General features: G+C 33.3%; 1 protein-coding gene across 2 annotated transcripts; it reads right to left on the bottom strand.

Annotated features, from left to right (window-relative positions):
• Positions 1 to 36,405: 36,405 nt before the first annotated feature.
• LOC123554198 (uncharacterized) lies at positions 36,406 to 68,623 on the bottom strand. 2 transcript variants are annotated; one of them, XM_045344169.2, is made up of 4 exons: positions 68,434 to 68,623; positions 38,961 to 39,154; positions 38,144 to 38,240; positions 36,406 to 37,234 (listed from the first exon to the last, which is right to left on the bottom strand). In XM_045344169.2, exons 1-4 carry the CDS (start codon positions 68,533 to 68,535, stop codon positions 37,061 to 37,063), a joined length of 567 nt encoding a protein of 188 aa, XP_045200104.2. In that variant the 5' UTR covers positions 68,536 to 68,623; the 3' UTR covers positions 36,406 to 37,060. The 2 variants fall into 2 exon arrangements, with proteins under 2 accessions (XP_045200104.2, XP_045200103.2); XM_045344168.2 differs by lacking the exon at positions 68,434 to 68,623 and adding an exon at positions 62,796 to 62,968.
• Between the last annotated feature and the right edge of the window lie 3,466 nt (positions 68,624 to 72,089).

Genomic DNA, 72,089 nt, shown 5'->3' with positions numbered 1-72,089 from the left:
TTTTTCTCTTATTCGGTTTGCTAAATGCTACATAAATTAGACTATCTTTTGCCCTAAACAGAAATAATGGAGATCATTATTTAAAATGTTTCATATCAAGGAGGGAGAAATTTTCCTTTCAAAAACTGCTATCGAATAGCCCCAGCACTGTGCATAATGTTCTCTTTATGATAACAAACTAGCTTGGAAACCTTATTAAACTATTGTCAAACTAATACATGTAATTACTGTGATTAAAAATTTCAGAAGTGGTCATCAATAACAGAAATGTTCCTATCAAGGCGATTGCTTAATACATCAAAATTATACAATATCATTTAAACGGCTATCCTTTACCACAAGGCATGCGACACATTGACTAAAGGTTGCTAAAATTGTTCTAGATGTAAACAATCTGTGTAATTTATATATTGAATAACATTATTCATCGTATATTCTCTACATAAAATTGCAATATTTGCCGAATATATCCTAAAGAAAAAAGATTTATTTCAGCCGAAAAACTCATTCTTGGTAAAATATTTGGAAGAAATGGAAACACCCCCGCCCAAAATGCAAACTATACTAGGCATAATTACTACAGGCAGATTTTAGCAAAGACTTTAATTGTCTGTGGCCAGTGATTTGAATAGATCAAATCAAGAAATACTCTGGGGAAATTGTGAAATTTTCTGTAGGGAAACTTACCAAATAACACAGGATTGTTACAACAGTTAAAAAATATAGAGACAAGGTGAAGTATGTGGATAAAGTTACTGATGGAAAGAGAACAATCTCTGCTAACTACATACATGCGTCAAAGTATGAGAAAAATACACAGAAATATGAGAAATTTAAAGAAAATGATATAAGATCCTTTACTTTGTTATCCTGCGTTTTCACAGTTATTTGCCATGTGTAACAGTGAAAGCTGTCAAATTTTAGTGCATAGTTCAACAAAAGTGAAACTTTCAGATTTAATTTGTTATACATCTGAGATTGTACTGGTAGAATATTTTTTGTTTGAAGAGAAAAATAGGTGTTAATAGGCACAAAACCACAGTTATTTGCCCTTGGTTGACAACAAGGAAGTGGTTTCGAGGAAAATAGTTCCTCTGTTTGATGGTGAATAGTGGTGAATATTGTTGAATTTTTGAGTGAAAGACCTGCAATAATTGGCATAATTGAATAGAAGAGATATAAAATAGTAGGTACATGTACAATTTCACAAATAGAGACTGTCAGAATATTATGCATAACATGACTTTTTGATAGGGCCAGTTTTGCCTAGAGTATTCTTCATATGCATGTAGAATGGTTCAAAATGATGGAAGAAAGAGCCGGTCAACCCCATGTTTAATGTGGCTGGAATTGCAATAGTGTCCAGTATCTAATAACTGTGGTCTTAGGCCGTTTATGGTTTAGTTTTTGAATTATGTATAAAATAGTAATATTCACCGAATATATTCCGTATAGAACGAAAATGTTCGCCACAAATATTGCTATAATATTCACTGTATGATTTTCATATTAAAGGACAATGTTTATCGTCTATATTCCAAAAAAATGTGATACATTTTCCGTATATATACCGTGTCATTATTCTCCGTATCGCCACTTATATTCTGCTATAATATTCAGCGTATGTATTGGAAATGAATTGGCAATATTTATCACCTGTATTCTACATAAAATTACAACTTTCGCAGTATATATAATAATTAATGTATCAAATAATATTATTCAACATACGTTTTTAGTAAAATTGACAATATTCTGCATGAATTTTCTATATAAAGACTTTATATATTGACCATTTGTTTAAGAAATGATTTTTTCGGTGTTCATGGGAAATGAACGGCTGAATAGGATCGGCAAATCCATGAATCGCGCGATTCATATTTAATTAATGCCGATCCTATTCTGGCGTTCATTTCGCATTAACTCCGAAAAAAATTAATTCATTTCTTATATTTACATTATATTTCCTTTCCATTTGTAAACAAGATTATATTACAAATTGCACACATTTTGTTTTATTTAACATAAGAATAGGCTTCCCCGCCATTTTGTTCACCAGACGGTACAACTGTTACGTCATCTAAGAAACGTTCATCCTGGCTATATGCGGACGTCGTCAAAACAGCGGCCCATTATCACTAAGTAGCATTGATGTCACGTTGGCGCCTTTCCTGTTGCTGTTCATATAAATGAACGTCATAATTTTCAATGGAAAAGAATAGGGCGAATGTAAATGTATTCTAAATAAAACGGAAATATTCATCATATAAATTTTGTACAAAATATGGTTAATCACCGTATATATTCCTTATAAAATATTAATATTCAACATATATATTCCATACGACAAGATCGTATTTGAATTGCAATCTGTAAAAAAGTGATAATATTCACCGAATATAATTTGTATAACATTCCGCTATTCATTTAATCAGAAGTTCATTTTTATTGATTAGCAAATAACACCGTTTTGCCTAATTCAATTATTGATTTAGGACAGCAGTACTACAACCAGACTGTACACATGCAATATCCCGATTTCGAAAATAAAAATCAACTATAATGATCATTTTACATGTAGGCACGTGCTATTAATTTCTGTTGAGAAGGTCATGTCCAAAGACTTTTAATTAACTTGTTGAGATTGAAACAAAAAAAAAAAAAAAAAAAAAAAAAAAAAAAAAAAAAAAAAAAAAAAAAAAAAAAAAAAACAAAGAAAAAACCTCATCATACAATTACGCATTAAAGCACAATGTTTAAAAAAATTTAAAGCGAAGGGTTAGCTACAATTGACGTTATATTCTTAACCAGAAAGAACAATATTCCATTTAGTTCACTGGCATACCTAAAAGAATAATGCGATGATGTTCCTGTCATTAATTGCATCTACATTTCTTCCGTATGATAAAATGTTCAAAATCCATTTTATTTTTTCTGAAAATGCATTGTTCTTAACTTAAGAATAATTCTAGACAAGAAGTTTTTTTCATTCAGAAAGTCTCCGAAAACCATAGAGTAATGTCAGTACTGTGAGATATATGCATGTGTATCGGTATCTAAAGGACATTGTGATGTCATCATGATTTTTTTTCTGAAATAAATTATTAAAGTGTCACAATTAGTTTAACTAATTGAACTGATTTTCAATCGTCACCATGTAACGTTGTTCAGTATCGACAACATATTTTATCACTATCATTTTCCAGTTTTCACTCGCTGTTTTCTTAATTATAGACATTTTCGCCATTAGAAGCAAAAACACGCTTTGTCTTGTTTATTTTTCTCTCTAGAAGAGAACGCTAGATCTTTGAAACCGGATTATACTACCAGTAAATTGTTCCTTTTCTGTTTTCTTGATTGAAGTTAGAGCAAATACATTTTCTCGGTTGTTTTATCCTGGTATTAGACTGTAATGAATAGAGATTGATCATTATGTAGTTGTCTAGGTTAATCAACCACTATTATTTAAATGAAATGTATTGTTTCTGCCAATTCTGTGTCTGTTTGTTGTTCCATTAAAAGCACTAAACGGATATATACTAACGGAATTATTGACCAGCTCCTTGTAAATAAAGCAGAGGCATCGAATAAACAGACAGACTCAATTGCAATTATTTTAGACTAGGGTTGAGTTGATTTTATTTTAGATATACTCATGAAAATGAAGTTAATCAAAGCAAGCCGGGAAACAATCTAAACTTGCCATTATTGATTATTTGCTTGAGCGCACTGTTTCGATCTATATTGTTTGATCTCAGTTTGATTGGGGGTTTCCTATCAAGAGGTACTACTGGCTGTACTGGTGTGTATCCCCGCCCCACACACCCCAACTCAAAATATGCTCGCTATAATGCGAAGGTTCCTTTACGCAGCTGAAAATGGAAACTTTGTCCACGGATCGGTACATTGCTGCTTGTTATGAAGAGGTGTCATATATCACTTATTTGTAATGTAACAGCCGTAACACCAAGTCTTGACTTCAGACAGGTTGTTGAGTACATTGGTGTAATTATACCTTAAATTTACCTTAATTTTATGTTTTGCTTTATTTATCTGTTATTTTTGCACTAATGTTACAGCCTTTCTCAGCGGGGATTTTAGTTACATTGTGTTGTTTAACTTGTTGAAAATAGGGTAAGTGCGAGGTTGTCATGCCCTAAACGCGTTTAAACCCCCAGTTTTCTTTTTATAAACTACTGACAGTCCCCAGGCGGTGTCCCTATTTTCAACGTGTTTTCTATCTCTTGTATTTTATATTGCGTGTGAAGTCTTTGTTGTTGGAATTTTATTTACTGTCCATCTCGTATTTTGTGTTGCGTATGTAGTCATGTTTGTTGTTGGCAATTATTAGCATTATCTTGTCTAACTTGTTGGGAATAGGGTAAGTGTGAGGTTGGCATGCCCCAAACGCGTTTGAAACCCCAGTTTATTTTATATAGGTTACTGACCGTTCCAAGGCAGTGCCCCTATTTTCAACTGGTTGTTTTGTCTGTCTTGTATTGTCTGTTGCGTATGTTTTCTTGTTTGTTGTGAGCGTTTTTCCTCCGCCGCACTCCCCCTTTTGCCCTCTCATTTTCCTTGCATTTACGCTAGTTTTTACATCCCCTCCCCCTTTACTTTTAGTAAGTTTTCTTGGCTCCCCCTTGTTTTGGCAGCCGTATCCTAAGACGGTACTTGATTGTTTTTTCCTACTTGTGCGGGTGCGTTTGTATGCTTGTGAGTCTATAACGGTGTCCTACTGTTTTCTTATATGTTGCTTGTTCGTTTTTCTTTGTTATTAAGTTGGGCATTGTGCTCACGGCTACAAGTAGACACCGTCGTTTATACGACTGAAAAATTGTTGAAAAAGACGTTAAACCCGAAGTTGATCGTAGTTGTGTGTTTATCTTTAGTACATGAGTGTCTGCGCCATTGTGATTTACGTTGTAGTGCGACTGTTGTTAAAGAACATGACATTCCCTTGTATATTCGTCCTTGTTCAACTTTCCCCTTCGGGTTCCTTCCCCCCTCCCAGACCCCATTTTGCCCCTTACCATTCCCTTCCCCTCCATCTATATTTAGCATAAATTAATATGTACTTGTTGGATGTTTGAAGCAACCGGTCTGAAATATTTTTCCATTACCGCTTCTTTTTGTTGTGGGTCTACTATGCAAATGCGTGGCTCTGGGGCTGTGTTTTTGGTGCTCTGTGCTTCAGAGAAATCTACCCTTGCCTATTATCTTAATGCGGACTAATCAGCAACGTAAACATAGGTTATAAAACAGGCTGAAAAGCAATTTGAGAGTAACGTAGAGGTTATTACATGAGTGTCTTTTCATATTGCATTCATTAAAGGAGTTGAATAAAATAATAAAATGGGAGGTTCTGCCGAGAATGTTATCAATTTTATTCAACGAGTTTAATACTTTCAATGTGGAAAGTCACAAATGTAATATTATCTTTATCACATGTTAGCTTTTCCTGTCGAAACATCAAACATTCTACTTTCTTTAACAATTATAAACAAATTAATTATACCAGAGTATCCTTTTTAACACTTGTTGTACATGTGTATTATCAATTTTATGAAATGGCTTTATTTCACTCCCGCGATGCATTTATAATGTGTCAACAACCTAATTTATTGAAACGTCGTTTCAACTTTAAAGAACTTGTGATAAGCGAGTTGTAATTTTGGCTTAATTTTAATCTAATGTGTCTTTTCTAGATAGTTAACAATTTTGGTGATTGTCGCCACAGTAACACAATATATTTCTCTTCTCGTTTACGTATAAATAATCTGTAATTAAAACGTCGGAATATTTACTCTGTAAAGTAAACAGCCCAGATTAAACTGCTGTACATCTAATCCTATTACTACCATTACAATATCTATGGAGATTGTTATAATGGAGTTTTAAGATAAGCTGGCAATCCTTTGGGTATGCTAACATTTAGCAGCTACATGTATGTATCTATATATCCAACTGAACACAACAAATTTTGACAAACATATTCTATAACAAATTTTAGAGAGGATGTATGAATAGGTATGCATTTTTCAGTCTCGAGCATAAAGTGGTCTTTACCTTTACCGACTGCATTAATTTATACCAATAGAACTCCTACATTTAAAAATGATCGTTACAAAAAAAATGTGTTAAATCAAATATTAAGCACTATGAGTCTATAGAAGGATAGGTCACGTTTTTTCATATTTTTCTTAAATTTGCTTTCCCACAACATTAAATAGTGTTCGCCTAAATAACACTGTAACAATCATAGAGGCGGATATAAGTCAAAGTGAAATGATATGCCTTTCGTGTATTTAAATATACCTTACTAGTGTGTTTGATATGCCAGATAAAATATTCCAGTATTGCGTGCAAAACTCGGTGGACGAAATGACATCAATTACATGACATGGTAATATTGGGTTTCCGTTGGGAAATTATACTGCTGATTATGCAAAACTCACTAACTACAGTGATTTGGACTGAGTAATTTCAAGAGAAAAAAAATCAAGTAGCTGAAAACCAAGTGAAATATGTGTTTCACAAAGGTATAACCTTTCAAAGAGTTTGCCTGTTTTTAATTAACTCGGAGACGCCATAGACAAAATATAGTTGTAAACACATATTTAACAGTATTGGAACATAAATAATAAATGTATGTTAATAAAATGTCTTTGTGTGCATTTAGCTTTTACAGACTAAGCGTTTTAATCATACTGAGTTCTACGGATCGCGTGCAGATAACAAACTTAGGCTGTATAAGATAATGTGACGCTGTTCATGTCAGATAATAGAACGTTGTATGCTGTTATGTCTTGGCTTTGTTGGTGTTTAGCGCTAATTCCTTTTTTCATAACCATAAAAGCTGCAGCTGTACTTCGAGCATCAGGGATACGCTTTGAGGTGTCATAACATAATTGCAGTAATCAAAAGTATTAAAATCCATTCAACCCATTAGTTTTAAATCCAGTGCAATCTTTAATGCAATATATCAATTAAAGGCCAATACGTACTTGGTGATATGATACATTAGCACGACTTCTCACTTAAGGTTCAAATTTTATATCCAATATTTGTTATATGCTGTTTTCAGCTCACAAGTGCACAAGTTCCTCTGATTGAACTATCACTGTCCGTCGCCTGTCCGTTTAGTTTAATCATATTTTATTGCTTATTACTATTTACAATTATAATAACATATATCAATAAATGTACATGTACAGCCAAGAAAATAAGCAAATGGGTCGGGCCACAAGTTCTTGCAACATCAGTAAACGGCCCTTCCCTATCCGTCGTCCACCTGTCCACACTTTAATGCGAACGATACCAGTTTTAAAACTATTCAGTGAGGGCTGATGAACTTAGCCCGGATGGTCTTCTTTTAAAATTGTTCAAACAGTTAAAAGGGCCTCCAACAAAAATCCAAGAACAAACCACTGGTCTATGATTTCCCACAAATATCCTTTGGGTTATTCCCTATAAAAGTTATTCAAATTATTTGGATTTGCCGGAAAACATGGTCACAAGGTGGCATTGTTATTTTCTAGATACATATTCGTAGCGGAAACTTTAAAAATCTTCTTATCAGAAATTGTTTACCCAAATTTAGAATAATTTCATCAAATGTTCTTTGGACTTTTAAATGAGTCAGGCTCGTCAAAAACATTCCCGCCAAAGGGCATTGTCGCTTTTCGCATTGTCGTTTATCGCTAAATAAGTTCAGCGAAATGTTTTTTAAAAAAATCCCGTCAGAAACTGTTTGCCCGTTTTCAAATCAGTTTTACAGAAAGATGTTCATATTATTCCGATTTGTCAGAAAAAAAAGAGAAGAAAACTTGACCTCAAGAGCTAAAAAATTACAATCATCTCCATCTAAACAACTATTCCGATTTTGAAAATTAATAATTTCACAGGCATTTTTCTTGGGTAGCCCACTAGTATAATTGGTCAAGTCATTTTGATAAATGTCAAAAACATTGCAGCCGGACGAGGGTCTAGTTTATTGTTTGGTGCTTTATTGAAATTCTTGAGTGACTCTTTACCACACTTATTACCTGAAGGCCGCAGGTATATTGGAATACAACAAGTAGTGTAGCATATGGGGACTGGGTGATTTCACGTGACTTTTTACCGATATGCGATTGGTCTATCGCATTTATGGAACGCCGTTTTTGCAATATAGCTGGCAGTCTATATGATATATAGAGAAATGTTTGTGACCTGAATTTCTCATTCATTATTTCATATAATTTATTCAAACTTTCAGCAATGATCAATATTGATTCCTTGTTGTGCATAAGGGTTTTTGTGTTAATTGCTCATCAGTTTCCTGGATTATGGTCCTGTGTTGTCAAATAAGTTCAGGTGAAGCATGAATCACATTTGTGAAAGCTCTAGTAAAGTATTTCAATAGTCAAGGAATGTGACCAGTTAAGCTAAAAGTTGATATACATGAAAGGGAAATATAGATGTTTTTGTTCAAAACAATAACTTTCAGAATTAAGAAATACATAGTTCGTAGATCTACTTAGAAATCATGTTGAATGGAGTAATATTTCTTATATTAAAGCGAAATGGTATAATAATAAAAAAAAACAAGTACGTTATTCACCCATAAGTTACTGTCAACACTTTCTGGTCTGTATAACTTCTGGCCGCAGGAAATCTTTCGACTTGTTACCTATTTGAGCTGTGAAACTCGAATTAGAGGTAATTGGCCGTCGTGACCCTGTTGTTTGTACAATCCGTACGATAATGGAATTCTAGCATAATACCTTTTTTACTAAAACTTTTTTACTTTAGTAAGAATGCTTATTTGAGAAATACTGGGGCAGATGACAGAATAGTTACTTTAGTTCTATAGCAAAAACAAGAAGAAAAAAAAATACATGCAACTTGCCTATTTTATGTTTATTGTTGTGCAAGAAAACACACAATAAACAATCCGTGTTAAAAGATTATAAATAATAAACAACTGATTTGCAATGACGATTGCAACATGCAACAGATTATTCAAAAGGAATGTCATGTTTCTTAGAAAACAGAGTAATAACGAAGAAGCTGTGGAGATAAAGCGCTTATCTTTCATACTTTGTCATTTCCGTATCCATTGTTAATGTTTTATAATACATAGTGTCCTGAAACATGTTAGGATTACGTTACATTTAAGATATTATGTTAAAGAGTGACAAAAAGACCATAAGAACTGATGATGTTATGCCGGATGTACACTTGTTTAATTACTCCAACACACGCATGATTCGTAATCATAAAAGCATTGAACCCGTGGCCGATTACTGCGACGTGAATTTTTGTAGATTAATGGTTGTTCGCGTATTGTATACACTTTAACGAGATCTGTCAGGATATGATAGATTTTAACATGTATTACATTGATTATTACAGGTTTACATTTTTATTGTTTTTACTGCTGTATTATAACAGTAATATCAAATTTTCAACCATCGTCATCAATTCACCGATTCTAACACGATCCGACTCATTTTCCTATTAAACAACTGTGAATTATTATACAACAAATCACTGTTCTGACGTCACAATTATTACGTCATGGCGTCAAACGGCATAGCGGCGCGCTGGAAAAGAAACCGATTGAAAACGGGCAAGTATTAAATTAATGTCATCAAGGATGTACTTAATATTCCTTGGTAACTTGTTAGAATCGAAATAAGATATCTCATTTAGTGATTTGCTCTTGAATAAATCATTGTTGATCGTTCCGATGCGTATTATTATATCACTCGGGCCGGGCCCTCGTGATATAATTCCTTCGCATCTGAACTCCAAACAATGATTTATTCAACGACAAATCACTGGATGAGATATATTATTTCTTAAATAGCAATTCTAACACGATCCAATTCAATTTCCTATTAAACAAAGAAGGCAGAAAACGGTGAATTATTATGCAACAAATCACTGTTCTGACGTCACAATTATTACGTCATGGCGTCAAACGTCATAGCGGCGCACTGGAAAAGAAACCGATTGAAAACGGGAATATATTTCATGAATTCATCAAGAATGTACTTAAAAGTCCTTGGTAACGTGTTAGAATCGAAATAATATATCTCATTTAGTGATTTGCTCTTGAATAAATCATTGTTTGTCGTTCCGATGCGTATTATTATATCACTCGGGCTGCGCCCTCGTGATATAATTCCTTCGCATCTGAACTCCGAACAATGATTTATTCAACGACAAACCACTGGATGAGATATATTATTTCTTAAATAAATAGCAAGAAGACAATTCATTTTAACGCTTTTAGTACCCAGCATTTGTCAAAGAAGCCATTTAGGGATTCGGAAAAGCTCGGAATAAATTAAGTTTTATCTATAAGCTGGATGAGAGTTCCATGAATATTTTATGTACGTATATCCATACAGTAGCTTATATAATGCAAAGTTTTGTCTACATGCAAAATATAACCCAGTGAACGAACACGGTCCTTCTTTCACTCCTCACAATGACACAACATTGTTTGCCCGTTTTAGGCAGCGCCAAATTTCACATTTTTTTCCATTGATCTGAGAATATTATACTTTCAGTCAATTCAGTCAAGCCCTAGATGGAATTTTTAGATTGCTTAAACTTGTTTTACATTTACTGTACATCAAAATGAGTTTTTATAAGCATAATTATATCCATATGAAATCTGAAACATTTTTTTCATAGTCAAAACCATTACAGTCACGTCGTATTTTCCAGTCGCCGTTCCTAATTGTTTTTGGTGCGATATCTGGTGCTTTTTGATGATCATGCATGAACTTTAAAAAGAAGAAAATACTGCCATTTGCGTATAATCATAAGATCTGTCATCTGTCCTTATCTTACTAAGAAGGCATCGTGTTGTTGTTACCTTATCGAACAATATTATATAACAGGAATAGCTAGTAGACATGTTCTGATTTTGCTTGTGTGCGTACAAGCGTATCTGCTTAAAAATGACACCATATGAGCCGTGTCATGAGAAAACCAACATAGTGGCTTTGCGACCAGCATGGATCCAGACCAGCCTGCGCATCCACGCAGTCTGGTCAGTATCCATGCTGTTCGCTTATAAAGCCTATTGGAATTGGAGAAACTGTTAGCGAACAACATGGATCCTGACCAGACTGCGCGGCTGGATCCATGCTGGTCGCAAACCCACTATGTTGGTTTTCTCATGGCGCAGCTCATAGACACATCGTATTTATGTTATGAAGAGCGTTGCGAAAGTAAGAAAGGCAAGAAAAATTAGGGTATTTTATCAAAGAGTACCACATATTTAAAAATGGAAAGTATCTTATCTAACATTAAGATAATTTAAAAAGGCATTTTAATTATACATGTATAAGCTTAACATAAATTAACTAAACAGTGTAAATCAGTATTTGATATACATATATCCTTTAGACATGTTCATCTTAAATTATTCCAAAGCGAGCTTTTGAAATATGGAGGTAAACTAGAAAGGTTCAGTTTATAACATACTAGTTTTCTACTTTTTCTGCTTTCAAGGACACTTTCTTAAAACAACTTAAGTTCATTTCGACATATATTTGTGTAGGAGCCGTCATGTGAATAGAATGCGAGTCGACACGATTTAAGATTCGATGATCCCGTACATGTGAAAGGAATAAAATACAGACTCGTTTACTGCTTAGGAATTATTCTTTATTTATGAATTTATTGCAGTACATGTATGTAAATTACTTCAGTTTTTTACCTACTGAATTACCTGTGGTACTGTAGTATTTCCGGGGGCATCAGGTTTAATTTGATCTTTCTATTGCCCAACAATTATTAATGCATCCATTTGAATTGATTTAATCTTTTTCCATATAATCTGTCTTAAATATATTGCGTGTTTCTATAAAACAACCTATCGTGTCTTTGAGAAACAATTACTGCCGTTACACTCCTTCATTAAATGCGTAATTTTCTGTTTGATTTTCGATTTTTAAGTCAAAATATTATCTCCTACGAAAATACCCACCATTACGATATATCCCTGGGATTTTTCCTTAAGCTATCATCGTAATTTAAGTACGCTTACAATAATCTCTAAATGAAATATAATCAACATTTCTCAAATGAATATAAAACGCTGATGGAGATAGGAAGTATAATTAGCCAAAGGCTTGTGACAGTTGAGGAAACTTCTGCATAAAACAGAAAATACTACTAATATATGTTTAAGAGAAATTAAAATGACAATTCACATCATGTACATATTTCAACGCACAGTTACATAGCGGCGAAATTATTATTATTATTATTAGATACCATTAATTTGCAAAGTCTAGAGGAATTGCTTTTCTCGGACTTCCTTATTAATATCTTACTGCAGGGAAAGAGCTTGTTGTCAGGCATCAAAACGAAGATATTTTAGTGAATTATGACTACATATTGCAAGATCCAAATATAGATTATTCAACGTCACCAAGAGTGATAGAAGTATCTTTAGGATTTAGTAATATTAACTTTTATGGCCAAATTGTATTTCCTCCTATAATCCGGCAATCGCACAATTTTGAAACTCGGAATTCTTGCATTCCTATAGTTATGTGTACGAATGAAATGGCACGAAAACATTTGTTTGACACGTCATAAAAGACAAGAACATGCCATCACAGACTTGAACAATTAGAAAATGTCAGTAACACAAAATGAATGACAGCATGGACAAATTGTTTTCCGGAAAAGCTGAGACAGTTGACGTATTCCAATTATTGTTGTCATGCGCCTTGCAGTCATTTGATATGTGTTTGAATGTTTTATCTTAGATTTTCAGAAGGTTGATAATGACTGTACATTGCAGCTTTTCTGTATTTACTTTAGTTTAAGTAGAGCTCCCAGTGTAAGTGGTATTTTCAAGATAGAGGTTCTTCTGTCTTACAATTTCTCTTATAATTGTATTCTATCATTTTGTCATGTCATATCGATTACCCTTTATTGGAGAAAAAGTTATCAGTGTATGAAATAATTACTACCTAGGTATAAAAGAGAAATTATTCTGAAATTATTCAAGAAAGAGTTTTTCACATTTGTGAAATCCTTTTTGGTTATTTCAAGGATTTGGAAATAAATTTCTAGACATTATTTAATGTATTTTCTATCATTGAAAATTTTAGAGTCTATTTCTACTTCAGTACTGTACAACTGAACATATATATTACTATCGTTAAATAATCATAAACTTGGGAGGCAATCAGCGGTGTGATAGTGCGAAACTTATTGTTGGGTAGCAATTGACCTTACGCCAGTGTTGATTGACAGGTTCCAACTGACCAATCAGATAACAGAACTGATAAGCCTTGTTATTAGCCGCCATTTTGTCCGTCAGACTTAGTGCCGGACTCGCCAGTCAAAGAATATAAATACCACCGAAAAATCGTCCAAAATGGTAAAAAGGTGACGTTACGACACTTTTACATCAGACACAGGGAAGAGAGTGTAATACTAGAGCGCTTCCCTTTTCCAAATCCACTCTCAGACCTCGAATATTGTCAACGCTGTATCAGGCTCTGTGGACGTCCTCAAGAATAGTTGATCTTAAAGATCTTATAAGAGTGTTTAAAAGCAAAGCAATTCGACTTAGCACTCATTGTGTTATAACGTTTTAATTATATCATTTAAATCAGTGTAAAATTCTATGAAAATTATCTTTCTTATTTAACAAAAGTGCCTAGTATTCTTTATTCAATAGTAAAAATATTCCATCAGTTACCAGAGTAACTGGTATGTACTGATAAAACACAAGTATTTGATGTTCTATATTATTTGAATGGTAACGTGTAAATATTATGCCTTAATGTATCGGAAACATGATTTATGCATTTTTAAGGTTTACACCAATCTCCCACTGGTGTATGTTAAGTCATACCTGGGTGATAATACAACAAATAATAAACATGATAAAAAACTATGATTAATATAAGATTATTTTTAATGAGTCTAATCAACAATTTTCCAGGCGCTCAAAGTTTTGACTTAGCACTCGGTGTGTGCTTTCGTTCTAAATTTCATTTTAATAGACAGCGTAAACTTCGTATAAAATTCCAGAAAAAAATGGCATATTTCGTATAAAGAAGATATGTTCTTAAACAAAAAATTATACATTCATTCTGTATACTTTATAAAGAAATTTGGTAGGCTCAAACATTGTTTTAAGCTGCGATGCGGCGGTATATGTCTTGAAATATGAGTATGGACTATATCATCGCCTTGGACTATATCTTATTTATTTACCATTTACACGTTTTAATTCTAATAAGAAAACTTTCTTTACTTATACTTAAAACACATCATGTCTAAGTATTAGACATTAAATGCTAAATGTATCTGAATAATGTTGAACAATGATATGAGCATCTTAAATGAGTTCCGGTATTTCGAAATCCGACGTTTCTTAAATGACACAAGTGACAATTTTTACATGTAAATTACCTTATTTAATTTATCTAATTATTTTGAAATAGGATTCAGAATCCACAGTCTGATTTCAACCTTAATTAATAAAAATCAATGTTCTAGTCTGCTTAATATAGTCATACCCTACATGATTTCCGGGAGATCGAAATTTGACGTTTCTATAATGAAAAAGAAACGGACAATTAAAAAAAACCCCACAAAATCAGCTATAATGGTTTCAGAGATTTCCGTCTTTTTACGTGTTTTCCGCTCGGCCCCCTGTCTTGTTTAGTTTACTCATACTCGGGTGCAGTTCCCGGCTTTTAACAACAACGTATCGTTGTTTTTTGTAGAATTTATGTTTCGCTACAGAACATCCACTTATTAACGATTTTGTTTTGTCTTTTCACTTTCAGTGTAGGCTATAAGGCTGAAAATATGGCCAAATTGTGCACTTTTTAGAACAGTTTTGATCTTTATCTAATACAATACTACTATCTATAACGGAACAGTTTAGATGTAGAACCCACCTCTGCCAAGCCTTTTATGGTAAATAATAAGGGTCAGAGTTATTCCCCTTGAAACCAATCATTAAAGGTATTAGTATACAACACCCACCATATTCTTTTTTATGAAATACTAATTCCCAACATTTTATGCGAAATGTATGTCGGAGGAAATTATCAATCAGTCTGGGGACTAACAATTGAAATAGATATGCATATATGAGAGTTACGGCCCTTGAATTTGTAAAATTATAGAAAATCGGACAACACATATAATGGTACTTTAATGTTTGATTTTTGAAAAGTTTTGTTTAGCTATCTTTCCGAAAACGATGTTGTAAGAAGTAAATGACATGTTGATTAGTTCTGAAGCCCTATTTTATGCCCCCGTTCTAAGAAGGATGAGTATATTGTTTTTCAGAAGTCGGTCGGTCTGTCTGTCAGTCTTTTAATATGTTGAACAATCGGTTTCCGGATGATAACTCAAGAACGCTTAAACCGAGGATCATGAAATTTGATAGGGAAGTTGGTCTTAACCAGAAAATATATTTTTATTGATTTTGAGGTCAGTAGATCAAAGATCAAGGGAATAATTAAACAGTTTCTTGACGATAATTTGGAAACGCTAGGTCCTAGAATCACGAAACCTAAAAGAAAGGTCGATCATGACTAGCAGATGACTTTTATTGATTTTGAGGTCAGTATGTCAAAGGGCATGGTCACACTGACGAAGAACAGGTCTACAGTTTTCAGATGATAACTCAAGAATGCTTGTGTATAGGATTATGAAAGTCGATAAGGAGTTTGGTCATGACCAGCAAATGATCTCTATCGATATTTAGGTCACTTTTTCAATGGTTAAAGTCACACTGACCCGGAACATTTAGACAGTTTCTGGACAATAACTTGGTTCTAAACGCTTGGACCTAGAATCACGAAACTTAATAGAAAGGTTGATCATGACCAGCAGATGACCACTACTGATATGAGGTCAGTAGGTCAAAGGTCAAGGTCAAATTAACGAAGAACAGGTAGATCGTTTCCAGATGATATCTCAAGGATGTTTTGGCATAGGATTGTGAAAGTTGATAAGGAGATTTGACACGACCAGCAGATGATCTCTGTCGATGTTGAGATCAGTAGGTCAAGATCACAGGGATCCAGAACAATCAAACAGTTTCTGGACGATGACTTGAGAACCCTTAGGCCTGGAATCACGAAATTTTATCGGGTGATTGATCATGACCAAAGATGATTCATATTCATTTTGAAACCAGTAAGTCAAAGGTCAAGTTCACAGCGATCCGGAACAGTTGAACCGTTTCTGAATGATAACTTGAGAACTTGAGAACGCTTAGGATTAGAATCGTGAAATTAACGAAACTTGATAGGGTTGTTGATCATGACCAGCAGATGACCCCTGTTAATTTTGAGATCAGTAGATCAAAAGTAAAACATTGACCCAGAACAGTTAAAATATTTTGTCAAATAACAAGAAAATGCTTTGGTCTAAATCAGATTTGATCTAGAGGTCATTTATGACTGGCAAATGACCTTTTATTTTGATTTGATGTCAGTACGTCAAACGTTCAGTGCAAAATGACCGAATAGGTTCTGTTTTTTTTGTGCAGTTACTGAATGCATCAAGGGGTGGAGTGGGTGGGGGGTGCATTTCGTGATCTACGAGCTTTTTCAACATTTCAATCTGTCTGTCTGTCCGCCTCTTTAAACTATCTTTAGCTGTCGATGTCCGACACATATCAGATTCCTGCCTTCAGCACCGTTATTTTAGTTTTCTGTCCTTTGAAATATCCAACAATTTGTTCTCAGAGTCAAGAACAAGTTTAAACCTTCAGATCAAGGTCAGATGCGAGTAAAGGAAAATTAATAACATAAACACAATTAATAGCCATAAGCTTGTCACCATTACAAATCTTTAAGATGTTCCCTTAATGTAAGCATTGCAGGCATGATTCCAAAAGGAGTAAGCCGTTTAATAAAACAATATTTATCTAGTGACATTTGAAATTCAAGTTAATCAGGAGTCATAAACAAAAATAACCTTTTAGTAACCGCAACGCAAAGTATAAAATGTTTTGTTATAAATGAACATGTCAAAACCTTGTCTTCATACATGCATATATTGAGCTTAATATGAAAACGATTGTCATTGGGAATCTACAAAACAAGTCGTCAGGTGATAAGAGGAGTTAGGGGTGTGATGTGGAGGGGAATTGGCCCTTGTATTTATTCACATTTTCATGTTCTATATATCGAGACTTACCGGTGACTGTGGCACAGTGGTTAAGGCGTCCTCCTCGGGATCAGGAGGTCGAAGTGGGATGTTTGTCATGGGACTCGTTCCGAAAAGGCCTGTTCGTGAGCCACGAGCAAGTTAGATGAACGGTTACCGACTTCTATCCGCCCGGCCCTTCGCAAAGTGCTAGGAGTTGGTACGCACAATAAATGTGTCTCATAAACCTTTTAAAAGGGGTGACACGATATTAAGCAAGACCTTTACCCTTATCTTTTATAAAATAGACATGATTAAAACATCAGTGCCGTAAAAAGCCCTAAAAAAATACGGCACAATTCTTTCGGAAAAAGAGTTGTAACATAGTTACATATTTGTATTATAATGTGTGTATGAATTATTGTTTTGTAATTGATTTTATTTTCTTTTAATGTGCATTCAATATACATGTATTACATATGTATTGCGTTTCAATTTTGTCTTAAAGTTAAACATGTAACCGGTTTGCCGGGTCACGAATTCTGTTTGCGATGTAGTAAACAACAGGTGTTATATGTGTGCTACATCACGTTCCTTATTAACAGTATCCTTGTATTTTTCAAACTTTATCACGTGCGTTTAAATTCATAATTCGTAACTTTAGTAATATGTTAATTGAGGCGTGATATATATGATGTCTATCTAATCAATATTCTAGCTAGTGCGTGATGTGTAATATCTGCCTTTCCACCAAAGTAGATAAAAATTATAACTTAAATTCCAATCAAAGATGTTATACTGTAAGCCCTTTGGACGAGATCTAATTGTGAGACCACAAGATATTTTGCAATAAAAATTGTGTTCTAAGATCGTTATCATTTTTCTGTTTTGATTTTATATGAGTAAACATAAAGTAAGAATATAAGTTGTAGTAAATCTTGTTTTTGTTAGCAACTATACAATTACGGGTGTGACCACGCTATAGTGTTTCATATATGGGCTTAGGTACAAACTGCGATTTTACAAGTCATCAGTTAATTTGAACATTTTTTTCTTCAAACATAGAAAGCACGTGGAGTTGTAGCATATGTTAATGCAGGGTTACAGGGGCCCATCCTGAGATTTTGTTTGAAATTCTGCAAGACAAAATGGTGTATTTTTAGTTATTTCAGATAAAACAATCTCGACAAAACATTTCAGAAATGTACACACAACTCGTCTGAAATATTGAAGCCAAGTTGAGGTCTTGAAATGTTTTGACACTATACAATACAGCTGTTAGTTTCAAGCGATTTCAGACAACAATTTGAGCAAAATGTCACACTGCTTGCTTACATAATTGGAGTACACGTAGAGGTATGTGTTTGCGGTCAAAGCTGTGCATTTTAAACAACCTTCGAAAATAAAATGAGGAAATAAGGTTAAAAAGTTTGCACTAGTCGCCTGCATAATTGGTATACAAGTAAAGATGGGATTTCAAGGGCCCTTCCCAGGAGTACTTATATTATAAAAGACAAAATTGTGCATTTTAAGACATCTCTGATAAAGAATTTGAGAGAATCAGATTGAAATGTACAAATTTCCCGGCTGCATAACTAGAGTAGAAATAGAGATGGGGTCCAGGGTCCTCCCCGCGAAATTTTAAATTGATGAAAGATAAATGGGACATTTACACTATCTCTGACAAAAACCTTAGCAAATCAGGTTTAAGTGTACGCATACGATTACTCGTCTGTGTAATTTGTATAAAAGTAGAACTGGGGTTCGGGACCCTCTTAGAGAAAAATGTGGAAAATTCAATGAAGAGAACAGGTAGTGGGCTCAGAAGTTCTTAAGTTCCACAAGAAAATGGTACGTTTTTAAAGCCAGATTATGAAATTGTTAGTAAAACTTTGTGTGATTCACAAGCAAAAGTACAAAATTGAATGCTTATATGAGAAATGATTGGAGGGAAATGTGTGACTACGTTTAGGAGTTACCGTTGACTCTACAATCGCACATAAACCAAAACTCAATGTCTCTCGTAAGCCAGTGTAAAAAAAAGTCAAGTCGAGATATCATTTCCATCAATATGTATATGACTCGGGCATTTCTTGATTGGACACATCAAAATGAGTTTTCAGTACACAAAAATCCTAAAATGGACAAAGAAATAGTTTTACGAAGAGAACTTGAATAAACCATTTACAAAAATACCTAAGTATATAGACAAATCAGGTAAGACACTTTTATCAAATGTATCTGTTTTGTTTAGAGCGAAAACAGAACTTTTATAGAAATATCAAATGTAAAAAAAGAAAAAAAAAACACGTTGCTTAAAAACACCGAGGAATCTGCATCGGTGTGTCTCAACGTAGTTACGGCACTGAATGCGAAAAACATTGCCACGAAATCGTCAAATGATGTATATTTTTTTTACATAAAACTTGTCGTTTTCTATTCATTTAAATGATATCATTGATTTATCTATGGTGGCTTTTAGGTTGTTTCGTGATGTTGCATTGGCGTGCGCGTGGTTTAGGAAACACGTTTCTTTGTGTCGTCCTGGCACACACCTCAAACATCATAACAAAATATTGAAAGTGTGTGTGTTGTTTTGGTATGCGCACAACTTGACAAAACAAACTGATAAAGATACACAGAACTCGACATAAAGATACATTTAATTTCGTATTTAACATAGAGCTCGAGTCGTTTCTCGACTTTCATACATTTGATGGATTCTAAAACTGTCGTGGAGAAATTGTTTCTTATTTTTGTGCAGTGAAGAGAAAACGTCCGATAAGAGGACTGTACTGGTTTCTCCAAGGAAAGACGGCTTTGTGTGTTTCATACCTATACACCAGACACGTTTAAAGAACCAGATTGTCTATTCACAAAGAACTAAGCTAAGTTACCCGGACAAGCCTGTATCTGTAAGGGATTTCTTTCTCTCCCTTTATTATTATTTTTATTATTATCGTCATTATATACCATATTTATGTAACACTCTTTTCATATAAAAATACGTTCAAAAGTGCTTTACATAAACAACATCTATATAATGTTCAATACAAATGGTAATTGAATTATTATAGAAAACAACTTAAAATTACATTACGAAAATAAGATACCTAGCATTTTAAATTTGATGTAAGCAGATCTAATCATGAAACAAAATACAATATCGTAAAAAAAACATTAACTGATCTATTAAAGCCCCTTCTAGGGGCTTTAGCGGCTGATCAGATTGTTCTGTGTTTGTACTAGTAGAGAGCACAGACGATTAATTTTGCGCCCTGCTAGGCGTCGTTTGTGCTATGTAAAGCGTCTTTGCATGTTTATCATGGAAAGGGCGCTATATATATGTAGTACAATAATAATGATGATGATGTAACGTCATCCGGTTGCTCAAACTTACTTATTAATTATTTATCAAAGTGTCCAGCTAGATGGGAAAATGATAACGTTTTTACAAAAATCTTCTAGAATGAAATTGGAAAAAAAATGCCACGGCTCTTCAGGGACATATCTAGCTAATAACTATCTTCGTACCTGTAAGAAATTGCAACGGTTTAACTGTTTTCTTTATAGGTTACAATGTACTGAATACCTCCGCTGCTATTTTCAATGTAAAATTACAATGCAAAGTATTTTCTTGACAGCATGTCTAGTGTTACATTTCTTGCGAGATAACCCTCGTCTTGAAAGTCTATCTATAGACAATCAGTAAATAAAAATATATTAGGTTTTCCATAATGCAGTGAAGCCATGGTCACGTGACTGAGATTCTTGATAAAACGATAATTTTGCGTAGGAAGACTTCAGCAGGTACGTACATTCACTTACATTCTACCCTGCAGGTTCTACACAAACATAGAACAATATAACGTTACGTAGCTCTAAATCATCCACAGACATTCAAGTTTAAGTACATTTTATATTTGGCATGTAAATACATTAACTAGATGGGAAAATAGCACTATATACTGACACAGACTACTTTCAGTGTTCAGTGTGACCACAGAGGCAGAATCGGCGAATTACTACCTTCGTTCCTTATTTGAACACTTTCTCAAGAATCTGCGCATTTCGAGTAGTAACAAAGTCGTAAAGCTCGCTTTGGCACTTTGCCTTATTTCATATGAACGTCTTATTGGCTATCATCTGCATGATTTTTTTTATATTATTTGTGAATATTTACAAATGAATACGTGCATACTTGCAATAAATACTATTTGTCACGGTCTAGTTGCTTTTATCATAAGCTTCTGAACATTGTATGAAAACTTTGCAATGAAATTGTTAACTAAAAAGTTTCAGATTAATCTACTTATGCGTACATTGACATTTTATCCGCTTTTATGTTAATTCTAGTTGGCACGGCTCCAACCTTAATCTTTACATGATTTTTTACAAAATAAGTCAATATATGCATCTTTTACATGCAGAATACTTAAATCAATAAAGTTCGACACGCTCAAATAATTTTGCAACAAACACCAAACAATTATATGTGTCGCGTCGGCATTTAAAAGACAAATATTTGTGCAAGATATTTTTAGAATTGAGCAAAAAATAAAAAAGTTATGAAAAGTACAATGAAAATCTCCACTAGTAAAGTTTCCTAAAAATCGGCCTATATTTTGTAAAATACTTCATGCAGCGATGGGTTCTACATCAAAATTGTAATATTATGATACAATACGCAAGAATCATTCAAATTTAAAACTCTTCTAAAAAGTGCACAATCATCTGGCTTATAGTCTACACTATTTAGAAATACGTGTGAATTGAGGTAGCGTACGCCGAAATCAACTAGAATGTCCGGCAAAATATTTCTGCCGTCGCCATTTGATTCCTTTGTTTGTCGGGCATAGCATGAATTGTTCCCCCTGAAAACTGGTAGGCGTGGCTACAGGCTATCTGACCTTACGCCAGTGTTGATTGACAGGTTCCAACTCACCAATCAGATAACAGAACTGATAAGCCTTGTTGTTAGCCGCCATTTTGTCCGTCAAACTTAGTGCCGGACTCGCCAGTCAAAGAATATAAATACCACCGAAAAATCGTCCAAAATAGTAAAAAGGTGACGTTACGACACCTTTACATCAGACACAGGGAAGAGAGTGTAATACTAGAGCGCTTCCCTTTTCCAAATCCACTCTCAGACCTCGAATATTGTCAACGATGTATCAGGCTCTGTGAACGTCCTCAAGAATAGTTGATCTTAAAAATCTTATAAGAGTGTTTAAAAAACAAAGCAATTCGACTTAGCACTCATTGTGTTATAACGTTTTAATTATTTCATTTAAATCAGTGTAAAATTCTATGAAAATTAACTTTCTTATTTAACAAAAGTGCCTAGTATTCTTTATTCAATAGTAAAAATATTCTATCAGTTACCAGAGTAACTGGTATGTACTGATAAAACACAAGTATTTGATGTTCTATATTATTTGAATGGCAACGTGTAAATATTATGCCTTAATGTGTCGGAAACATGATTTATGCATTTTTAAGGTTTACATCAATCTCACACTGGTGTATGTTAAGTCATACCTGGGTGATAATACAACAAATAATAAACATGATAAAAAACTATGATTAATATAAGATTATTTTTAATGAGTCTAATCAACAATTTTCCAGGCGCTCAAAGTTTTGACTTAGCACTCGGTGTGTGCTTTCGTTCTAAATTTCATTTTAATAGACAGCGTAAACTTCGTCTAAAATTCCAGAAAAAAAGCATATTTCGTATAAAGGAGATATGTTCTTAAACAAAAAATTATACATTCATTCTGTATACTTTATAAACAAATTTGGTAGGCTCAAACATTGTTTTAAGCTGCGATGCGGCGGTATATGTCTTGAAATATAAGTATGGACTATATCATCGCCTTGGACTATATCTTATTTATTTATCATTTACACGTTTTAATTCTAATAAGAGAACTTTCTTTACTTATACTTAAAACACATCATGTCTAAGTATTAGACATTAAATGCTAAATGTATCTGAATAATGTTGAACAATGATATGAACATCTTAAATGAGTTCCGGTATTTCGAAATCCGACGTTTCTTAAATGACACAAGTGACAATTTTTACATGTAAATTACCTTATTTAATTTATCTAATTATTTTGAAATAGGATTCAGAATCCACAGTCTGATTTCAACCTTAATTAATAAAAATCAATGTTCTAGTCTGCTTAATATATTCATACCCTACATGATGTCCGGGAGATCGAAATTTGACGTTTCTATAATGAAAAAGAAACGGACAATTAAAAAAAACCCCACAAAATCAGCTATAATGGTTTCAGAGATTTCCGTCTTTTTACGTGTTTTCCGCTCGGACCCCTGCCTTGTTTAGTTTTCCTCATACTCGGGTGCAGTTCCCGGCTTTTAACAACAACGTATCGTTGTTTTTTTGTAGAATTTATGTTTCGGTACAGAACATCCACTTATTAACGATTGTGTTTTGTCTTTTCACTATAGAAATACGTGTGAACTGAGGTAGTGTACGCCGAAATCAACTAGAATGTCCGGCAAAATATTTCTGCCGTCGCCATTTGATTCCTTTGTTTGTCGGGCCTAGCATGAATTGTTCCCCCAGAAAACTGGTAGGCGTGGCTACAGGCTATCTGGCGTAAGGTCAATTCTGAAGCACGCCTGGGAAACACTCAGGAATAAAGTTATCTGTTAATTTAATCAAATCTACATCACCTACCATTCCCTGATTTTTTTATATTTGATACAATATTTATAAAAGAGGTAAAAATATGACGACAATTACCTTTGTTGACGGTAATTCTCACAACATGTACTAGTTCGGAAGTTTACCGTATACCTCTGAAAGAGATAGCTCTGTTGTTTCCCATGCGTGTAAAGACATGTCACATAATGTTGAAAATACTTGACTTTGAGTTAACTGAAATACAGTTTAAGAATAATATTTGGTTAACGTGTTTTTTCGCTTACTAGTATTTTGCTGTAGCATCATACATACTTGTAAACATGACATATAATACAGCATATTTACATTTACGGACTACAAAGTAATTTGAATAGTTCTTATTTTGTTTGCTACAACACAGACATTAAGAAGGAATTTTGATAGTGCCTGATCATTTCTTCAAGTAACAAGGATTTCGAGTTTAGTGGGTTCGAGGTACAGAATTTCAACTTAATTTCATTAAGCATCCATTGCTTTCATCATTAAATGGGATTGAAACGGACGGCGTAAGGCGATAATATCAGTCAGGACAGGCCTTGTATTGTGTCTATTTGTATTTTACAGATTTTCAAGCTTTGTATATTTGTTATCTTCTATGTGAGCAAACAGCTATCCATCAGAGACATATGCATTATATTACAATACATTTGGACACTCCAGACAAATTGTTTCCGTCAGCCTTTCTTATCTTGTTCTAACAAGCAGGCTTGTTGACAAGCATTTCAGAGAACAAATAAGAATCGTGATATTATTATTATTCATGTGATCTTTTATTCAACAATGTTATATAATTGGAATAGCTTGCAGACATATTCTGATTGTATGTATGCAGAGAAAGTCAGATAGGATAAGAACACAAGAAAATTCCATTACAAAGAACTTTCCAAGATGGAGATAAGTTAAGGAAAAGCTATTCATTACATATGTAACCATATTACAAAGCACAGCAACAAAACTAAAAGCAAACCCTGACTTTGAACTACATACATATCCTTGCACACTGTACATGTTATATTGCAACACCCTCAAGTTGAAGTTGACAAGGATAATTGGAAAAACTATATGTTAAGTTTATCACAGACATAGACGGCTCTAAAGTAAGTTTAAAAGTTTGATTACTAGTTATTTTACAAATACATTGTGGTAGAGTCACTCAAGTTATTGGAATATTTGTGAGAAATACATCTGGCACTGGAAAGGAGTTATGATACATGAAATGAAAAGAACATCAATTTGTAACTACTTTCTCTGTTTGTACTCTGTGTCTGTCTCGTATTTATTTGATTTTACTGATAATACCCGTCGCTTACTTTTTTTTTGAACTGACAGTCGTTGCTGACGACCCTTTTGTTTTCGTAATATACCCTAGTCGGATGAATATATTGCTCCAGGAGGAATTTACTAAGACACGGCGTCAAACGTGGTCAGATACTTATATTAATGTAACCGATCCACAAATAGGTAAATTTGATGCCTGGTGACCCCACTGGCGCCAGATCAGAAAGAAAATGCCTCCTTACGTGTTATACCCTACCCCTAGGTATTCTATAAGAACTTTGGTCATGAACGGGAATTTCAATCGTACATTTCTCATCTAAACGCGCAGTTCGGTGAATGGGTACCTAGTATATTGAACAAGCGATAATTTATCTTCCATCGTGCACCAGTCACATTGTCTCAATATTCCATATTGCTGAGATTATCAACATGTTTTATGCTTTCGTCAACGTTACAGAAAAAACTTGCTTGACCTTCCCTAATGAACATCCGGTCTAGAGGTCACGGCAGTGTGCACATGTTTGGCGAAATGTAAACAAACAAAAACAGAATTTAAAAAAAATCACAATTTTACACTAAAACTCGAAATGATGAATGAAATTCATCTTGTATATGATCTTTAATTTGAAATCGTACATTGGTCTGCATCTGTTCTGTTTATTTTATTCATTTTGCACATTTATGCTGCATTTTCATATTTTAGCGAACACGTGTAGTAAAAAGACGATTGACATACATTTTCACAACAGCCAATCAGAATGGTTTTGTAATCTAGAACGGAACTTCACCAGGGAAGTTCAAGCAAGATTTTTGTGTAACGTTGAAATAACTATAAAGTACGCGTTGTTTTTCTAAGATAAGATTTATTGAAAAAATGTGACCGGTACACAATGGAAGATAAATTACCACTTGTTTGATATCCATAGTACACATTTACCGAACTGCGTGTTTTAGGTATGAAAAGCGCGATTGAAACGGGTTAGTATATTTTCCCGTTCATGACCATGGTTCTTATAGAATACCTAGGGGTAGGGTGTAACACGTACGGAGGCATTTTCTTTCTGATCTGGTGCCATTGGGTGACCCCATAATTTTGGTATCATTTGAAAGAGTTATGTCTGCTGAACAATAATTAGTAAATAAGATAATTATATTCATGTTTCTGACTGCAAAATGATACATACTAAACTGAAGTATCACTGAAAACTATAAAGTGAAAAAATAAAATTCTGTAACATATATTTGGCATATAATATATATTTTCTTTTTCAGTTGACAATACACTTTCAAATGATACCAAAATTAAATGAGCTTACCAAGCATCAATGTAATATATTTTAATAGGACTATTCATATAGAACTTGCTTATAAGTGAACCGGAAACCTTAAGACAAGCTTTTCGCTAAACCAGTATTCTGATGCATCAGGATATACAAAATCAGGACTGAAATTCAAGGAAATCTTGCTCCATATTTCAGTCTCAGCTGAGTTTGATAATGAAGCTTTGCCTGTGATGCAAATCAGAATTGTACGCTTTAAAGTTAATTTTAAATAAATGTCTATTTTCGAAGGACTATCCAGTTTTGATGGTAAGTCTCAACTGGAATTTAATCATGAAATTCTTGTAAAACGTGCAAGCACAATTTCAGTCTCAAGCTCAGGGTAGACTGAAAAATGTTTGTGAACATAGGGCCTGGTTCTGACACGGTAATAACTCGGGATAAATAGTTTAAGTTGTAGACAACGGCCTGAAGACAAAGAAAACGGAGTATGGCAGCTTAATTTAATTTCATTTGTTGGGTTTAACGTCGCACCGACACAAGTATAGGTCATATCGGTGCCCCTCCGTGCATTATTTCATCACGAGCGGGTACCTAGGTACATTGTAGAACCACCGACTTTTCGTAAGCCAGCTGGATGGCTTCCTCACGTATGGCAGTCAACGTCTGAGAAAATAAACCAAATCGTACAAGGAAAGGTTTGTTTCACAATACACTGAATTCCGGAATAGTGCTGCATAAAGGGGCCAGTTTAACGCCTTTAAAAACATTTTCAAAGAAATGTTATATATCTTCGTTTTGATGCATTTGCAATAATGTCCCAGTGCTGAAATTTCACATAACTAGGCGGAACGTAGTTTTCAGCGATTGTTTATATTTATTTCTTTACAAATGGCATTCATTTTTGTTAGGTGGACAACTTTTTCGTAATATTTTAAGTATCCATCATACGGGACATTAAGGCAAAACACCTATTAGTCAGGTAGATTGTTGGTAAAGATGTTGTTCGTTTGCCAAATATTTCTGTGTTTTGATGATATACTCCTAAACCGTAAACAAAGTACATAACGGCTTAAAAGATAGACGGCAGATATAAGGAAGATTACTGAGGAATTAGACTGCTTCGTAAATATTTGAATCCAGTTATTAGTCTCCTACCAGACGTTGGTGATAATAGCTGGTAAGTATTAAAGCTATCAAACAAAACATGGTTTTGTTATTTTATGCTTTTGTATCAAAACAGACCACAGACTGAAAAAATCTAATATAATCTTTAAAGGATGATTAAAACTACGAGAAAAATACTGCCAGTATTTTTTTTACCTATCTGGCGAGGAAAGCATGGTTTTCAAGGTAGTACGAGGACGGGACTTTTCATGCTCCTGTCTTTCAACGTGCAGCTACTTACACATATTATAAATACAACATTTTCTCCCCTATAAATTGGTCAGTTTATTTTTAATGCGAAAGGAGTATACATGAAGTTTAGGTAGGCGTTAGTGCTATGATGGACTCTAAGCTGGAGGAACAGATATCTGTAATAAAATTCTTGCTTTTAGAGGTGAAAACCCTTGCCACATTTTTCAAAGATTGCAGAAAAGTTTTTATAAAGCCTGCATATTCCGTTCAACCTTTTATAGCTGGGTTTCACTATTTAGGGAGGGCAGGACAAGTGTGAGGGACAAGCCTAGATCAGGGAGATCCGCTGAGGCAAAGGCCCCTCCAATAATGGCGAATGTTGAGGTTTTAGTCAAAAACTGTGTAGGATCGGTAAAGCGTTGGCAAATCAGATTTTACAGAAAAATTAGGAATGAGCATGGGTGCCAAAACAGCTGACAGAAGACCAAAAGGAACCAGAGTGACCATAGCAATAGAACATTTGATTTGGGACGTTTTAGCCGTGATGAAAATAAGGTTTTAAACTTTTTTGTCACTGGGGATGAAATGTTGAACCTGAAACAAAAGCTTAGTCAAAGCAGTGGAAACGAGCTGGTTCCCCACCTACAAAGAAGTTTAAGCTGTCTCCATCTCTGCTTGCAAGGTTATGCTGGTTGCTTTTTGAGATTTACGTGGAATCATACTGGCTAACTTCATGTCAAAGGGCCAGACTGTTATTGCTAGATACTATTCAGAAGTAATTTAGAAAAAAATAGAAAAACTGAAATAGTTGCGTCCCGGGCTAGTCCAGAAAAAAATGTCTTTTTGCATGACAATGCCCCATTTACCTACAGTAGAACATATCAACTCCTTCAAGTGACAATTGTTGTCCCACCCTCCGTATAGCCCAGACCTCCCCCCACCTGCGACTTTTAGTTGTTTAAAGAGCTGAAAAGGGGCTCGCTGGAACAAATATGTGACCAGAGCGACTATGTCAAATTTCATATGTAAATTGGTACATCAGCATTAGGTCTATTTCATGATTTGCAGAAGGAATACAAAAGCTCCTAGTAAGAAAATGGCAAATGTGTACAGAGTAGACGTAGATACGAAATAAAGAGCGAATATTTTTCGACCGCCCCTCGTAATTTTATAATTAACAGTCTTTATAAATAATACAGTTGTAGACACGAAAAAATATCTTACATGACTGCCTATGTCAGATAAATGTTTTCCCAGTTCTTGGGACAGCGTAAACAATAGACCTCACTTACCTTCACTTATGTCCCTCTGGTTTGGAAAATCCTTATATGCCTTTTAACCTCAGGATATAGGGACCAGGAAATATTTATTCGAAATTTTACACGTGATTATTAATAAGCTTAAGTGTGATTAAATTCTAGGGTTACATTTTTACATTTTAGAATAATTGGTAAATCAAATGTTAGAATTAAAGATTATGCACACTAAAATGTCTTTCCAGTTAAGTCACAACAACAAACTATTGTACCCCACCACGAGTCGGCAAGTTTAACAGTTGATTAAATGATTAAAGATTTAAACAACTAAGACTAGATTAACATAGCAGCTAGACGACAGTTCATGATTGCATTTAGGCGTATACTTCTAGGTTTTACCAAATGGTCACATCCGATCTGCCTCAACAATCAAAACTAAAACTTGTGTCGACGTGAATATAAAAACAACTTGAATTCCTAATCTCAGTTTTTCTCAGTCTTGCGGAAAGTTAAAGTTTTATTGAATTTCCTGACACTTCACAAGTTAGTGACCGAACGGACACCTTAGTATAGAATCATCTATGAAACATGCAGAACCAAACTGTTATACAAATCTGCACAATTAGTTGTTTGTATCGTTTAAGTGTCCGAGAACAGTCTAGTTTGATCATAATGATTAAAAAATCGGTAAGAAAAGAACCGTTCAAATATCAAAACATGCTGAAATTGTCTCGTGGATGCATTGCAACATGCTGAAGCTCAATGCTATTCACATCAAAGCGTAACTCCAAGTCAAGTACATTGATGACGTCTCTGTGAAGGTCGATGACTCTGTGATAAAATGTGTTAGGAATCTTGGCGCAATATTTGACAACAGTATGGATATGGAACAATGAGTCAACTCTGTGTGCCGGGCTGGATATGCACAGCTATGCAGAATAGGTCACATCCGACGGTATCTTACCAGTGATGCCACAAAGACCCTTATCAGCTACCTGGTAACTTCACGGTTAGACTACTGTAAGGCCTTGTTAAGTGGCATCCAAGACAGCACACTTAACAAGTTGCAACATTCCAGAACACGGCAGCTCGCGTCATCACTAAGACGTCCCGTCGCAATCATATAACACCGGTTCTGAAGGAGCTCAATTGGTTGCCAGTGAAAAACAGGGTGCAGTACAAGGTTCTGACCCACACGTTTAAGGCTTTACACAATAAGTCCCCTGCCTATATTAGAGATATGATAGAAATGTATAAACTGGTCAGAAACCTAAGATCACAAGACACGCTGTCACTGGTGATGCCAAAAACTAAAACCATGATGTATGGCAATCGCAGCTTTTCGTTCACTGCTCCAAAACTTTGAATCTCCCTTCCCGTAAATATCAGGGAAGCTGACACGCTACCCGCTTTCAAAAGCCTGCTAAAAACCCATTTCTTTGTACAATATTTTGTTAAATGACCGATACATTGATGCTTTCTTTTTTTCTTCGTAAAGCAGCGTAGAACAGTATTTTATCCTAGGGTCACATAATACTTTAAAATATGTATGTATGTTTATCTTGTTTAATCTATACGTTTTACATTCATGATTGTTGTTAATGTGGAATGCATAATTATTTGTACGGGTATTTGTTTGTATTTTTGCAATTTATTCTGTAAAGTACTTTTGAACGTGTACATGTGCATGAAAAGAGTGCTGTATAAATGTGGTATAATAAATAGATAAAATAAATAAATGCACATGACCATTTTATACCCTCAATAACTTCAACAATTCGAAATCTACGACGCTGAAACGTAAAACCGAGTTTGACGTAGACATAGGACTGATGCATGCACATTTCCGTTGAGTTCAAAATACCATAGAAACCCACGTACTTGATGAAGAAAGTAAACGAACATGTGATAATTTTAGCAAATATCCGCCATTTTGTAAGGTTCGACTGAAGTAAGTGTGCAGCCACTTCACGTCCTGCCCCTTGATCAAAACATGATCTAAACTGTGACGGCATTAAAATAAAAACAAAATTTATGGCTGATTTATCTGAAATATTTCAATGTTGAAGAATAAACAAAATTCAGACTTTCATTATTTTATACAATTTATGTACGTTGTTTAGTATTTTTGACTTTTCAAATTCACCCATGCCATTTATAAGCGGCATGTAAATGTTTATACCTACCTATATTGAAAACTAAAATGCCGTAATTCCGCAGGCATCAGATTTAATTTGATTTTCATACAGTCAGACAATCTGTTTCAGCCTCCAGTATGAACTGATTTCATCTTTTATTATATTGCCTGGTCTTATATATTGTGCACCTATTACATTATTTATCTTTGAAAAACAATGAATGCCGTCACAATCGCTTTTTATTTTTGTAATTTTCTTTATTTGATTGGCATTTATTGAGGTCGCATTGTCATTTATTGAGGTCACAATGTTATCTCCCTCGAAATAAAATAGTATAATCAAGGTATATTCCAGAAATTTTGTCTTTAGGCTTTCATTATGATTTTTAAAATGTCGTATAAACGTCAAGCATATCTCGGAAGTACTGAGTATTACGTTTCGGAATGTAATATCACGAAAATCTGCATACCACACCTCTCAAACTCACGTTAATCAGGAACGACTGTGACGGATGTTGAGGTAATGAGAAAATTGAATCCTTACAGAACACTAAAGACCAATGAGTATGACATGGTAAAGACAGACAATACCGGTACATTGATTTTCATGCTTTCCCGTTATTTTCGTTAGTTTTGCTTTGTTGGATTTAACGTCGCACCGATACATTATAGGTCATATTGCGACATTCCAGCTGTTGACGGTTGGGAAATACCCCAGGTGCCCCATACGAGCATTATTCAAACGAGACTTCGTGCCCACAGTGGTGAGAGGCAAGTGTTTCAAAATCAACGACATCAACTACTCGTCCACGGAGCAGCTCACGTAGTTCTCTTATCTAGTTATGTGTAATCGCATATTTTTGAAAAAGCAGAACGGTTACAGTACAGTGGACAGTTTCGATATATTTTCTTTCCCTTTAGGATTACAGTGTACAGTACATAGAGTAGTGCTATATGCTGGGGTTCTACTTGTGCCAATGTAAGTCGAGTTGTACATTAGATTACCTCTCACGGATGAAGTCAATAAAATTAAGTCTATCATTACCGAATATTCGGATCACTATGTACAAGAATATTCGGAACACTTGGAATAAACATTAGCTATTATAACGAAATAGTTCATATGCAATACAAATAAACAAATTGAAAGGTCAAGCTCTGAAGTGCAGTTCAAATAATAAGGTCATATTTTCTTATCCGGTCTGTTGCTTCTTGTCTTGCCTTCTTCTCTGTACATGGATGGATATCAAAATAAGCTGGCGTAACATGACAGCATAGCTCACACTGAGATTTCGGTTCTGTACGGCATTTAATACAGGATACACACTACGTTGTCGTGTGGTATTCAATACAGGATACACACTACTTTGTCCTGTGGTATTCAATACAGGATACACACTACTTTGTCCTGTGGTATTCGTACCTTAAGAGTAAATATTGACAGACGATCTTAATACAAATTATTACACCATTGATTGGAAATCTTTCGAATAGTTTAGACTATAGACTAGTTTCAAATACTAGTACCTCTTTATTATAGTCCTAGACAAACACCACATGGAGCGTGTCTTAAGTCAAGTATATTAAGCTAACTATTTTTGTTAAACAATGTAATAAAACAAAAATATTTCTATATTTACGTTTCTTAGTGACAGTTTTTAGCTGTGTGTAAGAACTTTGCGAGGTGTTGCACATTTCATAACCTCATGAACAGACTCAATTAATATAACCGAGTCTGCTATTATTCTTCTTGGTTGCATTCTTTGCCTCCAAAGGATCTTTTTACAGATTTTATTACCGAAAAAAATATCCGGCTGTCTTATATTTCAACTGTGTGTTTACTCTCGAAAAGAACTTTGTGATTGCTGCATACTTAAGAACTTCTCTCATTTAATTCATTTCAACTGTTTGGACACCTTTGAAGATAATACAACATTTTGTTAACTTTCTACTTTGTGGCATTTTAGCATGCTATATCACAGTTTGCTAACTGCTGTTAATACATACGTTATACGTAATTAAAACACTGACAGTGAATGTTGATAGTGTCTATATCGGAACATTTATATGCCAGCCACACATCTACTTATTTATCTTAGTTTCCTCTAAAATGTCATAGATCCAGTTATTATCTGGCAAGTGGCAAAAATGGGTGTAATCCAGATAATTATGTTAACAGGACAAAACTGCCTGTTAGTGCCTGCTTCTGCCATCCATATATTCGCATAAAAAGTGGTTATTGTGAAAGTTTTCTTTATATCTAGTTAATATTCGTACCCAAATTGGTTAATGGTTTGTGCAACTTATAGATATGATTTATAACATTCAAAAGGAATGAATAATTTGCATATTCATTATGCTCCTCAATGTATTTTTATTCATTCCGTAATGATAGGGGACTGACTAAGTGACAAAAATCAAGATATACCTAGTTAACGTAAGTAAATATGTGGATGGCAGTAATGGCACCAACATGCATTTTTGTCCTGTTAAGGTACTTGCGTGGATAACACGCAGTTTTGTCACTTGCCAGATAATAACTGAATAAGTGACATTTTTACGAAAAGTTTCGAGATAACACGTGGATATGTGGTTAGCAGAAATATACCACCATACATTTACAATTGACGTTTTAACAAAATAACAATAAATTCCTTAGATATGCAACTTCTACAGTATTCAATGGACAAGGCAAGTCCATTAGAATCCTTCTACAGTCTTAAATATACGGAACAGAATTTTATCACGGGAGGCTGAAATTCATGCCATTTAAAATCGAAATGTCTGTGATGTAAATCTTTGTAGATACAGGCCTGTCCAGCTAACTTAGCTCTTTGCGAATAGAAGTTTGGTTCTTTAACTTGCCCGGTGTATTGCACCGATATACACAAAGCCATCTTTCCTTCGAAGACCAGTACTGGCCTCTAGGTTAGGTGGGAGACACTCATCAGCTTCGCAGAAATTTCCCGTGCATGGATAGGTATTCGAACCCCGGACCTCCGGATTAACAGCGTGTTAACACTAGACTACCGGGCCACATCGGACACATACCAGAGCAACTCTGTTCCAGTGGACTTTAAGAACTACATATCATAATTTGTTCTACCTCTTTCGTTAGACCCGGTCAAATTGTAAAGAGTAAAGAGTAACTTCTGCTGTAAGAGGACTGAACACCAATCATGCACAGTAACTCCATTTAACTGGGTCATAATCTATTGTAATAAAAAAGTTTATGATTTTGCTAAATACAAAAAAGGAAAATTGCCATGGAGGCAGATAAGTAACTACACATAATGGCCGTGTTTTGATAAACCTTGCCGCAGATGTGTCTTTAAATTGCTGTTAAACTTTACAAAAGAGATATATGAATAAAGATAGTTATATTAAGTAGAATATTTCCTTTGTTGATAATAATGTTTATAAGGTGTAATCGCATTATATATTTCATAAGAGTGCATTTTAAACATACATACCCATTCAAATAATGAAAGTTTACAACACTCGATTAAATGTATATACTTGAAGCAATCTTAGATATGGAGATATGTCAATCCAAAGCGATGCATAAGTGCGCGAATTGTAAGTTTTATTTAACTGCACCTCCCCAGAATAAAAATATCAACTATTCGAGAAACAACTGATTTCCTATATAGTATCAAGATTGCGTGAACAGTTATAAATATAGTAATCACAACTGAGAGCGTATAACGTTAAAACCTTTCTTAATCATAAAAAGAACTCTGCAACTAGTTAAACACAAGTAGTTCCCAACGAAATATTAATTACCTGTTCGGAAAACTCCATGCATTATCCGGACATAAAAGTTGTCCAAAAACGAACGGAGAGGGTTTTACAAACTGCGTCAAAGGTTAACATGGTAAAATGTTGCAGGCAGAAAAGCTGTATTGAAATTAAATTTCTCCCAGACAGAAGTGCCTTTAATTAAAGCGGCTTGTTTGTCATTTATTTCATTATGTGGTAAAGTGGTTTACAGAGCAAACAAAATCATAGATACTGACTGAAGAAACCTTCTAATTGTTAATTTTAAGTATTTTCTAGGATTTCGCCAGATTCGTTGCTAACTTCAAAGGTTTTTTCCAAGAGTTTGTATATGATATTATCGCAATATTATTTCACGTTGAGTTTAATAGCAGTTTAACATGAAGTTATGTGATTAAATGAATTAGTAGTAATATAGGATGTTAAATTAGCAATAAAACGATCTTAATGTAATTCTTGCAATTAAGGAATTCAATACATATCGGAAAAGCGAATCTTGCTAAGCAATAATTCGAGCTTTGAAAGTACAAACCTCAATGATATGATAAGTGACCAAATCTTGTTCAGTAAAGGAACAAAGGTGAATGTTTTGATACTATATACTTACGCAAAACATAATTATGATGGAGGAGTCAACCAGTGATAAAATTATTGACCATCAAGTCTGCTGGAAAAAATCATATGTAGAGAATAATACTTGCGTTCCTTCTTGACTTATCTTAAAGCAAATTCAGGTTTAGGGGGAAGTATGTATTCTTTTGATTAATTGATATTAATTAGAGAGTGGATATTATCCTTTTTTTTTACTTTTTCAAGCTGTTTATGCAATATATTTTTCTTCGATGGATATCGCATTCTGATTTCAGTGCCGCCACATAAGCCTGAACTAACACAAGGTATTTAAATATACATGAGCATGTTGTTATACGATAGAAGTGATAGATACTCAAACTATTTCTATTTTAATCAAACATGCTGCACCATAAATCGGAACTTTGTTGACTTAACGTCGTTATTTTGTCAACTGGTGACACTTATGGATGTATCTTTCATTGAAAGCATAATAAATTTCATCTTTTTTTTTTCATAAAAAGCATTTATTTGCTACAATAAACATTAAAATCACTAAAAATATCGGTATTACAATTTTAACATCGTTTTAGAGAACGTTGTCACGTGCAATTATTCAGCAGTCATTTATTTTCTACCTTTCTTTTTTTCTATGTAGCCGACATATATATTTATGACGTCATAACTTTTTTGAAAGACATACATGGGAAATTTCGATAACTCACTTCAATCTGCAATGTGGAATAGGCCTTTATATTTCTCAATTACCAATAAGACCGCAATTTACTGTCTGGTAAGGCTTAAAACAAACAAAACACTTGGTTTTAAGCATTTTTAAAAACTCAGAATATCGTATACAATAAGAAACACAAGTCCATCTATATAACATATTTATTGTTTATAACTTAAATATTTATCGAAACAGATCTTTAGTGTTTATTTTTTTTACTTTGTGACTTTGATGGATTATTCTACTACAGGTATGTGCCAAATTATAGTTCTCATAGACAGGAGTATGCCGTGAATTTATGAAGAACTGTCCTATAAAATTTCTATAATGAGCGAATGTATTGTAAACAATATAAATACACCAAAGTAACTTAAATTTGGTACATTATTGTATGTTACATTTTTAAAAAGAAAACTAAATGAGCATGCTTTTTCGATATAATACGATATAATGGCTACATGATAACGTAACAAATGTTTATCAATATTTAATGTTTAATTTAACCTGCTTTTAAACAGAACCCGTGATTCAAAATATGTCTGCGTTTGTCGATGCTAAGTCTTTCAGTTTCTGGCGTTAAGGTTGCTAGAGTAGTAAACGCTTCTTTTTATTCGTATGCATAAATATGTTTGTTGTTCCATTATAATTATTAAATATATTTTTTTAATAAAATGTATGAAATCGTTTCTTTTGAATGCGTCTTGAATAAATGGTTATGAAAAATTAAATTCGTCCATCACTCAGGCTTAGCGATGCCTCGAAGCCCAGTCATTGATGTGACCCGTTCTCTTGAAATTTTCAAAACCTTCCACCTCCTCGTGGACTTGGTCTCCTACATTTGAAGAAACGTGATCGTGGGTTTCTCTCGGCCACTTCTCGCTCCTCTGGGGTCATCTCGTTCCATCGTTTCACTGTGGTCATCTTGTTACGGAAGTCACCCGGCCTGTCGTTGTTGGGGCATACACAGTTGATCTGTAAAAATAAGATAAAGTATCTATTTACCTATGTCTGTGATCAACGGCGTCACGTGTTTTTACATAAGATTTACACTTATCAAAAAGATGGTTAAAAAGCCATCACTTGAAATATGGAAATATCCATAAACATTTTTTTACAAAAATCCATCTTGTTTTCTTCATTCAAGATGTTTAAGAATTCTGTCACTATGATCGGGTTTCTGAAACTAAACAAAGAAGCATGAGGGAATTATTGTGTTGGTACGTTTCCAATGCAGATTTACAAGACACGTATCAATTTCAAATAAAAAGTAAAAGTGGACTCGTTAGAAAAGGATTAGGTATGACTGGAGGAAGGTGTAATTAACAAGGGAAGCTCGTTCAGCCTCTTTAGATTTGTCAAGCAAGACTTTAAAACTTAGTAAGTACTTTTGATGAACTTAAAATATCAAGCAGCAGTGTTGTGACTGATATATTTCATAACAGAAGTCTTTATATAATGATCTTATAGAAAGCCTTCTGCGAGTCAAATGAAACAAAGAAAGATTTTCTTCTCATTGCCGTATGGATCTCTACTTTTTCGCATTGAAGTGGAAATTGACAGTCTCAGAAAGGATGTGAAGTAAGGAATTTGCATGTGTTTAGCTACGTCAGCACAAAAATTGTTTTTGCATTATCACAGCGTTCATTTTTAGACCGAATCTAAAACCTACAGACCCCACAGACTTTGTAAAGAACGTCTTGCAGTTCATCGGGGATAAGCGTTATGATATTTATCTCATACAAGTGGTCTGATACTTTTATTTTTATCTCGTATAAGCATTCTGACATTTTTCTTTTTATCTCGTATAAGCGCTCTGATATTTTTCTTTTTATATCGTATAAATGTTCTGATATTTTCTATAAAATGTCTTTTATTACTGACCTTGTAGTATACATAGTAACCCAAATTATGTTGTTCCTTTGCAATCTCGTCTCCTTGGCAAACAGGGAATTCCTCAGCTGGTTCGCATGTTACCATTCTGAAACAATAGCGATGTTTATTAATTCATGACATCGGTACGTATTTTTTTGTGACAGGTAGAACAGGGCCTTTTAACAGAGTAAAATAAAACTGTTTCTGTTCCAGTCTTTCAATCAAAATAAAACTACTTGCTTTGAAACCTTTATGACACAGGTTTAACAAAATCCTCAAAATTCTGACTGACCAATCGACCATTCGAGCATCGTTTTTAATGAGCAAACATATATAGCAAAAAAGCTTAAAAGTGTTTCATTACAACTTTAAATTATTGTCGTAGTTTTCAGGTAACTGTTGTAATTTGTACAGAAATAATAAAACGAATATGGTTTTAAAGTGATCGTAATGGCGGGCTGTTGGTATTGATGTACATATGTTTTAGGAATTGGTATTGCATACATACATATGTTTTACTTTTATGAACGTTTTAAAATTACCTTTTTAAATAAACGAAGTTTTTGTTAACTTAAGTGTTAGATAGAACGTTATTATATTAACACCGTTTTCCTATAAATGCATGTAAATTAAAGTTGCGCTAATATTTAATATATTAAGTGGCAAGGTAAAAGTTAACGTTAGCACGATAGTCTAACATACAATAGAATGAGTTATCATTGACACTGCAAGTCGTTTGAATATAAAGACAGTGCCGATCGAAATGATGACTGACAGTTACAAAAGGGAAGGAAGCAGGCGATTCGTGTGTATCATGGTTACTTACGACTGAGTTCTTGTTTCTCTAAATATAAGCTGGGGCCCGCTTTGCTGACATTGCGGTGTACCTGCAGGACAGATGCAGTTTTGTAAGAATCTTGATTCCAATCTCCCGGTACCATCACCGTGGTCACGAGTAAAGTTGAAAATATCTGCACATACCTCACCTTCTCTGCATAAGTCCATGTCACCATCAAATCTCTGAAAATATATTTTTAAATGTTCTTATATAGTAACAGCTGAAAATGCAGCAATAAAGATTTTAAGAGTTTACTACTTTTGGAGAATGAAAATGAATGATTATCAAGTTAATTTTGTCCAAGTAAAAACATAACTTGTTAATAATGATTTGCTGATTTTAGCTAAGCAATTCTCATAAACATATTCAATGTGGCCTATATGTAAAACCATTGGCACACATTCCATTTAAAGGAAACTCTACAGTAGTATATGTATGTATGTATGTATGTATGTATGTATGTATAATAAATTTGCTCATAAATTGCACAGACAAGAAACAAAAAGACACGAACAAAATACACAAATAAATGACGAGATTTGGGCGCGCTCATTGGCAAAACACAACTGGGAAATTTTACCCGGTATACAGTGTACCATCTCTACCTATATGTAGTTTTAATGTCGATAAAAGAATACACCACAATCTTTGTTTAAATTAAAGTATTATTAATGGATCATACTACTCGATTGGCTAAATGTCAAAGTCGCTTTAATAATAATATTTCTTCTTTTTGTAAGAACGGAAACAAATGATCAGAAACAAAAATATAGAAAACACTCTTTAAAATTGTTTAATTTTCATATTTATATTAAAGATATTTAACCCTTAGCCTGCTGCAGGCGAATTTAACAGCCTTTGCAAACAGCTTGGAACCAGATCAGACGCCGATTAAATCGGCGTCTGATCAGGTTCCAAGCTGTTTGCTACTCTGACAATATTTCTTCCAATTTTGGAGCAAACTGAATGAACTTTACAATTTTAGCAGACGACATTTCCAGCAGACGACAATTTATCTAGCATGCTAAAGGTTAAAGAAATGGCAAAATGGAATAACAACTAAAACTGCTACTACGAGTTCATCGAATGATAGGTCACAACTGTTTAGTCTGTTTAGTATGATATATAGCAAATATGATTCGCAAAATATACGCAATACGCAATAACGGATATAAAATCCAAGATAAAACGAAAAAACTTTCATCAGGGAATTTCCCAATATAAATTAAAGGAAAGAATGATTCAAGAATTTGAAAAAGACAAGAGATGTCGGAGGACAGCAACGCTGAAGTATTCAACAGCCTTGTCAATTGAATGAATGTAAAAGTCAAAATAAATACATAATTTTGTAAAAAAAAAAAAAAGAAGCAAAATAAGATGGTGGAAACTACAACGCGTGTCAGATCATCACAGTGGTCAAGTGCGTATTGTTTCAACCAATTCCCATTTGTAAATACTGTGATACCAGCTTACACATAAAATATTAACTAAAAATTCTAACTATAATAAGACACCGAAGTGTAATGCAACCACACAACCAAAGCAGGTTTAGTTTGACAATTTTTAATTTAACACCAATGTTTCGGCTTCAACAGAGCATTCTAAGAGCCTGCTAAGTCGAAAAGGGCACAATTTGTAAAAATACAAGACAGAGTTATGAAACCTGTTCACTGCATGTCAGATCATCACAGTGAACAAGTGTTAAGTTTCAATCCATTCCAATCAGTTAGGTTAACATGTAAAAACTTATCCAAAAATTGCTAAGTCGAAAAAAGGGGCACGAATGAATATATCATAAAATCTCTTGAAGCCTTATGTGCCTGTATTTATCAAAACTACATTATGCCCTTTCAGTATTCTAAAGTTCACAATCTGCAACATGATTTGCATCAACATTATCTGCATATCGCGTGCAGATAAATAATACAAATCATAGAAGATAATGTGACACTGCTCATGCGAGACATTGTAGAATATATAATTGGTCTGTGCTATTGGAAATGTCCTGGCTGTCGTATTAGCATCGTATTTACAGCTCTAATTTCCATATCTGTTTGTTTAGTCCGTTTTCATCACCGCAGTAAGAACAGTATTGTAATTGTGAAGTGTCAGAAGGTTCTAGGTGTATATATCGATGAAACTCTGTCTTGGCAATCCCACGTTAGTACCGTGGCCAATAAACTAAACTCAAAAATTGCTCTACTTAGAAGAATTGCATTTTTCTTAACAGATGAGATGAAACTTTTGTATTACAATGCATATATTATGTCAACCATGGAGTATTGTTGCAATGTCCGGCGACTTTGTCACAAATCGGACACTGATAAAATTACATCTTTGCAGAGACGCGCTATAAAAATAATTACAAAATCAAAGTGTAGCAACTTCGATGAAGTATTAAGAAATTCAAAACTTCTATCTTTTGAGAACAGGTGCAAATACCATATTTCATTATTAGTGTACAAAAGCAAAACAGGAGATTGTCCTATATACATTTCGGATTTACTACATTTTGTTCATAATGATCATTACAGTCTGCGCTCAATCGAAAACATGGATCTTTCTATTGTTAAACCTAAAACGAACTACCTGAAACAAACATTTAGCTACAAAGCTGCACGCATATGGAATTCACTTCCTTCTTACATTAAACTTCATAATAACAATATAACTGCTTTCAGGCATGATTTAAAGAATTTTCTCTTGTTACAATAGTTTTTAGCAATTAATTACTTGTAATTACAAGAATTTTGTTGAATTGATGTTACTGTTTCCAATAATAATAATATTCATAGTATCTTATTATTCAGATCTGGAACTATTTATTATCTTATGGGACAGACTTTCTTTTTTGTATGTATCTTAATTGTCATGTATAATCTTTGTGACGCATGGTAATTCTTTTAAAACAATAGTTATTGTTACATCACGTTTATTTAAGACTTCTTTAATTTGAGATGTGTTTGTCGAGAAAATTAAAGTAATTCTGATATGTGTATTTTTGTATAAATGTTAAATTATAAATTGACTGTATGATTGTGTGTATATGTGAATGTATATCAGTTGAAGGCCATACTGGAAATAAATTGTAAAATATCTGTATTTGTACACTAAGTATGTCACCTTCAGAAAATAAAATTATTATTATTATTATTATTATAATTATTATTATTATTATTATTATTATTATTGTTATATTGTTACGACTCAGGGGTGTTGCGGAGATGGGTAGGCTAGGCGTACTGTAGAACTCTGGGCAGACTTCACCCAAGTAGTCGAAAGGGCAAATAGGGTATAGCCAGGTTGACTCAGTGTACCGTAAGACTAACTAAACCAGAGAGACTATAAGACTCAGGATAACTGTTAATGAAATTTATTAATGTTGATATATCATACTCCAGAAAATACAGGTGAAGTCAACACATTAAACAAACATATCTAACTGATATCAAATGTAATCACAAATTTTTCTTGATAATAAATGTATTCATCTATTGATGGTTAAATTCTGTCAGTATAATTACAAACTTATCAAATTAAGATTATGACTGTTCCGACTTTCCATAGTTTACAGGTAGCGAAGCGAGTTACAATGTTTTTTAAAATGTTTTACAAAACAATACTGTGCACTCTTAAGGTACTAAAAATGCAAGATTCAATACACATCTCCTTTTAGATTAATCTATTTATGACTGATCTGGCGTTCCATAAGTTGTAGATATAGACACGGATATAAAGACAATGTTCAGCAACAGAAATTCCTTCTATAAAAATATAGTCACTTATATTCTCAGTACTTTATACAAATCCATTAATTGCCTTTACTTTAAATAAGGCATGAATATGTAAATACATCTGTGTAGATAAAACTTGTAGAAATGTTACTAAATGACGTATCAAAAAGGGGCTTTTATAGACCTATGGCTTTTAATTAATATAAATTCTGATTGCAGAGCAACTTTCTTACATCTAAGTTCAGCATAGTGTTCATTTTAATAAAAATCTATTTAAACAAGCCAAACGTGGTTTTAGGTCTGAAAGCTTGAGCTGAAGTGATTGCAGATGGCCAAAATCGGGCCCTTTTATAGTTTTCCAGAGAAAGTGACCCAAAAGAGTCACCAAAACAGTAAAAATGGGTTACTTTGGGTAAATTGACCAAATGGTTAGTGACCGACGGGTCACAGTGACGAACGGTCACAGTGACCTAAAACGTTAAATTCTATGCTGAATACTGCCGTATCATAAAAATGGCGATTTTATGAAATGTTTACATGAAAATAACATCAAAATATGCACCACTGGGTTAACTCTAACATGTTCAAGTGATTTAAACATCTTTGAAGATGACAACGATAATTTGCTTAGTAACGGTAAATAGTCCAACAATGCAATGCGAATAAGGATGCATATCCTATCAAATTCAGAGAGTTATCATGAAAATATTGTGATTTATGCAAAACTCAGACTGTACAAAAGGATGACACTTATCTTTAACAAACAATTAAATACTGTAGATTAATTGTGCAAAGTCTATAGTGATTCACATGTAGGAAAATGTTACAAAATCTGGATTAAATTTGCACCAGCCGAAACGGATGTCTCTCGGTAATTGTAAACAGAGTTCGGATAAGATTAAAACGAACATGGAGGTGTATAATATGAGTTTGGTCTGTCATATTATGTAGATCAACACATATGTGTACAATTCTGTGTTTCGTTACTGTCAGCTTGCAAGGAAATGTCTCTAAAACAGTTCAAAGCAAAGCCAAGATCGATGACTTATTTTATAAAACATGAAAATGGTAAGTCCCCATTGTTCGAGTCGTTACAATATCTTTCAAAAGGCAAACTATCATGGATGTAGAAAAACATATATATTACAATTATTATTAGTATTAGATCCAAAAGGAGGGAATAGCCGGCAAATACATATAAATACTGGTTGGTGTTTTCTTCCACTGGCGGGGTTGTTGGTGGTTTTCTGCAGTCTTGTAGATATAAGAATTAAGTAATTTCATTCCACGAGACTAAAATCGTGAATGAAATGAAAGCTTCTGAACATACACGTCTGCAAAGGAAGAAAAACCCAAGTACCCTGACAACAAATTTCACAAGAAATAAGCTAGAGTTATGATCCCTGTTGTGTAAAAATGTGCATACCATGTTAAAAGATTAAACCAGAAAGAACAGTAAAAGTGTTTAAGTAATTTTAAATAAGAATACAAATATAATGTAGGTAGGTAGCTAGGTAGGTAGGTTGCTAGGCATTTCTGTTCTTTCTTTTCTATCATTTCTAATTTTATTTAATGGAAAGACTGTCACAACAACTTACATTTTTAAGTTATACTTCTTATGAACGAATTTTAGTAAATGTTACAAAGATATACCTCAATCGATTTCACTTTTGCCAGCAAAACTAATTCAATACATTAATACATTATTTAAAAATAAATAAATGAATGCATATAAATAAATGCATAAATAAATAAGTCAATCAATCAATCAATCAATCAATCAATAAAAAAGAAAGAAAGAAAGAAAGAAAGAAAGAAAACAACTAATATATCTTTCTCCAAATTAAGAAAACATATAAATCACACGGCAAAATTTTGGTATATCTGGTAACGCCAAATACAGGTATGTTTTATTGCCTTTTACACGCGATACAACAGAATGCCACGTCACAATTTCAGTTTTAAAAGGAAAGTCATGTTTTATGGAATAAAGAGTGATGAAGCTGAAACTTTGGAGATTAAACGCAGTGTTTCAGACTTTGACATTTCAAAAAACCAATCTGTTTTTCTGCTTAATATAATAATTCATTTCCTGAAAACACATTGAAATTACGTCATTGATGCGTTTCTATTTGATATTAGGTTGAGTTACTAATAACCGACTGTGAAAGGACATAAAGATATGCGCTGTAATTCTATTTAAATCTTGAAATAGATTTAATTTACTCTGAATATGAAACCGAAAACGTTGCCATGAAAAGAACACAAAAAATGCGTTCACATAAAGTTGGTGAAAACAAAAACTGTCTGTTGCGTTAGATAAAAATAGTTACAATGTAATTTCTTGTACTTTAACTTCTAATAAATTCTTCGGATGTAAGTGTTAACCCTTATCATGCTAGACACGACTGATTCTGCCTTTGCGACCAGTGTAGATCTTGATCAGCCTAAACATCCGTGCAGTCTTATCAAGATCTACACTGTTCGCCAAACAGTCAGTAACCTTTTGGGAAGCACCCATTTTAACAGTCAATGGTACTGTCCAAATTGAAAGATGGACAACTTCATTATAGAAATTTAGCAGGGTAAAGCTTAATAAATAACATTATCTGTAGGCTATAAATGTATCATGTTTATGTTTTTAACATCATCATCATCATCATCATCATCATCATCTTCATTTTACCGTGATAGACATATACACTACGGATATCTGTATGACCTCTTTGGCAACACAAGACAGTTTTGTTTATCAGCTGACTAGGCTCATTTTGTTAAGTATATTTGGTAATGTTTCTACATGGATTCTTTTATCAGTATTTCTAAAATATGAAGTATCTTTTTCTAAAGCAAAATGAGTTTCAATTTGATATTGGTGTTTTTGGCTTATCATGATCGAGAATTGTTTGCTAAGAAAGGAATGTATCTGGATAAATTATGAAATGACATTCACTTACGGAGTCCATTTTGTAAAGTCAAATTGAAATTAAGCTTCAATTTTTCTACCAGTTGTAAAGAGATAGTATAACTGAAAACTGAAAAATACAGAATACGTTTTGTTATGTTTTGTATTTTAATTTAATCATAATAACTTCCAATTGCATGCTGCAGATTTCAGTGCATATCAGTATTAAATGTAGGTTTATCTTAATTATTATAAATCGTACTGTATGTATCACCATTAGATATAGGTTTATCATAATTAATAGAAAACGCATTTGGATCATTAAATCTAGGTTTATCACAATTACCAGTAATCGCATATTGGAGATGACTTTGTACATCTTTAATAAATTTAGGGTTCGCTGTAATACAACTGCGTGGTGAAATGTCTTTTTTATATTGTCTTCGATTAGTGCATCTTATTTATCACAAAGGATGCTTTTAAGTTAGTGTTTACTAACCGAAAACAGAATCAGGTTATACATGTAATCAAGGCTTTTTAACACAAATGCTTTATTGGCAGCACCCTTGTATTCCAATGTTGAACATATATTTACTGGGTGTGTTGACCAGTTCGATATTAGAAATACTAACATTAATACATTTTAGAAAAAAAAAGTTTTAACAAAAGGTCACTGCACAAATGCAGACATAACAGTTTCAGGTACAATCAGTATTACTTACAGAGATTTTATGTGCATCTTTCACAACAAAGCACTGACCCTGAGGACTATGTATGGGAAAATATTAATGTGATCTAAGTGTTGACTGAATAAGGGCAATATTTATTTTGCCGAACAATACCTTACAAATATCTTTTTACATATCTGGGCGAAAATACCTCCCAATACCATAACAAATATATATATTGTGTTCATATATCAGGGCGGAAAACTCGCCTTAAGCATATCAAGAAATGTAAATGAATTTACATAATAGAAACCTTAGAAAATTGTCACTTGGAAGAGGAGGTGGAAATGGAGGTCGTGGCAAGATAAAACCAGAAATTAGCCAAAATAAACTTAGAAGAAGCGTGCTTTTCACTCTGGAAATTTTTCGAAGAAGGAAGATACCGTTTCCCGATTGGTTAAACGGCATCACGTGATAAAAGGAACTCCCTGATTGACTTTTACTGTAGTACATACATTAACATAATTCAGAATTGTATCCATTCGCCCAAATGTACAACATTGACATAAATAATTTTATCTACCTATAAAATATTTTTATGTGCATCTGTTTACAACGAAGCACAACCCTGAGGACTATGTATGGGAAAATATAAGAGTGAACTAAATGTTGACTGAAAAAGGGCAATATTTATTTTGCCGAACAATACCTTAACAAATATATATTTTCACATATCTGGGCGAAAAATACCGCCACAAAGGACCAGGGAACTGGTGACGTGGGATGCCGCCCAGAAACACAGGGGTAGATGCAGAATAGGACCCATCCACCCAAATGTACAACAATGACACAAATAATTGTATCTACCTACAAAATACATGTGTATGCTCAACTGATCATACTGGGATCAGTGATTCCGTAGGTAATGTGCATGGGTGCAAGAACGAAAATAGTTTTGTTTAATTAAGCGTGCAAAAGAAACCATTAGCACATTCTTTTTCTAATAAAATACTATAGCAAGGTTATATTTATGGTACAATATAGTTATAAAATTAATCGGAAATTAAACATGAACGGCTCAAGGTCTTCTTAAGAATATATAGCAATAATTTACGATATCTAAAATAATAAAATAATCTTCTTTTTTTGTTGTCGTACGATATGGAGGTTAGTGCCTTTATGACTTATTGTAAGAAAATCTAGATTAAAAAAGAAAAAGAAGAGAAAAAAAAAACACCCGCTAATTTAATGCTTATTGGGACATTATGAAACGTATCGATAGAAACACGTGAATTATAAAGATACTGTAAATTCCAGAGACTTTTGATACATTGTGGCATTCTCATAGCATAAATACTGTCTTAATGGAAATACTTGAAAAGTAATTAGATGTATGAGCCGTGCCATGAGAAAACCAACATAGTGGGTTTGCGACCAGCATGGATCCAGACCAGCCTGCGCATCCGCGCAGTCTGGTCAGGATCCATGCTGTTCGCTTTTAAAGCCTATTGGAATTGGAGAAACTGTTAGCGAACAGCATGGATCCTGACCAGACTGCGCGGATGCGCAGGCTGGTCTGGATCCATGCTGGTCGCAAACCCACTATGTTGGTTTTCTCATGGCACGGCTCGTATATAAATTAAAATTACAAACTTTCAAAAAATGGCATGTTTTGATGCACTACAAAACACACAACACCGATTTTTGCAATATTATCTTAGGATGTTAGATTATATTTTTTCCAGCTATATTAATGTGTTGGTTAACATTCATTTTATACAAATGCTTAAAAAGAACGATATGCATTGAATTCATTTCATTTGTCGTGTTGTCTTTGTAACGAGTGATGACACAATTATAGTTCATATGGCTGCTTTCAAACTTTTAATGAGAAAAACCACAAGTGCCTCTCTAGTTTTGTAAATATTTTTCAGCTTTACAAAATTATAGATGTTGTAAATAATGGAGCTTAGAACTTTTGTTCAGTAAGTGTTTGTACATACATACAGAGATTTGAGGAATTAGAAATTGAATATGATTTTAAAAGATTGAAGAGAAGTAAAGCTCATGGTAATAATAGTATGACAAATTAATACTTTATAGAGTGTTTTGATACACTATCATTGCATTGAGTTGATACATCCAATGCTGTAATAAATTCTTGATATTTTCTATAGGGAAGTCTCGGGAAATAGTTGTTTTTGTAATTTAAAAGAACGATCATAGTTAGCGACTGGGTAATAGCTTAAGCGATGCGCAATTCGGATTTCACAATGATTCCACTGTGTTTGTATTAAATACTATCATACAGACGATTTTAAACGACAATAAAGTAATCGTGTTGTTGTATGGTAGATATGAAAAGGGCATTTGACTCTGCATACTTAAATTGTCTTCGGCTTAAGATGTTTATATTAGAGATTTTCAGCTTACTTCGACGCGTACTGCGGACCACGGACTACGGACTTACTATAGGGGTTTTCTCAAACTGTATATGAGGAAGTTATGCATAACTGAACAGTTGCATATTTAGCATCCGGTTCTAATGCCGTAATACCGTTTTCATTTAAAATATCTGAGAAAAGACAGCTATAAGATTTATCAATATCCGTTTTATTGTATATGAATTACCAATATATTTTCTTAAGTGTGGGGGCATTTTTAAAATTGTTCACCCTTTTACTTTTTATATCGCTTTTTGATTAATGTATATATTCAAATCTTTCGACTACCGTATTTATGAACAAGATCTGTATCGCAAACTTCTTTTTTATTTGAAGTGCTGCAATTTATTTATATGCTTGCTGTCAATTTCGTGAGGTTCTAGCTAGTATTCGCTAGCAGTGAAAACGGCTGTTGATTCAACGATCAGCATACCCTATAAACCAGAATTTGAACCAATGACCTGGTGAGGAGAAAGACACTCTTCCCCTGCGCCGCAAGAGGTTCACAGACCCTTGCAGTAGGGGATCACAACAACATTTTTGGTATCAAAAATGTACATAGTGTATATGGAGCATGAGCTTTCCTATCATAGCACGCGCGACGCTGAAATGCTATTGTACGACGCACAATTTTGAATATGCACAGTACGATGCGTGACATTGAAATGCATCGCGGTAAAAATATGCCGCGCGTGGTGTTATATATTCTTAACCATTTCAAACCCTACAAATTCAAATTTATACGATACTGAATTCATTCAGTATTCCCGGTCACCCTACCATGATATTCATGATGGCTACATAATGAATTTTTAAACCAATATAGACCTTGAGTTTTCATGAGATTAAATCTTTGTTCAAGTTCCCTGAAGACAAGTGTCTACACATACCCCTTTTTTGCATGTGTTCGACTAAAAAGGCTTTGTAAATAATGATAAAAGGCTAGTCTCGACTTCAAAGCTTGTTGTATCAAATGACCACACATAATTGCTCAAATGGCGTCATAGGAGTTGACTAATTCAAAAATATAATCTCGTTGACAATTCTATGCATTTACTGGCCATAAAACATTTTTGGAATATGATCGGAATTTTGACCTTTGACGCTTCACAGGCCCTTTCTTCACAAAACAATTTTCGGTCTCAGCTGGGTTTTAGATTGAAATGATGACAGCTAGTTTTGATGGTACTTAAAGATTAAATTCCAGTTCAGACTGACAATCCATACTGAATAGTCACTTGAAAATAGTCATGAATTTAAATCTTAAATTTTTACATGCAATATTGATATCAATGACAATGTTTCATTATCAAACTCAACTGAGACCCAAAATGTTTTGAAAACAGAATCCCAGAAATTCAGTCTTGGAGTGATCTCAGTAATCAAGATCGAGCCTGTCTTGATCATTTTTCAAAATCTGATAACAGATTATGTTAATATGAAGTGGATATTCTTTTTTTTTTAATTTTCAAACATGCTGATACATAACTAATTCAGGATGTTGCCGCTAAATTATGGTAATATATCGGATCTCGTTTCGACAGGGATGAAATATGCATGTATGAGAACTTCCCGTATGTTTTGACAAAGTGTTGAACTAAATCATTTAAGATATTTCATTAAACTTCTCATGATTTTATGTAACATTCTACAGTTATCAAAATTAATGAAAAACAATGACTTTTTCAGGACAGAAGTCTACGAGAACACGGTATTTATACTATGCAACAAAAATTAAACGGACGTTTGATTTATTCAAAATGTATCAATTTTTTTCACAATAATATTTTGTACTGCCTTTTTCTTATGTTGTTGCTAGGAAATACAAGCCTAGGGACCGTATGGACGGACACAAATTAGACCCAAACTGTTGTTTTTTTATGGGAATCGCCGTTATCTTCAAATCCATGTTTCAAGTTGACTTTTTTAATGCATGAACATATTAAGGTGAAGTATTATCGTTGCACTGGGGATTCGAAGTCGTTAGCGTCGCGCAGAAGAAATGTCTCAATATCAAAACAAAATGTTAAAGCATACGGATATTTGAAGAACATGCGAAAGGCAAGTAAAATGCGACAGAGTATTAAGCTGAATCTAGAGGCATCCTACATGAAGACATTTATGTAGCGGACTCGTTTAAATGTGACATGAACAAAAAATAATAGAGTATGACATCTGAAAATTGCGATTACATGTGTTAAATGTAGCCTGTTCACTATTCATATATTTTCAAACGTATGTATTGTATTAGCAGATAATTATATCACAATACACTAATTTCTACAATGAAGGCAAAAGTAACTTCACATATAGGTAAAAGAAACATATATACCATAAGTATCTTTTTTCTTGCGAACCTTTAAATATTTTGAGAAAACCCCTACTGTAAGTATGCAGTCCGCTGTCCGCAGTCCGCGTCGAAGTAAGTTGAAAATCTCTATTAGGCGTAGATGGAAAACTACTAAGCTTAGATAATGTGGTTATTTAAGGAGATTCTGTTGGTATCCGATTTACAAAATAGTCCCGGTCTTTTAAATACATACTGCAATAAACGGAGACTTGAGTAAATACTATTAAGACAAAGAGTATGGTGTTTATTAAGCAATAAAAAATGGCATTATAACAATCAAGAAGTGGATATTGTTGATAATTTTAACTACCTTGGGACTAGTTTAATACACAGATACGTTTGTGTTGCAGAAGTTGGTGCCACTCTAAATTATGGTTGTGAAATTTGGGGGTTTGGAAATTCGGAAGAAATTGAACGTTTTTATTTTAAGCCCTGCAAATCTAGATTGAAAGTTTAAAAAAAAATCGACTAGCTTTTACGGTGTATATTGAGAATTAGGACGATACCCATTGTATGTAAAAAGATATGTACGAATGCTCAACCACTTGAATATATTATTAGTGAAACTGAATGTTTTCTTGTTAGTAATGTTAACAAAAATAATTGGGTTGATCAGATGAAATGTCTTTATGATAATCTTAGCTACAGATGGTTTAATCCAACGTTGGTAGAATAAGATAAATTCATAATTGCCTTTAAAGAATGGATAATAGATACGTTTAACAGAACAAGTCGCAACATATAAACGAATGTGGTACTTTAGATATGTGCGAATATTTTAAACCAGTTTTGAAAACTATTCAGATTTATTACTGTTAAAATAGATATGTGCCTTAACTAAGAATATCTTTGCATAAATTAGCGACTGAAACGGATCGTTACTCTAGAAACAAAAAAGCGAGAAATTTACATTACTCTATTTTTTGTCAAACAAGTGATAAGCAAGAGTTATAGTGTACGAGAATATAAGAAATCACTATTGAACAAGAAATATCTTTAAAAATGATGGTCGGCGAATTGTAATAAGGAAAGAAGTTTGTGAATTTTTCATCTAACATTCATCTTTCATCTAACATTTTTCAAATTGCAAAACTAAACACCGCACTTTAACAATTTAAATGGTTCTCTTTTAATTTTTCGCAAAGGTTTCGTAGGGTTGCAATTTTGTTTCGTTTATCCTTAGACGAATAATTACAGCAGTAGTTTGATGAAGATTCATGAAGCGGTTCATGAGAAGAGGTCATTAAACGTGTTTATATTTTTAGCTAAATTGGTCCCTATCCTCATTTGTAACAAAATAGCAGGAGACCTTACGATATTCTTACACATCGAGTTTGATAAAAATCCATTACATTTTAGTGGTTAATGCGAAGAAAGGCGTATCTACTTTTAGCCATAGTGGTCCCTAATAGGGCCCAAGTTCCTATATAAATAAATTTGGAAGAGGACTTTATAATGATGCCCCAGACCAAGTATGATATAGATCCACCAAGCTGTTCATGAGACGCTGTATAAAGGCATTTCTAGTTTTAGCTCTAGCAGCCCCTAAAAGGGGTCAAGTGTCCCAGATGAACAAAGTTGGCTGCGGTCCTAATAAAGATGCTACAAATCAAGTTTGATTAGAATACATGAGAACAAATCAATTAAAGGACTTTTTTATTTATTATTTTTATTTATTTCTAAAATAGGCCAACTGATCCCGCTTTAACAAATAGCATATTCATGAATCTTTGGACAATGACGTCACACCTATAAAAAAGTGAAGGTCAAGCAAAACATACAATTGTAATTATTTCAATATTTCTGTTTCATAAGCAAAGTTTGACCGTAGTCATATCACACAGATAAACTGTATGTAACGTACCTTCATTTCAGTGTAATGAGATTCAGTCATTATATAGCATATATATAATAAAACAGATTTCAACTGAGTTCAGTATTTGCATACCATACTAAAGAAAAATATTCATATATAATAAATCAGTTAAATAATTTATAACAAATATATCAAAGCAAACAAGTACTCATTTTAATATGCAATCTGAATAAGTCACAGAAGCAAGAAACCTTTTCATATACAGACGACAATTGTAACAAGGAAAATCTTTTAAAAAGCAATTCACTACATAAAAGACTCTTATCACACCCTTATTCATGTGATACACAGACCGTATTCAGCTCTTTCTTTAATTTGATATATGTTGGTATTTGAACAGGTTTTTATCATATTTATTAAACTTACTTATCATTTTGAGATATATCAATATTCTTGCTAAATATACTGAGCCAAAGTTAGCTTTAAAATTGTGAACAGCGTCGTTTAGGATAAACGCTTTGTCTACATTTCACTCAGCGTAGCACAATCAACAGAGTGAAAGAAATTGACACTCTCGTCCAATCAGGCAGAGTGTTACATAAATCTTCCATTTTGATAAATCATCTATAATCCGTTATCAAGTAGTTTGATTTGCAAACTGAAGTCACGTGGCATAGGTAACAAAAACCAATTTAGACGGCGTCGCCGAAAAACATTATTACGATAGGGCAAATGCATTGGAATTTGCCGAACTTCTCAATAGTGGTTATCGAATAATTGCCAAATTCATTTATCATGCATTCATGCTAAGATAACTTTTATTGTAAAAAGATTTATAGTTTTCGCGCTACATGTTAAATCCTACTTGTATAGTTGTTTAAAAATATAAGACTCATCCGCTAAAACAATCTGTGTTTCATGTAAAATTATTTCATACGAGCATGTTTACTCCTAACGTTATTTGTATGAAATCACATGAAAACATTTAAATGTAGCCAATATGTTTATATTGTATGATGAAAATTGTACTGTTTACGACAATAAAAATTTCTGTCTGTCTTTCTTCTCCGAGGACAATTTCAAGCACGGCGGTCATCTTGGTAGAACCATTTACCTTCCCACTGGATGTATTCATCACAGGAACAATTTATTCACAGTAAGTGAGGTTTAGAGCCAACAGAGATAAATGGCAAGTTATGCGAAGTTGATTGACCTTGACCACTTGCACATGGATGCCAATATTGGCAATGAAAATATTTTTTGTAATTATTTGTTTAGGTATAATACACGGAAATGTTGTTCATTGTTATTACTGTTTTTATCATGCTATATTAATGCCATTGCATAACAAATCTTCTTTATTATCCCTGAATTACTGCATTTTTTGGAATGAAACATCACGAAAAATTTATCTTATTTATCCTCAATTCAAAGCAGCTAGTAAAGACACATAATTTAGCCTCAGTGTGAAGATAATGCGAAATTGTCTGTTACACACAATTCATGACAGTGGGGACAACTTGTTTCCGATTGTTGTCGTGTCAATTGTTCCAGCGGTATGATATCATTTTGAACGTTTTTGCATGTAAAAATGTAAGACATGCAGCAACGTGCAGCAACGACCTGTGTAAAGTTTGCGTTTTGTGTTTTCTTCTGTGTGAATTTAAATAAAGCATTGATTTATCCGACATCAGGTCAGTGCGAAGCATACACGATCGTGTAGATCTGACAAAAACATGTCTAATATGAATTAAAAATACAAAATAAATGAGTCATGTAATACTTCATAATTAGGAGAGTAGTGTCATAATCTCAATCTATTACTTCCAGTGTCAGTTACAAATTTACATGTAACGAAACTTGCAATGGATGGTTACATGAACCCTCTTCACCCGCGCACATACGACAAGTTGATATGCTGCAAATATCGACAGAGCGCCTTCTTTATTCAAATTCTTTTATTATCTATTTCAACAAAAATGGTATTAAATAAGTGATAAACTAAATTTTTAATTTCAAACTTAAAACTTTTATATGATGCACATAATTATGGCAGATAATTTTTTTACAAGAAATGTTAACTAAAACAGAAATCGTTCTTTTCTTCAAAATCAGAAATACATTGTAATTAGCGGACGAATGAGGGGAGTGGATTGAATAAAATTAAAGAGTAACGCAAATTATATAACAGAACGGAACAGAACAGAAATTTTATTATAGACTTGTACATTTCGGACATTCAGTATTTTTGTAGTAAACATTACACAAGAAAAGCACGTGAATTGTAGTACCAACACTTTAAAATCGCGGCTTAAAATATTTAACAGTGATTAAACGATTTTATTTTATTGAAGTTACACAAGTCGAAGTTCGATTAATTAAGAAATAATATATCTCATCCAGTGATTTGTCGTTGAATAAATCATTCTTTGGAGTTCAGATGCGAAGGAATTATATCACGAGGGCGCAGCCCGAGTGATATAATAATACGCATCTGAACGACTAACAATGATTTACTCAAGAGCAAATCACTAAATGAGATATATTATTCGATTCTAACACGTTACCAAGGATTTTAAATACATCCTTGCCAACATTCATTAAATATTTGCCCGTTTTCAATCGGTTTCTTTTCCAGCGCGCCGCTATGCCATTTGACGCCATGACGTAATAATTGTGACGTCAGAACAGTGATTTGTTGTATAATAATTCACTGTTTTCTGCCTTCTTTGTTTAATAGGAAAATGAATCTGATCGTGTTAGAATTTACGTCAATTTTAGGCTTGAGAATGATATCGCAGTGACGCCGTTAGCTTTTTATACATGTTAGTTTGAAATACCAGTCTGTTGTAGACATTTATTGAATGAAATCCATGATCCATGATTCCAAGAACCAGAAAATATATCAACACTGAGTCGAAGTCAGGAGAGATATTTTACCAGTCTGTTGTAGACATTTATTGAATGAAATCCATGATCCATGATTCCAAGAACCAGAAAATATATCAACACTGAGTCGAAGTCAGGAGAGATATTTTACGGCCGATGCACGGCTCTAAAAGACTGATATTGTGATAGTTAATAAAATCTATAAGAAGAGGAATGCATTGAAAAAGAATTATAATAATAACATGTCGATTTGATTAAGTTTATTCATGGAAGGTCATAAAATGTGCAGTATCCAAAGTGTTTTCTCTAGAAGGGGCCTACATTGAAAAGGCATCGGGATAATGGAACTACTAATTTTTAACAATTGTTTCAAACAACCCAGTGCCAGTTCAACCCCCTACTCTAGAAATACAACAAAAAGAAAACTAACCAATTATGTCAAAACTACGCCTCTAACGAAACGAAATAATTCAATCGTAACCCTTCCGTTCTTAGTTAAAACGATCTCTCATAAATAGCATCTTATCAAAACTTCCGACAAAATAGTTCTCTTAGTCATTCAATGAGTAGATATGTTTATAAGCATTATGAGATAAAATACAAAGTTCATATCTGTGTACAAAGAATAAAAATACTTAAAGATGTGGAACAACGATAGTAAAAGACATGAATAATACAAAAAACATTAAATCCGCGGCAAAAGACAACAAAATCGTATTTCAATAAAGTTCTATTATTCTTCGGAAACTATATATCAGATTTCAGTAGAACGCAGTAATTCCACTGGCGGCAAAGTTAATGTTATCTTTCTACATTCAAATGATCTACTACGGCCTTAAGTATAACTTTGTTTCACATTTCTCTGTACATTCTGGTCCAAAATATATTGCTTTTTACTGTGAAATCTCACATTATGTCTTTACCATACTGTTAATGCCGTCACACTTCCTCATTGTTTTCGTCATTATTTGTTTGATTGACGATTGCTGCGGTCGTAGTGTAATCTACTCGAAATAATTTTGTCTTAAAGCGATCATATGGATTTCGTTTTGCTTTATAAATGTCAATACCCATAATTTCTCTTATTATGTATTCAAATGAAATATCACTAAAATATAGCTTTGGTATTTACTTCTCCAAATTGAATGCTGGTCAATACAAGAATATATAATTTACCAAAACGGGTATTTCTTACAACAACAAAAATGGTTAAACTGTTCTTGGGTTTGGCGGAAACTTGATGCTTAGATTGCTGTTGTTAGGTACTATTACTTGACAGATAAGGGCACTATATTTGGTTGTTAAATTGCAAATTTGAAAATGAATAACACTTTGTGGTAACCAGATGATTGAGAGGTAACACAATTGACTGAGATCTGGGGTTCGAATCCGGTTCTGGGATAAGAAATTTCTGAGATGATCTTATGTGTTTTACCAATTTAATAAGTAAGTATTGCTTCTTTCTGGGAAAGAGGGCTTCGCTTTTATTAGTGCTATGCAAGGGGTACATTAAAGAAGGAGGGTATCTAATTTAAAAATAGCTAAGATAAATTAGCCTAAAACATGCCTATATCACAAATATCACCCTCTCTTTCTTCTTTGAGCGTTTACTCGCTCTGTCCCTTTGGTCAGATCACTCTGTGTCTATAGAATTAGATGATGAATTTGGCGCCCTGAGAGGCTGCCCTTTTATGTGAAGCTCGCTTGAATGTATTCACCATGAAAGGGATAATATTTATCCGATATACACGAGTACTATGTATTAAAGCCTGGAGTCTTATATACTCTCATCGTAAATAAATCGCTTCCCTATGGCATCACTCTAGGGTTACTTGCGGGTCTTCAAAAACGATAGTGATCAGGAACGATCTGGAATATTTAACTGTCTCACTTTTTTTACATACCATCGTATGATATAACCAGTGTAGATTTATGTTTGTGACAGGTCAACGGAGTTTCATATTGACTTCGGTGTAAGTCTATTATTGTTTAACTTTAAGCAAATCGTCAATTGCACACATTTTATAACCCAAAATGAAACCTTGACAAACGTGTAGTTCAGCGGCATAAGTAAAAAGTCACAGAATCTGATGTGTGCAGCTGTCATTTTATTTATCAATTGACGTAAAATTATATAAGCAAATTACATTTCTGTCAACAGCAATCGCATACAATAATAGACCCTTCGGAAGCATATAACGCAACCAAGCAACTATAGCCGAATCGGTTTGACTGAGTCTGTTCTTAGAGGTAATGATATTACAACATCTCATTTATGCGACAGCACTGGTTTCAGAAGAATCCTGAATGTGTAAGTCCATGACCAAAAGGACCAGAAATACCATAACATTGTGACAACATCAGCCAATGATTTGTTATCATTTGAGCCGTGCCATGAGAAAACCAACATAGTGGCTTTGCGACCAGTATGGATCCTGACCAGACTGCGCATCCGCGCAGTCTGGTCAGGATCCATGCTGTTCGCTAACAGTTTCTCTAATTCCAATAGGCTTTGAAAGCGAACAGCATGGAGCTGACCAGACTGCGCGGATGCGCAGGCTGGTCTGGATCCATGCTGGTCGCACACCCACTATGTTGTATTTCTCATGGCACGGCTCATTTATTTGTAAAATTTGTATACAGCTGTGTAATTTAAGCAAAAGTACAATAGTCTTTAGATGCTTCATACAAGTAATTCAAAAAAAAATATCCAAAAGGATTTTGTTATATATCTATTACTTACGAAATTTGCGTTTTAAATATGGCTATAGAGGTAGTGTTTATGCATGCTACACGAAGCGCGACTACTTCTCATGTCGTTCATATCCTGGTTAGCTTTATTCGGATACAAAGGGATTCGGTCGTCGGATTTCTTAGAACATCGAATATCACCGAGTCTGTGTCGATGCACAGTTAAATGGAATTGACCAGTTTTTCAAAATATAAAAAGTAGAGTTGATTTTGATGTTGTATATTGCTGACCTACTTTAAAAAATCCACGTGGTATTGTCAAATGCACATTATTCAGTATAATTTCAATGGTTCTTTTATACCGACTTAACTGAACGGTGTTTAATCTTGTCGCATTGTAGCATTTCAAAAACTCCTACTTATGTCCAGGATAAACGTCGACAATGATTTGTATAACTCGACGACTGATTTAAAAAAGTACCTTGTTCATGAGTTTGTAACCCAATGTAACATATAATGACATTATATTTTTGCAGATAAGTATTTTCAATTTTGTATGACATTAATTACAACATGTCATGAGCACACTGTCAAATGAAAAAAAAATGTTCAAATTTATTAATAAATAAGTGAATATTGTAACTATCTGCAATAAATTGCAAGAATGAAATAATTGGCATATACGGACTAGATGTTTTCAAAGTCTTGTGTACTTAGTGAATAACATTACTGTTCGAATTCTGTTCGAAAAATTTAATATTTAGTATCGCCTTGAAGAGACTAAACTAAACTCATTTTATACATATTTTGAAAAGAAAGAGTAGTGAAAGAGAATTCGTTTAAATTTTATGTTTCTGCTCATTAATGCGACTTATATTCTACCAGTAAACAATTATGTAAATTAGAAATATTTGCTTACTACTGTCCTAATGTAGAGTTAACTAAGAACCTTGCTATAATTAGAAAAATGAGTTACAAAAATTCCTTAGAAAAGAAATTGATTGGTCATTATTAGTCTCAGGTATTTGCAGCAATAAGAATAATTCTTAAGTGAATTGGCAGTAAGCTAAAAGTCAGTTCCTTCGTAGTTTCGGGAATGTAAGCTACAATTCCACGAAAGTCAGATTCAATATTAATATGGCGAAACTATTTCAGTATGTACATACTGCTTTAATACTTGTATCGATCAGTGTTCTAATTTTTTTCGGATATATATATTAAATATATTTTTTGGTCAAGTATTTATCGTCCAAAAACGATGCAAGTATAACAATAGAATGTGAATAAGAATATTCGCCATATTCTCGAATGAAAAAGGACTGAAGTTTTAATTTTCGACACGGATTCCAAATTTTTCTGGAATAAAATTCTGACGTAAAGAAAACATCAACACTGTTACTTTTATTAGAAAAGTCGCAAATACGTGTTAACGAGACACAGTACACAAAAATATTGGTATTTACTCTTACTAAGTCGTTTATTTTTCCATTTGTCGTCTAATTTTTGTAATAATTTGTAAATCTTTTCCAGATCAAAATGTATTACACTAGGAAATAACATCATTGTCTTTTAACCAATTTTCACAAACAAGCTATTGAAATATATCTATATTTTTTATATTTAAAGTCAGACCTTTTGGGCGGGGTGTGGGGTAGCCGAGTGCACCATTGTCAATGGCAATTATCTCAATTTGGTTAATGTAAATTACTTTTTAATACTGAACATATTATCTGCTCTGTTGTACACTGCCTACTACACAACACTGTCTACTACATTAATTATTTTCACTTTAAAATAATTTTGAATATTGACTTTATGAACTTTGCTTTGGCCGTGAACAAAATATTCTTGCAATTTGCTTTCAAATGAGTTATAAATATTGCCTTATCTTAATTAACTTTCACCATTCAACTTACTATTTGATTCTGTGTTTTCATATTTTTTTTGCCTAAATTTGTTAACCCAGATATAGGTTTTATGTGATTTTCAAAGATGTAAGGGTGAAAGAAGCAGCATTTCGAATTTGTGCATATTTCATAACCGGTTTTCTTTTTTTGTAACATGTATATTCTCTCTGTATAATACTTGCCGATGAAAGTTTTCTTTCTTTTGATATCGTGAACAGTTTGTAACTCGATATACAATGAAATAAAGCCCGGGAAAATTGGAATTTAAAAAAAGAGATTTGTTTTCCGAAATGGAAGAAATTAGCAATGATATATATTTGTCAAATTCGTTATATAGAATACGTTCAACAGTAATCAATATATTTTGAAAAGTAAAATTTTCCTGCATGTATTACGACCCGTGAAGTTCTTCGGAATGAAGCAAAAAATAAATAATATTCTGGTTTAAAGAGAAATCGAAAGAAAACCAAGAGCGGAAAGGTTGATCAAACTATTGAACGAATTGTGTAAACCTTTTCTTTCAAATTGTTGAGTGCGTGATTAATAATAAACTGTGACTATTTTAAATAAAACACGGAAACTTGGAAACGTTGTGTTAATGTTAACATGAAGTTTTGTTTCGACGAAGATTCATCATTTTTCAGAGAAAATTATGATAAATTGTAACACAATGTATTTTCGATTTTACTGTATCCAAAGTTATTGCTGTTCTGCATTCTTTGTAATTATATATGTTTGTTAGATATTATTGCATCATTTACGTAGGTTTACATACCTTAAAAATCTTAATTTTTCAGTTTTTATAAGGCCTAAAAATGAATCAATATAGTCGTTTTAATAACACGCAAGTATCTTTGACTGTCTACTTTTCTTTTCAACCTATTCATTGTGATTGTTTGGGTATGCAGGCATTGTTTTAATTTAGATTGGTCCTGGAAATAATTCTTGTAAACAATCATTACTTTCAAGGATTAGTCAGCCAGCTTTTTGATTATGCAATGTATGTTCATATTTCAATACAAAATGTTCTTCAAAATTACAAAATTGGTCAACAAATTTGTCGCTTATAGTCTACATAGCAGAGAAAATGGATAATCTTTAGAAATAGTTCGTTGTCTACACCAGATAGATAATCGCAGTACAAAAGTAAAATAAAAAAGCACTTTTGCACAAGTTTTGCTTAATTCTATAGCAATGCACGGACTTGCCTGGGGACAAATAGGTTACCTTATTAGTATTACCAGAATGCACTCGTAATATTATTAGGTATTATAATTTGCAGAGGAGGAAATAATTAGTACAGATAGCTTGAGCACTAATCAAATTAACTTGAATAAGCGGCTTCAGATGAATCTTAATAAGGAATGATTGGTATCCATGTAGAAAACGTAATCAATATGGTTTATGTAAGTGCTACTACATTAATGTCGCAATCAGACGCAACGCTACGGCATTGTGATACAACGCTGAGATTTAACGAATATTATTTTCATGCGAACAATATATCTGTGAAGTAAAATGATACATTCACATAGTAAATAAGAAATAATTTCATCAAGTTCAAATGTACCTAACTAACCTCTCTTCCACTAAGATGAACGAACTAGCTTACTGTAATCTAAATTTTAGAAAAAGGTTGTGAAATAATTCAAATACAATGTATTTTAATATTATATTCAAAATAATTTAAAGACATTAACTATAAAGAGCTACCAATATATTTCATAATTTTGACTTAAAAGCGTTGTAAGTAAATTGTAATTCAATCATTGAAGTAACATATGAACAAAAAGTTACAACCAATTACCTCATTCATGTTTGTTTTACATGTGAATAGTAATCCATTACCTTCGGAAGAGAAGGATTAATAGAATTAATAAATATGCTGTTGTATATTGTCAATCAAAATAAAACAACTCTTTATATAGGTATCGCTATCTAAATTCAGTATATGTTAGTCATTATGATATTTTCAAATAAACACAGGCTAAATTTATGAATTCAATAAACGCAAGGCGTCAATGTTGTTAAATCCTTAATTTGTAAGAAGAATTGCAATGTGAACTGTTAAAACTGTTTTGGTTTTGTCTTGGAAGAATATGGAAGAATTCAGCACCTTGAGCTTTTTCCCGAACTCAAACATTATAAATTTCTTCTCATTTACGCATATCAGACATGCAAGTATAAATAATGTAAACCGTATTCCATTGTTCGAACTGCAGCCCTAGGTTTAAAGGATTTATTTTCAAATTGAAAAAAAGTATTCTTAATATAATATTCAGTTATCATTGGACACAAAAATGTGTAACTTTACCGTCAGAAATATTAAACCGAGGAAAAATGAAACAACCTAAAACTGCAATAATGATAGAGTTATACAGAAATAACAATACAGAATTAAAATACTTAAATGGATTACCTGAACTTTCACAACTAAAATATCATTATCATCAACTTCAAGAGAATCTGCCATAGCTAATGACATAACCAATACTCCAAGAAATATTTCCAGTGTCAAAGACATGACAATTTATTGGTATACTCTGCTTTCACCGATGCGGAATAAAGGGTAAATGAGTTCTTATATAGCTGGAAGATTTTTTTTCCGTTCCAAACCAGGTTTTATACAGCGAATATCCACAAGATCTTCCTACTACCAACAACAAACGTCTCTGATTGGTCTGGAGAGAAGCTGATCCGAAATAAATGTCCGATTTTGAAGGTTGGCAGCATGAAATATTGTTTATTTCCGGATGTCAGTCTCTGATGGAAGTGATTTAATAGTCAATACGGCTTGTTTTTGCATTCAAGATTCAATTATATGACATTGGCGTAGAAATCCGGATAAATGTCTTCTGCTGTTTATTAAGAACCATTAATAGGCCTATTTACAGAATTAGCAAGTATGTTAGTAATTGACCACTAAGTAGCTTTACATTGTGGTAACTGGCCATCACATAACCATGGAAACAAAAGTACCATGACCCAAAGAGAATCAGAGCGAGCAAAAAGCATTTCAGACTTTAGATCGCTTTCCTATCCAAGAAAATGTTTTATTATGTCTGTTTGTATCAGTTAAACAGATGTAAACGTTGTGAAATTATTTTCTGACGGTGTATGTATTAACAATTTTCACTGTAGCTTAGTTTATATGTAACACATAATGAAACGCAATAATTGTAAGTCTAGCGACTGAAGAAAAAAAAATACATTTGTTTCAAGCTGTATCTAATTGTTACTAAACCCCGTCAGTGCAAAATATTATTACTCCGAAATACGCGAGAAAGACATTGCACATGGGAACATGTACAATGATTTATTGTAGTAACTTTGGCAATATTATGATAATTATATCGCAGTAGCTAGTTGATAAAGAACAGGAAACTATTTATATAGTAAAGTTAGTCATTTGCATTACATAAGCGAATCATTGCACAATCATTATGCAATTTTTATAAACAGCAACGTACTCGTAAATCAGATTTATATATTTCGAAATTCTGACTAGCCACCATTTTTAATTTGATCAACCAGAGATAATGAGTGCGTTAAAACATTTATAGCCCTTTTCCTAGTATAAACCTGCTAATATTTTGCTTTCAATTGGCGTTTTCAACGAGTGTTAACAGGATGGTCAGGTACAGTTTTGGCACAGTTTTGGCTCTATAACGCATAATTAAACGAAATGTTTATATACCTAATATTATGTAGCTTTTCACACATTTTATACAAGAAAAGCGTTAACGCAAGTTTGCTTACAGCATGGATACCAACCAATGCCCCTCCCCCCCCCCCCCCCACCCACACTGGATTCTGAAGATGTAGGTACCAAAACATGCGTTTTCTCTGCAAGCATACACTAACTATGGTATGGAAATAACATATTCAAACGATTCTACGAGTATAAAGTTTATCGGCAGTCATATGCACAACTTACATCTGAATGCTCATAGCTTCTTGTAAACAAAATTGTAATACATGAAGAACACGTAACCATGCTAACGTGATGGGGTTTTGAATATGGACAGCTACTGTTCATGTTTTCAAGTTGACTAAACATAATCATTAATGTTAGATTCCCCTCATTTTCTATAATTACGAAAGCTATGGTTTCAAATTACAACACGCTTTGGAAGATAACTGAAGTGGCAAATGTTTAGCATTTAAATAAACTCATTATAATGGGTAATGAAACTTCTGACCGGAGTGTCAAATCTATCGCTGGCAGAGGCTTGCGCTATATATTGAAGAAACGTCTTACACATAATAGATCACAAACAAGTTTCATGAAATATTTGTTTACTATAGATCACGAACAAGTTTCATGAAATATTTGTTTACTGTAACTTTTAATGCACTATTGAGAAAGATCTAATAAATAAACCTGTGTCTTGCCTGTTGTAGGTGTGGAAAATGTTCTGTAAAACAAATTTATATTTTAGATATACGTGATAGTTTGCCTGTAACACAACTTCAAGCTGATTTCAGAATTGTTATCCATGTGACTGTCACAAAAATAGAACAGAAATAGTTTTATCGTCACAAAACGCTTGTTCTACGTGTTTCAGAAAACCCGTTTTTCTACTCATTTCATCAAAAAGAGTTTAAATATGTCGTTATATTTCAACACATATAGTTAATACATATTCGGAGTTTATCGCGTGTTCTAAGGATGTCGTTGTGTTCATTTATAGGCCCGTGGAAAAATGGCCAGGACCCAACTGCACATAAAAACTTAAGGAATTACTTACTTATTTAAGTCTGTTATTTTAAAACCGTGCTATCGCTTAGTTAATGTTTCTTAATGTTGACTTTTTCTACAACAATGCATTTATAGCTAAATTATACTATGGTTAATGGTATTTGCCTGCAATACTTATTTCAGTCATACAAATATGATAAATCTATTTAAGCACGATATAACGAACTTAATTATTTGCTTAAGTATATTTTTTTCTATAATTCCTTGTAAAATTCAGAATTGTTCTGTTTTGATGAAATAGTCATAGAGCTATACGATTCTGATATAGATGAAAAGGTCAACAATGAAGACGCATAAAGGGCAGAAATAAGTATTTGAAATAACAGACTAGGCTAAACAATTATTTTTTTTTTCGTGAAACTGAAGAGTATTTCAACGCAGGATAAATCCAGTGTGCTTTAAACTGCCTATCATGGATCCTTAGACACCAATGCAATTAAAGGCGCTCGCGGTAGTTTTTTCGGAAGGGTCGATATTTACCAAACACCGTGCGAATTGGTTGTTCCTAATCCCCGTGCCGTACCAGTATCGTACTCAATTTTCGGGAACTATCGGTTGTGTTCGGAGAATAGCGGAAACCTACATCTATAACATCATAATACTTCAGAAACACGTAAAAATCCACTTATTAAGAAATCTGTCGTTTGATAATTTGATATATCTATATTTAATAATTTATTAAAATTATCAAATAAGTATTGTGTCAACATTTATATACTTTCGTGAATAATAATGTATAATAATATACAAAAATATAAACAACCGCGAAATATATTTATAATAGATTTCAACTTCCGTACATGTACAAACATATTGTTCCCGAATAGGGATAAACACTGAAAACAGTTTCCGTAGCATTTGTTGAGAAGCCTTTAACCTACACCCTTCAAACTTGATAGGATGATTGGCCAAATGGAGTAGATAAACCCTATTGCTTTTTAAGACTAATAGTTTAAAGATTAATGATGCACCAGCCGGAATGATTCCTGTCTGTTTCTTCTTTTAAGAATACAGAAAAAAACACATTCTTCAGTCACACCTTAAGCCAGTTTATTCAAGATGTCCCTCAGGTGAGCGACCTAGGACCATTTGTTAACTATATTTGCCTTAATCTGCGGGCAAAAACAGAATACTGTCAAGTGTTTGGCTGAATATATGCCCTTGTTTGAAATAAAAATTGATTGTGTATTTTGTACCAACCTGCGTTCTATAAATGCCTGCCACACCCCCACCTCGCTGTAAGTTAATTAAGACAAATCTAATATAGTGACCTTTAAATTTTCTTTTTGTTTTAGATTAAGTAGACATACGCAAATACATGTGCAGAGAGTTTGATTTAGGTCTCATATGTGAAACTTGATAGAATAGCAGAAATACCAACTAAAGATCGACAAAAATATGAAAAAATAACCATCGGGTCTACAAAAGAACTATTACACAAAATCAATTTCTCTTGATTTTTCTGTGCATGTTTCAACTAGAAATATTGTTTTCTGTTATAAAAATGCTTAGATTTCAAATTTATGCTAGTTATTGTACTTTACTGAAATACATGGTAGGTGTATGGAAATTTTGAAAAATGTTCAAGATAGCATCATATCTGGAGGCAAATGAAACTGAAACTGTGCTGGTGACCTGATATTTTTATTTCATTTTTCAATATATCATAACGCGATCTTGTAATACAGAACATTCCATCAAAATCTATTATTGCGAAAAAATCAAGAAACTGCCACGAGTGTCTTTAAAGGGTTGAATATCAAACAAAATAGCCGATGTGGATATTCTCTATCAACATAAATAGCTATGTGGTAATTAATGACTTTTACTGAAAAACAATACAAATATCAGTTGACATTCTGGAGTGTGCCAAATATCATGTTATTGGCTTACTTTTGATCCCTGGTGGAAGGTCCATCCGTTCTGACTTAACGTAATAAAGCATTACATTATACAAAAAGCAAATGTATATCTTCTGGTCATAGTGGGCAATGGGCATATTTAGTTTTACAATGGCCCACTGAAAATTATTTCTTCAGGTGCGCCAACATGGCCAGAAAGCTTTGGTATTTTAAACAAACACGTTGTCATTAGCTCGATATTCGGAGACTGACGAATCTCCGCTAACAATAGTACAGCAAACAGGCAAATACTGGAACATTTTGCTGGGGGTTCAAAAGTCAACAACTAAACCTAAACTTGACCCTTTTAAATTGAAATGTTAAACAGTTGAATGTTTCAAAGTCATGCGGTTACTAATAAAATAAACCACTTGTAATAGAAAGTGATATCGTTTATAACAATATAAGCTTTAGTAACATTCAATACGTTTTAAGCCAAAACTTTTATATAACATACAGAACCTAAATAGTGACATTATGTTGCAATACAAAGTGATAATTTATTCATGCAATTGATAATGCTGCGTCCAGAAGATATAAAAACAGTTTACCAAATATTAGAAGACCGATCCGATGATAGTGCCTTCATACCAATTTCATTCACAGAAACATCAGTCAATATGATATTGGTGTAAATAAATTGAATTACTTGTTTGCTAAGCCATTTCTTCAAGTTTTATTTTCATAAAGTATGACACGTTTAGGACAAGTGCACATAGAATGAACTGGGAAGATACCAGATATAGCCAATCATCTGTAGAAATACGACTTTCTGATGTTCACTTTTTGATATCGCACACACGGAGGAAATCGCTCTATTCATGTAACATTTTGTAATTTCCTTGTTACTTGATGGATTTTGATAAAATAAAAAGCGTCGAAGACAGAACAACGAGCGCCTTCCTCCGCTCCCATTTTCTTGTCTTCGACGCTCTTAATCTTATTAAAATCTGTCAAGAAATCAGGAAATTATAACCAAACTTAATCGAGCGATTTTCCTCGCGTGTACGATACCCAAAAGCCACGTGAGTTGGCCACCCTATGAGGCATTGACGAAGAACTTATTATCGTACAATAATTTAATGTGTTTGGATTCTTTAACCTATTGTGTGGCTATAAATAAAAACTCAAAGCAGATATGTTAAAAATCTATAAAGAGAAACTGTTCGTATGGTACATTCTAATACGATATTTTACGTATGATTTAACTATATTATTTTCCTACATTAAGGAAAAATATGTCATTGCAAAACTAATTTAATGGATTAAAAAGCAATCAAAGGAAAATAAACATGTATACTGTATTACACTTTAAGAATATGCCAACATTGCAGCTTCATGATTTTATAAAACAAAATCAACAAACAGCCTAAATACACAAAACAAACTTTTACCTCAACATCCACTATATTAACATCCTCGTCCACATCTAAAGCGTCCGAACCGACGATAGCAATTACCATAAGTGGTAATATTATCTCCATCATAGATATCATATTTTTGTTTCTTTGGTTGTAGCTTTTTCTCCTTTCTCAACTACTTCTGTATTGTTTTACGACGTGATCGCTAATGATATAAGAAGTTTCTTTGTTGTGCACTGCATTCCTTTAAAACTTAGACCCATCCTACAAAGTGCAACTGATTGGCTGAAAATAACGATCAATGTAACACCAAACAAGGTTAATGTGCATCGCAAATATAAAGAGATGCCAGCATTTTCTTGATCGTGCAATGTGTTTCATCTATTTTCTGTAGTTGTACAATGTTTGAATAACGTTTTCAGGCGTTGTATCAGACTTATGTTTCTTTTAATCATTACAAAAATTAGGAGTAAGCGTTACCGTAGTTTCATTTTTTTTATCTTTATCAATTAACAGTGCATTCTGCTCGGAGAACAAGATGTCTGGTCAAAATAAACATGTTATTGAAATGTATTGAAAAACACCCTCAGAAAATGCTTTCACAAAATATGCTGTTGAGCAATTACGCGTAAGTAGATCATTTCTCAATGAATAAAACTAAACCCTAGAAATTATGAAAGTGGCCTAGATCTTTTTTTTCAATATAATGAGCTTTAAAACATGTCAAAAATGTAAGTGCCAGATCTGTATATAACTCATTATGCCATATTTCATCAACAATATAGAATACTCCAATATAACACTGTGTACTCACTTTTTGTTTGGTGTAAACAGTTACAAAGGCTAATTGGATCACCTTTGCACTTTTAAGTATTGCACAAGTAAACAGTTTATATGAAACGTAATATGTCACTATTTTTATTTAAGGCCAGAAGATATGTTATACAACTTGCTATGTATATATATAGTTTAAACACCATTAAAGAGAATTCCTACAGTTTTTTCCTTTCATAGAATTTTTTAAATTCACATATATGATAGGAAAATTTGTGCTGAAAACAATGAACAAATAAAAACAATAGGTCACCAGGCTTGTTTTTGTGGAAAATTGTTTTGAACACACCCACTGTTCCGGAATTGCCAGGGATGTTTCAACATTTTCATAATTTTCTGCTTTTTTATAAACACCAACCAAAATATACATTAAGACAGCACAATTACAAATACGGTTTGTTTCTTTTTACAGATTTTATAATATACTTATTTGATATCATAGTCATATTTGTAATACTCTACCCTTACCATAATGGGTACAAATGAAAAAAGAATATTGTTTCATATTTACGTTTGTGAACTTTTTTCTATGAAAAATACCCATAGTGAAGAATATTTTTTTAAATTTTGAAAAAACTCTTTCATAGAATTTTTTCCTGTTTTTCTTGTGTATAGATAATTGTATTGTGAGCATAAAAATGGCTAAAAATATATGGGTCACCAGGCTAAATTTTATGTTAAAACCGCTAGAATACAACACCGGTTCGGACGGAAATGGCGCGAACCTGGCCAAATTGATTAAATGTATGTCTGCTAAAATTTTTTATTTTTTTTTAAAAATTCTTAATTCCTTCTATAATTGAATACTAAATATTCTGAAAGGTGATATTGTCTTATCAGTACTAAGTCAATTATCTTACATTATATGAACAACACTGTCTTTGTACTAAAATGCGATGTGAAAACACAACCACAAAAATAGCAAGATACCTGTCAGGCATGGTACTTGTCAATACAACATAAACCAGTATCAACATTTGATTACTGATAAAACTTATCAAAAATGTTATTTCATTCAAGATTCCTCATATTTAAGATTGTCTGTCACATGTTTCAACAAATATTGACTTCAGTTCAGTTTTCCATAGAAAGTGTCGGCTGCGCAGAAAGATGCGGATAAAAAACTATAGGAATTCATTTTAAATGCTCTAAAATTCTGAAAAGGAGGTCATAAGGTTGAATTGGTTATATGAAAAAAAAAGAATGAACTGAATTGATATAATGTGACCTTCAGTCACTTACTATTTGGGGTAAATTATCCATTAGGAACTTTGGTTTGATGCTGGTGTCGCGTGACTATCACACGCGTGATAATATTACTACGCCTGTGGTAATTAAAAAAGCGTGGGAATCACGTGGCTTCGGGTAAGGACGAACGGTTTTAGTTTTAGACATATATACCAATTTGATGCATCAAAATATTTGGAATGGTTTCTATTAATGGAAAATATCCACAATTTACAATTCCCTATTACAGACAAATGACTCTGTGAGATAATGGATTAAAGGCGTACGCTAGAATTCCCTGTATATGAAATGGGCGAAAATTTTCCCAATAACAGAATTTCTTTAAACTTTTGATATTGAAGGACAATCATCTAAGAAACAAAAAAAATGCAATAAAAATCTTAGGTCGCCGGATTCGAAAAAGAGTTATCTGCCCTTGAAAACGTCATTTTTGGGGGAAATGCCGTTTTCAAGGGCAGATAATTCTTTTTCGATACCGGGGACCTAAGATTTTTATTGCATTTTTTTGTTTCTTAGATGATTGTCCTTCAATATCCAAAGTTTGAAGAAATTCTGTTATTGGGAAAATTTTCGCACCAAATTCTAGCATACGTCCTTAAGCTCCCTCTCAATATGCAGAAAATATGAGCCGTGCCATGAGAAAATCAACATAGTGGCGCAGTCTGGTCAGGATCCATGCTGTTCGCTTTCAAAGCCTATTGGAACTAGAGAAACTGTTAGCGAACAGTATGGATCCTGACCAGACTGCGCGGATGCGCAGGCTGGTCTGGATCCATGCTGGTCGCAAAGCCACTATGTTGACTTTCTCATGGCACGGCTCATATGCTAATTTCTAACATACCGGGTAAATATTGTCAAATCATAAAGAAAAAAAAACAGTGAAAAGTGCAATTTTATATGCATGGTGAATTTATGTACTTCATATGAAATTGCATTTACCTCTTAAACACGTAAAAGACTGAGGCATCTGGGCAAGTTCTTTTGATGCAGTATCACACACTTCAAAATGCTTCGGAATTTATTACTGTACAAATGCTGATAATTTTTTTCAAGAGTACCCAACAACAAAGTTAATAAAAGTTTTTAAAACAGAAATTGCTACATTCATATTTACTAAATTTTGTTTTGAATGTGGTTAAACCAAATTGGGCAGCATTTTATGCCAGTGGTTTATTTTAAGAACAAGTAGTACCATTACATGGAGTTATATTAAATATGTATATTTTATTACTTATTGCGGAAATCTGTAATTACCTCTCTTTAATACAAATGTTCTAAAAAATGGACTCTTTCTTTTGATTTTGATATGACTTCTATTTTTACGTTTGCATTTGATAAATGTTGGTTATTGCAACTACTTGAAATAAAAGGTAGCGTGTAGCTTTGGAATTCATCTATTTTCAATTTTTCTTGGTTGGGCAGCCAAGAAAGAAAAGACACAGGGAATTAATAGTGATTTATAAACCTGCATTTCTAATGAATTTTGGCAAAATAAGTACTTGTCAATACAAATCCTTCTCAACATTCCTGCAAAAGTGCTTATATTCATAATATTCCGTAAATTATATTTTCATGTATTCTTATTCTAAGGTAGCTCTATCGTGATT

The sequence above is a fragment of the Mercenaria mercenaria genome, chromosome 7 (genome assembly GCF_021730395.1).
Source record: "Mercenaria mercenaria strain notata chromosome 7, MADL_Memer_1, whole genome shotgun sequence".
Taxonomy (NCBI): domain Eukaryota; kingdom Metazoa; phylum Mollusca; class Bivalvia; order Venerida; family Veneridae; genus Mercenaria; species Mercenaria mercenaria.
The sequence above is the reverse complement of the archived record's forward strand: the minus strand, read 5'-3'. Positions and strand labels throughout refer to the sequence as shown.

Bases quoted from the DNA above. Each gene is read 5' to 3' on its own strand.
- LOC123554198 (XM_045344168.2), bottom strand. From the start codon at position 62,900: ATGTCTTTGACACTGGAAATATTTCTTGGAGTATTGGTTATGTCATTA. The intron at 39,155-62,795 runs GTAATCCATTTA...ATATATTTTCAG, and splicing joins TTTTAGTTGTGAAAGTTCAG to AGATTTGATGGTGACATGGA. The intron at 37,235-38,143 runs GTCAGTAATAAA...TTATTTTTACAG, and splicing joins GTTACTATGTATACTACAAG to ATCAACTGTGTATGCCCCAA.